Genomic DNA, 72,089 nt, shown 5'->3' on the forward strand with positions numbered 1-72,089 from the left:
CGATTGCACTCCGACGCTCAAGTTAGTGCTAGTGTTTTAGTCTGTTCTCTTAGGATATGAAAAACGTACCTTTTCATTTTAAATAGAAAATTAATAAATAGAAACGTTATGTTATCTTTGGATATACAAACAAAACTAATAACACATACTTGCTACCAACAATCATATCCATTATACCTTTGGGTGATCCACAAATACCTTATAATAATGAATTTAAATTATACCCATAAATAAATAATTTAGCATCCATTATATAGGTAATTGAAATAAAATTCATTAGTAATTTGAAATTAAATAAAACATAAAGATTTGATCACTTTGGTGATTACAAATCTATCATACAAATAATTCTAGAAATAATATCATTCATAAAAAATATATTTTTATGCCCTTGCTTTGATTTATCATAATCTTTTCAGCTTGCAATTAAAATAAAACAAGAATTCATGATTTAAGGTGAAGCGGAAGACTTGAGATTTCATTATTTCAATTTGAAATCAATTCATAATGCAACAAAAATAAAAGGATAAATTAAACCTTACAATTTATCTTTTATGATGCAGCCGAAGACTTGGGATCTCATTATTTTAATTGAAATCAATTCATAATGAAACAAAAATAAAAGGATAAATTAAACCATCAAAATTATTCTCAAATGATATTATTTTCTTTACAACATTCATAATTTTAAAAAGTAGGGTTCATAAAATTGGGAAAAACATCATTCATGGAGAATCTGATACCACATGTAAAATCAAAAGTGTACAGTAATGAACAATGATGCACATCATCATCATCATCAGGATCATACAAACTATGATTCTCACATTCCATACATCAATTATAATAGAGATAGACACTTACCTCCACAAAAGATCCTACGTGAGTCGTTCCTTTACCTCCTTTTGTCCCAATCTCTTTGGCAATTCCGTTCTTGTTCCATATGGCTAACCGTGATACCACTCTTATTTGCAGAGACAAAACCCTATTGTTATTATTTCCCAATCTCCATCAGATGTAGGTTTTTCATTAGGTATCATCATCATCATCATATATATATATATATATATATATATATATATATATATATATATATATATATATCACGTTAACCAATGGATCTTTAATTCTATTATTATTATTACGCAATTTCTTCCTGCACCCCCACATTTTTCTTCCTGCACCCCACACTCTTATGCAAAGACTAATTGCCCTTATTAGTTTTTAAAATTTCAGAAATATCCTTAACCTAAAAAATCCCTAGAGAGGCGCAGACAAGGATGCTCTCAGATTGTGCAGTCGTGTCTTTCATGTTCTACCAGCAACGACACCTCCAAATCATTCTCCTTTCAATCTCACTTTTTGTTGGTGATTTAGAGTGTTATTGACAAAGGTAAGTAAATTTCTTTGCTTTCGGATCTGCACATCCGTTTTTTATGGATTTTTGTTTCCGTAAGTGCTTTCTCACATTCCAGATTATAGAATCCAGTAGAATTTTAAATCACAAAATATGGTAAAATCCTGGATTTATGCTTCCGGTAAAATCCCATATTTATGGTTCTGAGAATATTTCAGATTTGTGGATCCGAGAAGGTTTCGGATTTGTGGATCCGTATTTGTGTTTTTATGGTCATCCTTTCTTCAACATATATAACTTCATCCTAATATTTTTTTCTATCTTCGAATGTAACTGTTATAGTGGGATATAAAACAATTTAAATATGATGGAAGTTACAATATAATATGAATGTATACAACTTGAACATCCAATCTATTCCAAAATACATTTTATTTAATTGGGTCATATCAAATGCAACGTCCCACACCATTACTATTTTTGGTTAAGCTCTTACAAGAATATTTGAATTTATGATGTGATCTTAGATACAATATTTAAATCCCTCTCACCTCACCGCTATTACTCAATTATATCCTAATTTTATTACTTCACAAATTATTATATTTAATTAAATGTTTGTTCAAAATGTTATTTTATTCTGGTTTAAATATTCTTTTATTCTTCTGGATTTTGTATATGATTTGCAATGAGCTTCTTTTTTTTCTTCTTTTAATATTTCTTTTTAGTCTATTTAGTTTATTTATATTTGTTTAGTAGAAATGATCAATGTTTTTTTTCTTTCTTTTCGTTTCAATAGAATTTTATATTTGTTGTTTCGTGTTTGTATTGGTTCAACATCTTATTCATTAGTTTGTAATTTGGTTTAACTTGTGATGAGAATCAAATAAAGGAGGCTTTTATTAATGGAGGAAGAGGACATCCACCCTCACATTTGAAGTTCTTCCTTCTAGTCTTCTCAAAATTAAAAGAAGACATAAAATAAAGATGAGGCCCAAGCCCAAAGCCCAAGCCCAAGCCCAAGAAGGCCAAAGCCCAAAGAGCCCAAGTCCATCCCATGAGGGGCAAGGCCAAGCTTTGAAATACTCTTGTATAGTTTTAGGAGGTGTGGTTATTAAATAAAGGAGTGTGAAAATGTAAAATAAAGTCACATTACCCATGTGACTTAGGAGAGTGGTGTAGGTGTAGTTTTTGGGAGGTGTCTAGGTAGAAAAAGGTCACACCTCCCATGTGACTTGTTTTTTGTGGGAATTTCAAATGAGTTTATTTGAAATTTCCCACCTATTTTTCAGCACCTTAGGCTATAAATAGAGGTGCTTCCTTTGTAAAATTCAGATTGGAATTAATCTAAGAAAACTCTACTCAAATTTTGAGTGAACTTTGGAGAGCTTTGAGCCTTCTTCTCTAGTCTTATCTTGATGGATCAATGGAGTCCTCAAGTGGCGACATCACTCTTATCTAGGAGCATTCCACACTTCTAGTGGCGAGATCATCCAACCTCCTTCCATCTTCATGAGCATTTCTTCTCTCCTTCCTTTCTCCTCTTTCATTTGTTTTTGTTAGCTTGTGTTCTTGAGTTTGTTTTGGTGTTCTTGCTGTTTTTATGAGTAATTTGGTTCGGCAGTTTTATAATTCTGTCCATTCATCTTGTTCCTTTGCTTTTCTTACTCTTTTGTTCGGTTCAATTTGACTAAAATTGGTTCATCCAAATGAGTTTGGGATTTGGTACTAGTTTTTGGTGAGTTCTTGTCTTAGAACAATGATCCAACTCTAAGAAAAGTGCCTCTATAATGTCCAACTCAAGGTGATTCCTAAGAAGGTCAAGAACCTTTCTCTATATGGCTAGTGGAATCACATCATGAATGGTGTAATTGAATAAAACTGGTGAAGATTAGGGGAGGAGGTTCTCAAGGAGTGGTAAGTAAATATGTTGTAATATGATACTTGTTCACTATCAATTTGATATGATTTTTGTTCATTAAATTGTATATTTTATATGATTTTGGTTGGTTAAATTAGGATAGAGGAGAGTTAAAATTGGTGTCTCATGGCCGAAAAATGAATAAGATGGGTGCTCCTCATCCTCAGATAGTACCTATAGTGGAGGTGTCATGTTTAGTTGGACTTGTAGGGGAAAGCTATGACACGATAGACAAAGGATTGTTGTGTGCCTTTGTAGAAAGATGGCACCCAGAGACAAATTCCTTTCATCTGCTGTAGGTGAGTTGACCATCACATTGGATGATGTGTCGAATTTGTTGCACCTCCCAATTATCGGACAATTTTACACGTACCCGAGCTTGGATGTAGCTGCGACGACTGATTTGCTACACCTAGTAGGGTTGCACCATCTTTGCATATAAGAGTGCTATGTCGGTTAGTGTATCATACTTGGGATTGTTTGTAGATTTAAGACACATCGGAGGATACTCGTGGGCAACAGCTGCTTTGACCCATATGTATGAGCAATTAGGAGATGATTCATATGCAAATACTAGACAGTTAGCTGGGTATGTCACATTATTGACATCATGGACTTTCCGAGTATTGGGCACCGACAGCTTCAGGATGACTATGTTGAGGATGAGTCGCGGTGTATGAAATATGTGGTCGGGAGTAGGTTTTCCACACTTGCATATGTTCGGATGCAATTAGATAGCCTTTGTATAGGTGTTGTTCAATGGATGCCCTACGAAGAGCATAAAGCGGTGCGTCCTTTTGAGTGGATTTCATTATTTTCAGGGTACATTCGATTGAGGGCTTGTAGGCAGATGCATTTGCCTGAACGTGTGCTCAGATAGTTTGGATATATACAGTGTATCCCTCGTCACCTAACCACCGTTCATCGTGGCGATCCCTCCACATCTGAGATTGACCATCGATGGTTAGATTTTAATGCTAACGTCGTACAGGGTGTCATATTAGCAGCTGATGTTGGAACCTGTGTTCCTGCATATTTGGAGTGGTTTCGATCTATATCACACCCATATATCATTCAGATGGCTGAGGATAATCGACCTCCGGTGATTACCCCTGATGGACGGTAAGACAGGAATGATACTATCTTTGAGCATCCCGCAGTGGAAGAACTTATTACTTGCTTATTTAAATAATACATGCTCAATTGCAATCAATGTAATTTGTTTAATTGTAGGGTCTTTGTGGAAGAATAGCATCCACCTTGCAGTTGATTATAGATGATGGTCATGTAACCGAGGATTCACCTGCATGGGAAGGGACACAGACAACCTTGATGCTAGCCCGATCAGCCACCGAGGACATGTTTGTGTATGTCTGCAGACGACGACACGGACGATGATGATGATCATTTTAGTTGTTTTATGTTTTGTAATTTCGTGAAGAAATACTTAGTTTACAATTATTTCATAATTTCATAATTTGATGAATGAACACTTTGGTTATATGAAATTAGACAATTCTTCTTCTGCATTTATAATAGTCATAATGTTAACATATTCATTTATTAATGCAATTACAACTATAAATGTCGCCTGATGGACATAATTTGTGTAAACATTTGCATCCTACTAGTATAATATGAACACCAAGTTTTGGCAATTGGATAATAATGAGTAGACCATAAAATATTTGTTAGTGGAATCGGGCAACCTTCTTGCAATTGAACCTGTTAAAAATTGTAAGCAATGTCGTTAATTATGTTTTTCTATGATTCCTAAAATTCATTAACAATGAAGTTTAACAAACCTGAAAAAAATGATTTCCATGAACATGTCCAATACAGATGATGCGGTGATGATTAAAATCTGTTGGAGGTTATGATCTTAATGGAAAAATAGTCAATGATTGTTTAAGAGATAAACACACAACAATCACATTATATCGATTCGCAATAATGTATCTCATATCCGGTATTGTCATCCACTTATTTGTACTTATCTGCAAACATAAGGAAATGCAATAAGTTAATCCAACTCATACACCATTTTACAATTAATAACATCATTCAGAATGAATAGAATTACTATGTGGTCAACTAGAAGTGAATTTTTCCTCATCTGTAGTAAACGCATTTGTACATTCATCATCATCCCAGACATCAACCCCATCATATAATTCTTGTTCAAATTCTTCACTACTGTCCATGCTTCTACAAAAAAAATGAAACTAAATCATTGCATTCCGGATCCATGAATTCATAAGTCATTCCAGATCCAACAATCCATAATTCAAAAGACCATTCCGGATTCAAGAATCCTTAACACAAAAAAACAATTTCGGATTCGCAATAATTCTATTAGGCTTTCGGATCCACCAATCCATAATACAATTTAGGCTTCTAGATTTAGAATTCGAAAAATAACAATTTATGATATTGTAACTTCCGGAACACCCCTCAGCTGGAAAACACAATTTAATTAATCACATTCATGAATCCGGAATACATTACCGGATCCCGATATCCGGTAATCCCGAAATCTCCATAATCATTATGTTCCTAAAAAAATCTTAACTCTTACCTCTACAACTCAAACAACACTTCGGCAACATTGCGTACTCCTCCACCTTGCTTCGAACAATTACAAAGACCCTCCACAGTAGTTGATATTCAATGATGAAGATGAACAACGACAATGAAAGTCTAGTACGGTGCCTCTTTTCAAATTATAGGTCAAGATTAATTTTGGAATATTTAAAATTGTGGGGATGCAGGAAGAAAAACGTGAACGTGCAGGAAGAAGAAGTTTTATTATGAAATCATATTCGGACCCAAAGTCCAAACTCTTTGTTTTGTCACGTTATTGAAATTAATTTACATAATTTTTTAAAAAAACAAAAAGAAAAGAAACAATAAAATAAAACAACAACAAACAAGAATTAAGATTTGTGTGCCGAAAATTCTTCAGAAAAATCTGAATTTTGAAAGACGAAGATGAGAAGAGTTGTTTTGAATTTTGAATGGGATGTACTGTGTTCTCTAGATGTACCTCTATGCCTTCATTTTTTTTAAAGGATATTGTATCTCTGAGACTATGCCTCCAAACTTAGTGTTTAGAAAACAAAATGTTGGAGATCCCACATCGATTAGAGATTAGAGCCTTTCATTGTATATAAGTGGGTGCAAACCTCAACCCTATGAGTCGGTTTTATGGGGTTGAGTTAGGCTTAAAGTTCACTTTGTAATATGGTATCAGAGCCATTTTGAGCCTATCCTAGCGAGTGTTTGTGTTGGGCCTATCGTGCCACCCGCTATCGGGCCGCTATCGGACCACCCAAAATATATAGTCTCACGCACGAGTTGGCAGTCTCGGCGTGAGGGGGGTGTGTTGAAGATCCTACATCGACTAGAGATTAGAGCCTTTCATTGTATATAAGTGGGTGCAAACCTCAACCCTATGAACCGGTTTTATGGGGTTGAGTTAGGCTTAAAGTCCACTTTGTAATAAAAAAAATTAGAGAAATGAAATTTGAACTTAAAATAATAATTTTACTATAAATTTCTAAATAACAGTCAATATTTACAAGGGATATAACCTCTACTAATAAATCTCTACTAAAATATTTTTTTTAGTGAGTGAGTCTTAGACAAATTTTTCTGGAATGATTTTGTTTAAGTGAATTTTCAATATTTTAACTTTTCATAAGGCTATTATAACCTCTCCGAATAAATATCTAGTAAAATTAAATTTTTTTTTTAGTGAGTGAGTCTTAGACAAATTTCTCTGGATACTATTATTCTTATAAAAGCCACATTCATATAAAAGCTATACACAAACATATCATCAAAATATACATATATCTTTTCCCTCGATTTACAAATATAAACTTTTTTACTTTTTTTTAATATAAACTTTTTTAGAACAGAAGAGTTGTTGTAAAGATAGATGTAGATGACAAGGATTGTTTGAACAAAGTAAAAAAAAAAACACGTCAACAAAAAAATCTAAAAAGAAAAGAAACAATAAAATAAAACAATAACAAACAAGAATTAAGATTTGAAAGGAAAGTAAAGAAAAATTATCCTTTCATATTATATTGGATTTTTCCATGAAACATAGAAAAGGAGAGATGAAAAACGTTTGCAGAGAAACGAAAAAGAAAGACCACGAAATCAGAGAAACTAACAATCTAATTTTTCTTTCTCATTAATCTGTATGCAAACAAGAAAACCAAAAGGATAAACCACAAAATTCAAGAATCATTCATAAGCTAAAAATATTATCAGAGAAAATTTCTATAGATCATTTTCTATTTAAAAGCATTATTGTGTGCCGCAATAGTTTTTCGATTACAAGTTTGTTTGGCGTGTTTCATGTTTATGCTTTAAGTGGTTTGAAATATCGTTTGTATCACATTGACCCTAAGTCAAACTTTGATCAATTAAGAATGAACCTGTCTTAAGATTCGATAAATATTGTGTGGAGCACAATTTGAGTTGGGGTGGTGACTGAAATATGGAATCACAGGAATTTTATCATTATATTCAAATTCATATCATGTATATTAAATATATTATAAAGCACACTTTAATTTTAAATTTTATTTTTCTTTTATAACTTAATTATATATTATTTAAATTGATATATTAAGTGAATAAAATAAATTAATTTAATATTTGCAAATATTTCGACCCAAAGACATTTGAAACCAGCATGATATAAACACCTTGAACTAACATACATGAACACAAATTAATTTGGGAAACATTGTGTTCATAAAAACATTACAAATTCTTAATAATTTGTGAAAATTTAAATAATTAAATAAATTATTAAATTAAAATTTGTGGCCAATAAATAAATCCGTTTCACTGTTTGGCGAGTACATGGGATTCAAGAAGCACGTTTAAGAAATAATGCAGCACCTTATCATGTCTCCCGCCATCACCACTTCGACACAACCGTTATTCCTCGCCGTCACTTCGGCGGCGCGTCCTCCACGGAAGACGGCGACGGTTAAGACCGTTAAAAAGCAAAGTCAAACCAGCCTCGGCTTCGGCGGCGACAAGAAGGAGACAAAGTGGCACTGCGTGGAGGGTTGTGGGGCATGCTGTAAACTCCAAAAGGGTCCTTCTTTTCCCTCTCCTGAAGAATATTTCGACGACCCTTCTGATGTTGAGGTCCTTTTTCTATTTCTACCTTTTTTGTTTTCAAACAAAAAATCAAATTAACATTTACTAGGTTAGAGTTGTATTGAATTCGGTTTCCTCAACCATGGTCTCACAACATTTGAGTCTTGTAGACGAAAAAATGTGGATGAGAGGAAAATTTTCACTAGAGTAACTAGTTAGGTTCCACAGTAGAGATTAATATTAGTCATAGTCATCGAAAAGAATTGTAGATACAATATGGTTATAAAAACTTCAAATAATTTGTTTATCCTTTTACTTTTGTCACATGTGGTATACTCTGTGAATTGAGCTATTAACATTCCATTTATTGTATCTGATGATTTATTTGTGTTACTGTGATGAGTTTCAGCTCTACAAAAGCTTGATAGGACCAGATGGATGGTGTATCCATTATGAGAAGAGTACTCGGAAATGTTCCATTTACCCTGGTTGCTCATAATGCATCTCATTGTTGTTGTTTGAATTTCAATTATTTAATTGATGATGGGAATGTTAGGTTTAGAGTTTAACTTGTCATTCCTTTGTTCTTCTTCAGATCGTCCTTATTTTTGCCGTGCGGAGCCAGAGGTGTTTAAATCTTTGTTTGGAGTTAAAGAGAAGAATTTCCACAAGGAGGCCTGCAGGTCCACCTTTCTCACTTTTTAATCATGTTTTTCATTAAGAATCAAACTATATGATTATAAGGAAATTATCTTGACCTATAATCATAATGAATGGTTAAAAGTAATGTAAGTAAAATGATCTCTGCCATTCAAAACTGAATGGTGTTTGAAGATTAACTTGCACCTGCTCCCTAGATACTTTCCCTCTATTTAGTTCAAGTTTCTGTCTACTCCCTAGTGGCTTTAAGCAGTATAATGGGGAAAGAATGTCATGAATTTTGTGAGATTGGAACAATTCTAAGGTTTTTATTTGAAGCCGTAACAAAATGTTGGTGCCTTGAGATTCTATTTTCTTTCTTAAAGCTGGAATTAAGTGCAACTTTGTGTCAAGATTTGTTAATGAAGCTTCTGGGGAGCTGGTTATATTTATGAAGAGGTTCTGCAGTATCTCTAGTTGGAATACACAGTTAAATATATATGCTAAGAAAGAAAAGTAAGTTGTCTACCTACAATGAAGTTAACATTTGTAAACCTCTGCCTTTATTTGGTTGGGGGACTACTGGTGGGTTGGAGCTTTCGAAACGATGCCAGTGGCATAGTAGATTCATTATAACATTGCAGTATGGTGCAACCGAACTTCTAATTATATTAAGAGCATCTTCCACTGTACGTGTGACTTTGCTAAATGCCTGAACCTGAGGTATAAATCAATCATCACTTCTCACAATGGAGAAGAGTTGTTCATAGTGTGTTAAGGCTAGGACGCGGACATGCTGACTTTTTAGCAATTTATTCACTGAAAATATTGTACATAAAACAGGCAAAAATTAATAAGCAGAACATTTCCTTGAAGGCTGAAGCTATTTTTTCTTGAAACAAAGGCACCCAAAGAAGTGTGTTTCTTATTCAATCTTCTTTCTTTCTTGCAGTTTCTGCAGGGATACAATTAAAGCTATTTATGGTTCTAATTCAGAGGAACTTCATAATTTCAACTGCTCAATAAGGAAATCTTCTAGTTAGAATTTATGGGCTTTGGATTCGTAATTTCTCAAGGTTCTCTCATCTTGTCTTTGCATCCATTGATTATTATGGTGGTGGGAGTTTTCTTGTTTATAACTTCTGATATATGATTTCTTGACTTGATGCATATACTATCTGAATCTATAAAGGGGAACCTAGCAACAGCGGAAAAAATAGCTATAGATAATGAACTTTTTTGGGAATTTTGATTATTGCCTTATATCTTACTTTGGGCTAACTTAAAGACCCTAATTAGTTAAACCAACTATTTAATCTCTTATTGTTTTCTCATTGCCCAACATTAAGTTCCATACAATATTGCTGATGGGTGTGTGGTAAAATTTCCCCTTAAACTTGAGTGGTAATCCTTTATTACATAAACATGTGAGACACTACTATTCCTTCTCCATGGCTGCATCTTCTTTCTGTGAAACTTACAAGCTGTTCCCTGGAATTTTTAAGATGCCAAAATTTGACTGAACTTGGATCATATACTAAATGAAATATTTGTGACAGCAGGCTTTCCCCGGTTTGCATCTTGTCTGGGATCAGACGATTTCTGCTCACAATACATACTTTTAAGCCTTTCAAGCACTGTGCCGCGAAACTCTACTCCTATTGAAGCATGGTTACTATGCTGGTGGTCATAGACTGGCAAACAAAAATTCTCATGTTCCTCTAGCACTATGTTCAACAGCAGCAACATGTTCCTCTAGCACTATGTTTAGAAATGCTTACCTTGATAATCATTCCACTTTTTTTCACTTCTCTGTTAAACAGAAGCAACAACAGCAGGTTCACAATTGAAAAATCATCTGCGGTTCTGGTTGCTAAATTCTAAGAACTTAGAATATGAGCTTAGATGGGTGGTTAGTAAATAATAGAAGTTTAGCACTTACCATGAAAGTATTGTTCAGATCCAAAAATGGAAATGCAAATGTATAAATCTTTTGAGATTGAATACACCCTTAATATGGTGATGTGTGCTATTGACTTCCTATGAGTGATAGCAAGGACTCTACATAAACTCTTTGAAATGCACAAGAATCCTAATGCGTATATAATGGTCATTCAAGACCTATTTATTTGTTTTCCTATTTTTATCCAGATCGCTGACCAAACCTAAAATATGAAGGACGACATTTATTTATTTTGCGTCGGTTACTACTTGATTGCTGAGCAAACCTAAAATATGATGTACAACACAGTCCTCTGTCATATGTACAAGTTGATACCAACATTGACACCTTTCTTTCCACCTTGATGAATATCTCCTATAGATCATGATAGTTGCCTATCAAACCAGAAGAAAATAACTTTTCGTCGTTTGGTATACTGTGCAGGACGAAGTTTGTATACTATCGTTATTTCATATTACAGTACCAAGGCCCAGCTCATCCCCAATGTCATCATCGTCTTCAAATAGCTTCAAAAGCCGAGCCTGGTCCTGTTCCCGTATCTTCTTTTCCCAAAACTTATAAGCACCCACCACTCCAAGAATCAGTATAATTGAAACCAAAGCACTCAGCAAAACCACAACAATTATATGCATTCCTTTTCCATCACCATGCTCATCAACTACAGAACATGAATACAATTAATTTTGTTAATATATAAATACACTACAGGTAAGCAAATAAATGAGTAACAATGCAAGCGTGCCAAGTAAATAAATTTTAAGTGCTATACATAAATCAAAGTTTGGGAGAGAGGGGAGGGGAGGTTGTGGATATTTCTCTCCATGATTTACAAAATAACTTATGAAAACAATCCTCAAAGATTCGTTCAGAAACGCAAGGAAGTGGAACAAACTAAATTCTGGCGTACCTAGTAACTCCACAGATTGAACCGTTAATAAAGATTCAATACCTTTATATAAATACATCATTTAGTAACTTTCTTTATTGTGATTTTTTAATTAGACAAACTTATTATTTAATAAATAAAATTTATTTATTTATTAAATAAATAATTGAATAACCTTTTTATTTTATTTTAAAATAACCAAATATTTTTTCTTTTAAAAATAACGATTATATAATTTTTTTAATATATATATTTAAAATTGTATTTTTTAAATTAATGATTCATAAAAATAATAAAATTATAAAATTTTATAAATTTTATAAATTTTAATCTAATAAAAATGTAAATATACATTAGCATCAACACGTGTTTTTGCTAGTTAAAAATAAAATAGTTATGATCAAAAAATTATTTATTTACAGTAAAAAAATGCTATCGTTAAATCTAAGGTGCTTATCCTACTAGATTTGATATCATTAGTTACTAGTTAGCTCATGAAGTTTTGTAGTCAAATGCTTTTTCAACTATTGTTTATCTAACTTTACATGTAGAAGAAAAGGGGGTCAAATGCATTTAGTGTAATTAATTCTTCAATTCAAATGGTTGGGTACCAGGATGATCCTTCAATTCATCTATACACCAGATAGATGGATATATATTTTCTATTCTTCTTTCTACATGTAATAAGAATACCAAAGACATTTAACCAAAGAAATCCATGAGCTGGTCGCTCAATTAACAAATTTGCTGACAACACTTTCTGGAATTATGCAGCTTTTCACAGTAGAGGGGCGTTTGCATAGTAAATACAGAATACAGAAGATAAACAGAACAATTTAGTTTACTAGTATTATTATTTGTTTGCTTACGATCTGAATTAAAAGGCTATTGAATTTAAGTCATCTTTAATTTTTTAATTCAAATACCCAAATAATCCATGGTGAAGAAATTCAATACAATAGCAATGGGAGTTACTTGCTCTTCGTTGACATAAATGATTCTCTGAAATGTAAGCAATAAACACTAGAACTACAGATCAAAATAATCTCTGAAATGCTTTTGAAAAATATACAACTTTTGCAGTTGCATCTCCTAGGTCAACTTTTTTTCAAATAACTAGTTGACTTATGCTGTCAAATGACATGATTGTGGTACTAAAGAATCATTAAAGAAAAAGGTTGCAAGTACTCACCTGCAGCAAGTGATAAGCACTCTGAGCATAGAAAAGTAGCCATGAACTGCTTTTCCTTGAACCGAATGTATTCACCATCAGGTGCAGTAAAGTCAGATGGACAAAACTCCCATTCCTCAAATACATCATCCAAAGTAATGCTGTCCTCCTCATAGAATCCACACCGCTTGCATTTTTTACTTGTAAAGTTGCTTAAAGGCTGAGAGTACAAAGCAAAATCCAAGCATTAGCCAAAACAGTAACACTTGCAGCTCAAATGTGAAGGTATTTGGAATTTAATGACTGAGCTTAAGGTTCCTAACCAAAGCAGTTCCTCAAAGTTAAAAAATTAATCCACGAATTGTAGTCAACATCAAAATGACATTGCATTTGCATTGCTGCATCTAAATTTTCCATTTCCAGGACTTAAGGTAAAAAACAGAGTCCCCTTGATTGAACCAGAACTATACAAACAGTATGTAATTGAACTTATTATGTGGTCTACTGTTGAAAGTTAATAATTACTTACTTGCTCAAATAAGCAAGGGGTCAAAACTTCCCTTGTGACACATATCGTCCCAATTCCATATAGGTGTGCATTTGAATTCACATTACATCATTCAAAACCATGTTAATTACCAGTTAAAGTGATTTTCAGTGAATGTTCACATGTTTCATTTCACATTAAAGAATTGATTCTAGATCCTAAACTAATTCTAAGTCGATGTAACCTTGGGTGAATTGTGTTAGATAAAAGAATGTTTTACTACTAAGTTAGCTTTGAAAACAAAAACATACAACCATCAATCACTTCATTTCAAAATTACTTTACTTCAAAATCAAATATGCAAACCCTCATCCAAATTAATATAGTCTGAGACAGCCAAATTTACGTATGCAGACATATGGCAATGGCATCACTTGATTTACTTGTAATCAATTCGTGACGGGTATAAAACATAAGTAAAAACAACAAAAAAGAGAACTGACACATAAAAGTAGTTCATTCAAATCCAAAAAGGAAAACATACTTAATAAGGTTTAACTAAGTTTTAATTACCTCGTAGATTTGGGTTTTTTTTTACTTGAGTCTCTTTTAAAATATTTTGTTCAATTAAGTAGTAATTTTTTTTTTTATTTTCATATAAATATCTTGTCTTCTTATTTTACAATGAATATGTGAATAAGATTACATGATTTTTATTTTTTCTTTTCATCTCATTCGTTGATCAATTTGGGCACTTTCTTCTCCAATTTCTCCCAACTTGTGGATTAACTTCTCTTTTCCCTTTATAAAAGTAAATTGACCAGCAAGTTGAAGTTCATTGGAGAGGAAAAAAACATATAAAAAAAAGTTAGAGACGAAAAGACAAAAAAATAATGATTAGGTATGACCACTTATATAAAAATAAAAAATATTTTAAATAATCAATATAACTAATTTTTTTAAAACTTCATTGAAAATAGTTAAATTTATGCATAGGTGAGAACTTGATTCAGACAAAATTAAGACATCAAAGGAGCTCCCTGAAATCCAAAAAGGAGAGCAAAAACTGTAAAAATAACCTGCCAAGATTCTTCACCGTTGAAAGCATACAAGGCATGTGATCTCTTGACATCTAGTAGCACGGTCTTGGTTTCCCCTTTGCACTGGAAATACACAGTTGTAGTGGCTTTCAGCCACTCGTGCGTTTTAAAAACCTCAATTGATCTCAGCGACACAACTGCACATAACGTCGACCCTGCGCAACCATTCAAACACATACACAATTTACTCAATTTCTCGTTGTATTTAAAAATTTCCACACATATCAATCCGGAAAAACACTACAGTTGTCGAAATTTCCCTAACCGAATAATCACACGCTTCATGAACGAAAGTGTTTGTTCAATGAACTCACTCTCTGTGCAGTTGACAGATTATGAATCAATGAGGAAAAAGAGAAACCGTTGATTCGGGAGAGAAATTTTACCTGGAAAACAAGCGAAGAATATGAAAGAGATGAAAAGAAGCAGAGGAACCCTAGAATTGGGATTCAACATGGCGAGAAGTAGAATGCAAGAAAATGGTTATTCTTGGTTGTTTTGTTTGGAATGCGAAAGACTGACCAGGTCCGTCTGCTCTACGCAACGTGCGCAATACGCACCAGTCAACGCAACAGGAAGAAAACCGGGAAGCTGCCACGTCACTGCCGGCGAGCCCTGCCGTTGACTTGGACCTTGTAGTCATTCTGCGACCAGTGGAGGCTAGTTCGGCACCTGAACATGTGAAGCAGCTTCCGTTTTTTTTTTCCTTAGCCAAAACATTATTTGTATTATGTTATTTTATTTTCATGAGTTAAAATTTAATTATAATAATAATAATATTTATTATTTTACATGTTAATATATATATTAATTTTAAATCTAATATACTTTTTAATATATTTTTATATAATTTATTTGTTCTTATGCTATTTTTTTGAGTTTAATATTAAAGGAATTTGAAGTCTTCCATCAAAGAAAACGAATGAAGTGTAAAAGAGTAGAAAAATTGATAACTATAAATGGAATTTGAGAGTGAGTGAATCAGTTTTTTTTTTTTACAATTATTTAGAAAGGGATAAGATAGAGAAACGTTTTTTTACAAATTAAAAAGTATATTGGAAAGTAAAATGTAAAAAGAAATAAAAGTTATTTCAAAATATAGTTATAGATTAAGTAAAATTAATTTGGAATTTTAATATAAAGTTTATTAAAATAAAAAGATTAACTAATTTTAAGTAAAGAGTTAAAATGCTAAAAACTGTAAAAATAAAAGAGGTCTGATTTAGATTAATTCGTGTTTTTAAATTTGAAGCAGCGCTTCAACACTTGTTAATAAAAAATCTTGAACGACTTAAGTTCTACTCGAAGAGAAACTTTTCCATTAATATTTTTACAAAAACAATAAAAATATAAAACAAATTTCTTTATAAGTTAACAATTTGATTTTGTTAGTTGTCATAGTTGTTTTAAAAATTAAATCATGCATGTATCAATATGAATTCATTTAAATTGTAAAAAAATGCGAATGAGTTCTTAATATCAATTGATTATATAATTAATATTGACTTTCAAAATATTGACTTATGTCACAGTCTAGTTTTTTTTTTCAATATTTCTTATTTTACTTTTGAAACACCATATGTTTGTGGACTCGTGGATGCTCTTATTATTTTTCTTCTACATGTTATTTAATATTCTCTTGTCCATTAACTTTATTAAATCATAGCTTTTGTTTTTGTAATTTTATATTAAAATTGATTCTAGATTAAAATAGGTTCTGAATTGAGTAGGAAGTCATTAGCGAAATAAAATATTTATTTCAAAGATGAAGTCATTTAGTTCTTCATAATTTATTTATTTTTGTAATTCAGTAAATTATTCAATTGAAATTAATTTTTCTTATGTTTTGCATAGTGTGAATATATTTTTATATTTTATAGATCAACTACAAGCGCTTAATTTTGATTGAACGAATTGATCTTAATATCAATTGAAAAATAAATGTTAAATAAAATCAATTAAAATAATTTATTACAAGATTTTCATTCTTAAAACTCCAAAAGAATATTTTAATAAAAATAATTTTAAAAAATTATTATTAAATTTGTGTGTTTATCATTTACTAAAGAGAATTTTTGAAGTAATTTGATTCACTCTTTGTTTTACATTAATATGATCATTTTTTTATAAAATTAATTAAAAATGTGTAATAAAACACAAAAATATTGTTATTCGTAGCATGAAAGAAAATATGAGAATTTTTAAATTAACTTTTTTATAACCTTTTTATCCTTATTATCGTTTACAAATATGTTTATCAATTTGTAAATATTTATGCTTAAACTTTACGTTTTCCACAAACTTATTCTTTAAAAATATAAAATTATTGGTTGTTCCTATTATCATTTCACAAGTTTAATGAAAGTTCAAATATTTATAAAAAGTGACACCCAGAGCATGCAAACGTTATTATTTTATTTTAAAATTAATATTAAAAATTAAATAGGATAAATGAATTAATCTCTGAATGTTCTTATTTTAGTCCTTCTAATAAGCTGGATAATTATCAAAAAGTTCATAAAAATGTTACTAAATTTTATCTACCTAATAGTTGAAGTTGTATACATGAATAACATCTGGCAATCTAAAATTTATTATCTTTCGTTTTTTAAGAATTATGATGCAATAAAATGTCATTTTTATTTTTAAAAGTAATCTATAAATTTAGTGGTTTATAGATATTATAATATATATTGTTTTTATCGGAGATGAAGTCAGAAAGTACCTCGACAAGGACCGAGTATTTATCAGAAAACGAGTTTTCAATTTATGTCCAACAAGAGGAGGATGTCGACCTGAAAAAGACTCTCTTGTGTTTAAGTTAGTATGAGCACAAAGATGACGAAAAGTGTTTAACAATACGAGAGTTAAAAATACAAGATAAGATAGATTGTATTTCTTGAATACTAGTATTTGTAGATTTCTTAGGTGTCGGTCTTTGATTTGACTATATGATTGTCATTCATCACTCCATAGATAGTCGCTCATCAATCAAGACTCATTGAGTATGTTGTTTTATTCATAATTGTCATTGATGTCAATAAAGACTCGGTTAGGGGATATACACTGTCACCCACCTTTTTTGACAATCTCGACCTTATGACAGATAGGTATATATATTATCATTTTCACTTGTTTATACTTTTACTTTATAATATCTATTTTTGTACTTGTTGGTTGACTTCCTCATCGGTTGACCTTGGCGACAAGCTCTAGCCCTGATCTGCCTCTTTTGGAATCTGTTCTATGTCTTGTTGCACCGGAACGCGACTCCGTTGAAACAAAGGGGGCCCTACCTGTTGATTACACTCCGACGATCAAGTCATTAAAGGCTTACTAAAATTTAAGAAGTATTCGGTTTCTAGCTCAGAAACAACGTACCTTTACCTGGGGTTACAAGCCCCTTTTATAGCTTATCTTTTGTAAGAGCTTTCTCTCATGAGAATATAATCTCAACTGAAAGTTAACAGGAAAACATTTTGTTTGTGGACGCTTTCTCTCAAGGTGCTACAACAGAAAGGAATCAAAATCTTATCTCTAAGGAGAACATAAAATAATAACAGAACAACCACCTGCCAGCAGGGCACCATCTTAGGCACCAACAACAGGGAGATATTCTGCTTACATGAACCCTTCTCACGGTGCAACGTTATCTTTTACCATGCATGCAACTTAACCACTATGTGCCCTATAACACACATACTTAGGTTAAAAGAAACACTTATTTGCCCAAGGCACCACATGTACTATACATACCCCTAGGTTCGAAAATACCCTTTACTAGTAGCCTTATACCAACGTATAAAAAGTTTATTTTAACTACGCCTTAAAGGGCTTACCGACCAAACTGGACCCACTTTACTAGCCCAACAGTCGAGCTTACCTGTCTCTACTATGCACCGAGCCCCGACCACTTAGCACTAAGCCGTGGGCGCTCTGTCTAGTACAATTTCTATACCAAATTCATAATTTAAAATTTAAATGTTAATAATGTAGTATATAAGCTTTGAAACATGCTTTTAGATATCACAAAAACTTAAAAATAGATTCTAAAAAACTATTCACATTAGTTAGTAAATAGATTTGTATAAAAAAATTGGTTATAGAATTTTACTAATGATGTCTTGGACTTAATTAATGTAATCATTTTTCTTAGTGAAAAGTCTAATGAAAATTCTCTTTCCACACCAATGAGAAAAATATAAAGTTTCTCGTTAAAAAATATTTGTCCCTATTTTCTTATAATGATATTACTTTTATAGACGACTCACGCTTTGCAAAGTTTGAAATCGAATAATCCACGCAATGAATGTGTATGTTGTAGGATTTAGTTGAGAGTGTTTGCGAGAATCTTGGTAATAAAATGTTATACCATGAATATAGTTAAAATTGAGGGGTGGTCGTCCTTTTTAATCGATAATGCGATCAACGTCATGATAATTTAGCCTTCCAAAACTGGATCATTGAACTAATTTAGGATTTGATCACGTTGTTAGAATGTGTGGCCAAAACAAGAGGGGGTGAATTGTTTTCAAAAGATTTTCGTAAAGTTTGGAAGTAAGTAGAGTGAAAAGTTCTGTAAAAATCAATCAATTGCTTTATTGAAACAACTTATTGTTTATACCAGAAAACAAAGAACAAATTACAAAGCAGTGTACAAGGGTAGGGAAGGAGAGATTCACACAGAGAGATTTATATTGGTTCACTCTTAACCAAGAGTTACATCAAGTCCTCAACTAACCACTGAGAATTCACTATGCAATCAACACTAGATTACAAAACACACACCAAGAATGTTGATCTTGAACCCCTCAAGAACACACAACACTCCTAGGCAACACCACAATTTTCCAGAAACCTGAAACTAACTTACACACAATTACAGTATTCAAATAAGAAAATAGAATACACCTAGGCTTTACGAAGCAGTAGTACAAATGAATAGAAAACTCAATTCCTATTTCGCACACAAGCAATGATCAAAAAGCTATTGATCTTCTCTTCAAAACGTTTTTAATAAACTCTTTTTCTTATTCTTTTCAAATGATCACAATTGAGTCTTTGTATAAATTTAAAGAAGTGGTTAAAATTGTTAGATCATTAATAAAAAATAGTTAGAAACATTTAAAAACAGTTTGCAATTCATAACATAATTCAGTTAAAGAAACAACTAATTGATTTGAAAAACAACTGATTATTTATTTTTCTGTTAAGGATTTCACATAAAACAGACAACCAGTTGTTTTATCGAAATAATCGATTTTTTTGCCTTACAAAAAAAACAAAAGAAAACAAAGCTTTTTTAAAACTTTTAAAAAACACTAAGTGTCAATCAACCAGTTGTTACGACAAATCAATTGGGAAAAAAACTTGGTGTAGTCACAAGACCTTGAACAATAGCTTTTCTCAACTGATTGAAAGCTCAAAGCAATTGACTAAAATTCACACAACTTGTTAAAAAAACACTTCTTTCAAAAGAGATAAAGAATCAAGTGAGCTTGAATCAATAATATATGTGAATTGACAAGTCAAAATCTACTGAACAAACACATAGTAAATTTTGAGTTCAGACTCAACACATTAACGTTAATGGTGAAGTTGATATAAAGATGAATGAGATAAAAGTTAAAATGAATCATAAATTTGTAGGTACAAAATATAAGAAATGAAAATGAAGAAAGATGATGGTGTCTTTGCTATAGTAATTATTTATGTATATGGAAAATGATATATGGTGAAGTCATAATTTTCGAAAAAGGAAGAAAAAAAACTTTAACTTTAGATTCACATCATACAATTTCAAGTATGTATGGCATAAGAAATCCCTTGTAACGATGAGATTGAACTTTCTATTTTTACATTAGAGACTTTTGTTATAATTATAACACCACATGATTTTGGAGGAATTCAAGAAAACATTTTATAATATTTGGAACTAAATTTCTTCATTTTATATAAACTAAAATTAATACTTGAAATTTTAGAGCATGGAAAGTAAAACTATCTGACTAAAAATATATTTAATTTTTATTTTACATTGTACGGAAAGGGGAAGAATTAAATTCAATGTGAAGTGATTTAGCTTAGAATCATAATTTTTTTGAACTAAGTAACTATAAAAAAGGAAATTGGCGAAGCCACAAACAGCAAAGCAAAAGAACAAAGGATGAAACAAAATAAGATAATTTAGGAAGGAGAGGGTTTCTCCTTAACAATTTTAATTATTTCAATAACAGCACGTATACATCGCATTATTATCTATAAGAAATTTTAGAAGAAGAAAAAGTAAAATATTTTTTATATAACATACATAATTAATTATAAGATATGAAGAGGGTTTTTTTTTGTTGTAATATATTTTGATTGAAAAATGAATTATTGTATAGCAAAGAATTAGCAGTGAAGAGAAATGTGTGTGTTCCATTCCATAGAGTAACCTAGAAAAAGAAAAACTCTGTAAATAGAGGAATTAATGGTGTGCGAACGCCCAGAAAGCACGTGAATCTGAAAATTGTAAATTAGTTTGTAAAGTAAATGAAGACACACGTATAAAAGGCTCCATCCCAATTTCGTCTCGCAAGCAACTCTGGAGGGGCTATTCCGCAATGCCTTCTTTCCCATTCATCTGCTCCCTCCTCCTCCTCCTCCTCGCCGGGGCCGTCTCAGCCCATACGCCGATCAACGCTAGAAAGTACTTCGGCTACGTTCCCGCCGTTGACGACGTGAAATTCACCAACAAAACGTTGCTGGCGGAGGAGTTCCTGCACGCGCACAACTGGATAAGGAAACAGTACCACCTTCCGGCGTACGCCTGGGACGAGAATCTGGCCTCCTACGCACGTGGGTACCTCATGCAACGCTACGAGGATTGCAGGCTCATCCACTCCAACTCCAAATACGGCGAGAACATCTTCTGGGGGAAGAAGCGCACCTGGAACCCCTCCGACGCCACCTACTACTGGTACCAGGAGAACCAGTGGTACGATTTCAAAACTCTCACCTGCGCCCCGCCGCCAAAATCCTGCGGCCACTTCACCCAGGTTGTGTGGCGTGACTCCAACCGCGTCGGCTGCGCTCTTCAGAATTGCCACAAATCTGATATGGGCATGCTGATGGCGTGCGAATACGACCCCCCTGGTAACTACGACAACGAGAACCCCTTGCAAGAACATATATGACCAATATCACATCCTACTAACCCTAATCACGTAGTTCTGTTAGTTTCTTTTGAAATTAATTGAGAGACGGTGCCATCCCCCTTCGTGATCGATTCCCATGTATATGATCGACCAAATGGCTGATTCAAATGTGGTGATGTAGGTTTCTTTGTGAGGGATCAAGATAACCTCTTAATTCTCCTCTGGTACTGTATATACTAATTACTGTATAGTTATGTAATCTATTTGAGTTTTTGTACCACTTGTTCTGCTTCTTGGGTTCTAATCAGAATGTTAGATATTCCTCGTGTTTAGATTCTGTGTTTTTTTACGTTTTTTTCTATGCATTAGATTATATCCAAACTCAAACCACATACAAATTTCAATAATAAGATCTAAAAATAATTCAACAATTGCCACCTAGTTGATGCGGCTACTGGCAAAAACTGTTGAGTAACCGAAAATGGCTGTTTCTTCCGCTGCATTCCGCAAAAACATGAAATGACGAAAATGATCCTGCATCACTGTCTCCCTCCTGCGTTTTTTACATGACATTGTTCTCGTGAGTATTTCGTGCAATTTTGGTACGTAGTTTGTTGTACACGGTAATGTGTAAGAGTGGATTCCGGTGATAAGTGGTAGGGTTTGAAGCTCCTCTTCATCCAAGAAGAAAGGTAAGTTTTGCAGAAATCTCTAATCTGGAATTTTTGGGTAATCTTAAATCCACAGGGGCTTGGGGAGTTGGAGGAAAAATTGAATTCCAAAATTAAAATAGACTTCCCACGCCTGAATCACCACGATTTTGGAATTCATTTTATCCATTCCAGATACCAGATACCAATTACAGAACTCTTTCTCATAACTCTATTTTCAAAAGGATAGTAATTATAGATGACAATCACAATTTTTTTATACAATTTACTCTTATTACTATTATTTTAATATTTTTTTACACTATTTAATTATAAATTTATTTTTTTATTGTATATATTTATTTTTAAACTCAACAATTCAGAACATTACACAATTCCAAAAGTTATCAAACTATCGCTAATTTTTTCCCTCAAACCACCATCGAACCCTTCTCAATACACTAATACCTCCGCCTAATTCAACCTTTACTACAGCAACTTTCAGGATCTCACCTGCAACCCAAACACTGCAAAAGCTACATTTTCAAATAAAATGAGTTGGGCAATTTTGGGATTTTGAAAAAAATGGATTGCAGAAAGAAACACCTCCAAAGACTTGGATTTTTTTTCATCCCTACATTTTTATACACACTTAAAAATATCCAAATTACCCTTAAAAGTTTTAGAAATTATCGAATAATAGGTGTTCACAATAGGTGTTTCTAAGAAATCCGAAGATAAAAAGTCAATTCCATAATATCTTTTACATAACACATTTATTTTTTATACTAAATCCAGAATTCATAAAATATATTCTAAAAATGTGTTATGAAAACATTATGGAAAAAATAATCTAAAACTCATTTTTAAAAAGGTAAAACAATTTTTTTTAAAATAATGAAATACAGAAAGAATTTTATTGGGGTTCTGGAAGAAACACCTAAATGATTTAGGTAGCTTCTTCCTGCACTCCCATAATTTTGGAAATTTAAAAAATGACCTTCATCTCTTTTTTTAAAAGGGCACACTGGTGGAGTTGGTTTGACACCGTTCATCTGAAGTGTTGGTGGTGGGTAATTTTAGTTACGCAAAGTAAAGTGAAGGAGTGGATTGGGTTGTCGAAGTGTTGTTTGGATTCTATAGGTAAAAATTAAGTTTTTTTTTAAAAGCATGGGTGGTTATGGAGTAATTGTGGTTACCGAAAATCGAGATCCGAGAGTGTGCTATGGATTGATGGAAGTAAATCATTTTGTTTTTTGGATGAGGAGATGTTTCTGAGCAATTTTTTAAGAAATTGTTGATTTCTGGATTGTTGAATCCGAAAGCCTAATTTTGTTACGAATTGATGGATCCAGAAATATTACAAATTGATGGATCTGGAAATATTATGGATTCAGAAATCCGAAAATACATTACAGATTCATAAATCCGAAAGACAACTATGGATCCTCCAATCCAAAAGATTTGTGGAATGTTAAAAACAAAGTTCGGATTTCCTGTTCCATAAACTTAGCGGACTGCATTGTCTGGAATTATAACATATGAACTTCGGAAACGAAAGTCGACCAAAAAAATGGAACTACAAATCTAAAAGCGAAAAAAAAATTACTTACCTTATTTTTTGAACAGAGAAGCACCAAGTTGTGCTTACCACCAAACCACTACCAAGTTGTCGTAACATCGACCACTACCAAGAGAAACACATTCCTATACCAAGAGATGACGCCGTTTGGAGACAATTGACTCTTTTTGTGTGCAAAGAAGAAAAAAAAGTATAATATGAGTGTTATGTGCATTTTGGGATTTTTAGAAAATATTAAGGATAAATTTGTCTTTCCATAACATTATGGGGGTGGAAGATGTATGGGTGCAGGAAGAAAACTGCCAATGATTTATGAAAATAGAAAGCCAATAAAAATAAACTAGGCCTGAGACCCAGCCCAAATTATCCTTTATTGTTGATGAATACGGAGCAACGTTAAAGAATTTGAATTTGAAAGTTCCTCACCAAATAAATGAATGAGGATCCGTAGCCTGCTGGCTCCCACCCTTCAATATCAAACACAGTCCACCGGCAACCTCCGACAACGGCTCTCCCGCCCCGGCGTCGACTTCTCCGCCTATGGCTCCGCCATTCAGTACTGCTCTGACCACCGCCTCCTCCGCCAGGGTAAGCAGCTTCACGCTCGCCTCTTCCTTCTCTCCGTCACACCCGATAACTTCCTCGCCTCGAAACTCATCCTCTTCTACTCCAAATCCGACCACGCGCGCGAAGCGCGCAAGGTGTTCGACGCGACTCCCCGCAGAAACACCTTCACATGGAACGCCATGCTCCTTGGCTACTCCTTCAACGCAATGTTCCGCGACGCGCTCAATCTATTCGTGTCGTTCACCTCCTCGACAAACGCCAACGCCTCCCCCGATAACTTCACCATATCCTGCATTTTGAAGACGCTTGCGTCGTCGTTCTGTAGCCCCGAATTGGCGAAAGAGGTTCACTGTTTTGTTCTTCGTCGCTGGTTGGACTCTGATATTTTTGTTCTCAACGCGTTGATAACGTGTTACTGCAGGTGCGATGAGGTTTGGCTTGCACGGAAAGTGTTCGACGGAATGTCCGAGAGAGACACCGTGACGTGGAACGCGATGATTGGTGGGTATTCTCAGCGGAGGTTCTACGATGAGTGTAAGAGGTTGTACCTGGAAATGTTGAATGTTTCCGGGGTTGCACCCAATGCGGTTACGGTGGTGAGCGTGATGCAGGCATGTGGACAGTCCATGGACCTTGCGTTTGGAATTGAGGTCCACCGTTTCGTGGAAGAGAGTGGCATTGAGATGGATGTTTCGCTTTCCAATGCTGTGGTTGCTATGTATGCGAAGTGTGGTAATTTGAATTATGCGCGGGAGTTGTTTGAAGAAATGCGCGAGAAGGATGAGGTTACTTATGGAGCAATTATTTCGGGGTACATGGATTACGGGTTTGTGGATGAAGCCTTGAGTATTTTTCGAGGGGTGAAGAACCCTGGATTGAATATGTCGAATGCTGTGATTTCTGGTATGGTTCAGAATGAAGAGTTTGAAGGGTTATTTCATTTGGTACGGGAATTGCAGGGTTCTGGTTTCTGTCCCAATGCTGTCACACTTGCTAGTGTTCTTCCTTCTTTTTCGTATTTCTCAAACCTGCGAGGAGGGAAAGAAGTGCATGGGTATGCTATAAGGAGAGGTTATGAGCAAAATGTGTATGTGGCAACCTCCATTATAGATGCTTATGCGAAGCTGGGGTATATTCACGGGGCACAAAGGGTTTTTGATCTTTCACGGAGTAGGAGCTTGGTTTTTTGGACAGCGATTATATCTGCTTACGCTGCTCATGGTGATGCTGGTTTGGCACTTAGTCTGTATACTCAGATGCTAGATAAAGGAATTCAACCTGACCCGGTGACATTAACTTCTGTATTGACAGCTTGTGCTCATTCCGGATTGGTCGTTGAAGCTTGGGATATCTTTAATTCGATGCGTTCACAATGTGGTTTTCAACCCTTGGTAGAGCACTATGCTTGCATGGTGGGTGTTCTTAGTCGAGCTGGAAAACTCTCAGAAGCAACACAATTCATTTCTGAAATGCCAATTAAACCAAGTGCTAAAGTTTGGGGTGCTCTGCTGCATGGGGCTTCTGTTTATGGTGATGTTGAAATGGGAAAGTTTGCTTGTGATCATTTGTTTGAGATCGAGCCTGAAAATACTGGGAATTACATGATTATGGCCAATTTATTCTCAAATGCTGGGAAATGGGAACAAGCTGGGGAGGTTAGGGAAAGAATGAAAGAAACTGGGTTGCAGAAGGTCCGTGGAAGTAGCTGGATTGAAACGAGTGGAGGGTTACTGAGTTTCATTGCCAAGGATGTGTCCAATGGAAGATCTGATGAAATTTATGCATTGCTGGAAGGGTTGCTTGGTTTGTTGAGGGAAGAAGGATATGTTTTACAGGAGGAGTTAGACTACGAGAATGTTTAGTTAATAACTGCATGTGATAACTTGTGCTGAAATATGATCATTCACCTCTTGTATAGCCGGAGAAAAAGAGATCACTCAACTTCTGAGATGCTGAAACTAGATAACACCTTCATCAAAATACTCAGCAAAAATGTCAAGCTCTACTGGGTGCACTAGGTTAGGAATCGATCCTTTTTTTATCAAGATTTACTGTGTATACTAAATTTATGCTTGCTGATTACTAATTTTTCACCCAAGATAGGCCTAGAACTGCATGACTCCAAGGAGTATATTGATAATTTTTCTTTTAGGTGATGAAGGACTGAGATTTTACCCTTGCTTACTTTGTGGGTTCTGTTAAGATTGCTTTGTTTGATATACAGCTACTCTGATTTGCATCCAGGTAGGTTGTGACTTGTGACACAGTTCTGCAAATAAACGAAAAAGATTTATTCGGGCTGGCGGTAATAACTTTTGTCCTAGTTCCAGAGATTATGTTGTATGGCAAAGGAGCTTCCTTGTGGTTAAATACTTTGTTTAGGCTAAAGGAAACACATTACTGAAATGGGTCTTGGGGAAAACTCACAGCTGGCCCCAAGGTGAAGGTGAAGGTGAGAGAACCAAAAGGGAAGGTAAAAAGTAGAGTGTGTGGTGATATATATGTGAGGTTAACTTACCAGTTTCCATTGTATCAGTAGTTGGATTTATCGTAAAAGAAACCTACATTGTGGTCATGTTATGCGACTTAGGATCCAAAATTTCAGGACGTATACTTTTTTTTTTCTCTTTAAATTTATGGTATTTAAGTAGATACGGCGTGGATCTGAGATGAGAACCTAATATTTTGTGAAAAGCTACAACAAAGGGACACTTTCTGTTGAAAATGGCCAGAATGATTTTGGGATCGCCAAATTGGTGAGATGAGACTTAGGAATGCATTGAACATTGATTTTGACGCTGCCAGTTGGAATTTAACACAGGAAGCATAATTGTTTCATTTGTATAGTCTTATTTTGTGTGGCTTGTCTTGGATCCACCTTTTCCTTTTCGCATCTTTACCCCATTCATGTCTCGGAAATAGTTTTCTTGCAAATAAAGCGTCAAAATGTGTTAAATATCCTTTCCTTTAATCATAACCTGGGGTGCCAACATTATGCTCTCTTTCTCAATAATAGGCAATGGGCCACTGGCTACGAGGCTTTATATTTTAGTATTTTGTCCAGAATGCTCACGATCCTAGTAATACTTTATCAATTTCACATTGGCGCCACGGAAGCAATTTGCAAGGTTTCCACGATGGTAGGTAGACACTGGAGCTTTGAGAAATTAGAATGCGTGCATGTAAACGAAGGATGAGATAATGAAGATGCCCAATATTTCTACAGTGGAAATGCATTATTGTATTCTTTTGTAAATTTGGTTTAGTGACAAGAGGAACGAGCCATGGGCATGGGCCATGAAGGAACTTCCTCTTCTGCTTGTTTTGTTGACCCTAGCAAAATCGGTCGGGAGAAAACATCTGAATGAGATAATGAAAAGCACTAGAGTAAGAAACGTGCTTGCTCTGGACATTCAACGTGTGGGACAAACGTTGCCACATTAGGTCACCATGTCCACAGGGGTCACACCGTTGTTATTCATTCCACGTTCAACATAACCGTTCCAGATTTTCTACTGCCTTCAGTAACTAAATAAGGTAATCCACAACCTGTTACTACCTACATTCAAGACTGCTTGATTTTAAGTTTAGAAAAAAAAAATTGAACTATTGAACAAATTTTAATTCTTTAAATTGTTTTTAACTGCAAATTTTACATTAATCTAGAATTTAGAAATCAAGATTGTTAATGTTTATCTGTCCATTCACTACATATTTGAATATGATTGCAATAGGCAACATAATATTGTTGTCGAGAAGCATTAATGACTAACTTAAAGAGTGTGAGATGGTATATATTATTACTAACTAATGAAAGTCATAGAATTAAGCTATTTAGAATTAGAATCATTACCTCCTAGAAAGTTAGAGAAATCATTGTGAGACTTATACATAGAGAAGATGAAGTAAAAGTGAAGCAGGGACGTATCCAATCATATCTTTCTAAGAATATAACGGACAACCGACTAAGAAGAAAGTAGTCCTATGACGGTAGAAGTTAGAAAAAGGAAGCAGAAACAAAGGACACATTGGTCAATACAATCAAGAGTATGACTTAGTTGTGTATTTTATTATAGTAATAATCGGTAACACAGCAACACACACACACTCTCCCCCAAGTACATAAAAAGCCACATTCTTCTTCCTCCTCCATATTCCATAGTCTGAAAAGCAAAAGTCCAAAGGCAAGTGATCCCAATGGAAGAAACATCAACATCTACAATCATGGCTGCACTCTCCACCCTCACCCCTTCCCAATTCTCAGATCTCACCCACTCCATTCTCTCCGCAACCCTCTACCACCATCGCCGCCTCGCCTCCCTCCTTTCTTCTCCAACGCTCTTCTCTCTAACCCTCCACCACCTCCACTCCCTCTCCCTCCCCCAGAAGACCCTCCTCATCGCCCGTCACCTCCTCTCCTCCCTCCACCTCCTCACTGCCACCTCCCCGCCGCCTTCCACAGCCACGAGGCAGCGCGACCTCGACGCTGCGCTCCTCCTCCTCTTCCTCTGCGAAACGCACAACCACAACCCACATGCCCTCGAGGCACCCTTTTCCCAATGGAGGATCAACCTCAGAACCATCTTCTCCGATTCATTGTTGACTCTTTCCTCTGCACCCTTTGGGGCATGCACGGGCTCCACGGTGCTAATTCCCTTTGTTGAGACCGTGGCGCGGTGCTGGAGACTCGTCGGCGCACTTGACTGCGGCGGAGGAAAGGAATCGGGGGAGGTGGCGGCGTCAGCTACGGCGGTGGTGGCGCTGCCATCGGTGGAGGTGAGGGCCGGTGGGACAGAGTGTGTGATATGCAGAGAGGAGATGGGAATAGGGAGAGACGTATGCGAGTTGCCATGTCAGCACTTGTTTCACTGGATGTGTATCTTACCGTGGCTGGGGAAGAGGAACACGTGCCCTTTCTGCAGGTTTCGGTTACCGTCCGATGATGTCTTCGGAGAGATCCAACGGCTGTGGGAAGTGTTAGTTAAAACCGGTGCCAAAGATTCGTAGCTACGCTAATTCCTTAACCGTCATTGCAACAAGAAAACATGAAATGGCTTCCTTAACGCTGGTTAATGTTGTACTGTTATTTTTTTAGTTTCTTACTTAAGGTTTTGTAATTTGGTGATTTTTTTGTGAGGACCGGTTGGGTTTGTGTTTGATTTGATGTTTTTGAGTCGAGAGAAGGACTCCTGTGGTAGAGGGCAAAGGGTGTGATTGTATGGCCAAATGAATAGATGCATAGATAGATAAAACGTACAAGTGTGAGGTTCTGAATGTATAGACAGTGTAAGACTCAGATACATATATCTCCATAGAATTAATAATAGTATTGCAATACCTTTCACTTTCACAATGTCTTCCTCATTTCCCACTTTATTTGCATTAATTGCTAATTTGCTACAAGCTTCATAATTCTTTCAATTATTTTGTTGTGTGGCAAACATTCTATCTATTACTACACTATACTTGTAGAATCATTCATTTTTTTTTTTATTTCTAATAAAGTGGCAAGCCAAGTAAGAAAGCCCACCTTTCAATATGGCTGCTAAATTCTTTATTACTATGTTAAATTTAGAACCGTCATATTAAATTTATGTTCCCCATTTCTCTTGGATGAGAAGATGATAAGTGATATATTTAAAAGTTATACCAGTTCACAATCCTATTTTTTCTGTCTAAAATTTGCACCAGCTCATAAAATAATAAAATAAATATTTTTTCATTTCATGTGGTTGTATATTGGGAATAGGTTGGCAAATATCATTACACTTTCCCTTATTTTGTTTAAGGCAAATTCTCACTACTCCCTCAGCCTCCATACCTTGTCCTGCAACGTTATATTTTTTTTAAAATTTTAATAATATTTTTCATTTTTCAATTAAAACACAAATTAAAATTAATAAAATATTTAATTTATACTAACTTCCTTTTAATAAAAATGTATATAAATAAAAAGAGTTAAAAACTCAATATGTCTTAAATAAAATTTTATAAAAAAATTAGTTAACAAAATATTATATTTAAATTAATTTTTTGATTTAAAAAAATCTATTTGATTGTTTATTTTTAAATGTTAAAAAATTTAAATAAAAATATTATATTATTTTAATTAAATTGTATTGTAAAAATATAAGTTAATAATAACTAAATTATTTATTAAATAATGAAAAAACTTTATCAAATAAAAAAGATATTTAAAATAAATATTTATTTTTATTATTAGTTTGAGTGCAAAATAGAGTACCAAACTAAAACAAATATAACTTTGTAAGTTGAATACAATGAATCTTCTCATTAATTCCTTCACACGCTCAAAAAATTAGACTGATCTTTTTAAGTTTAAGTTATTGGGCCTATATCCTTCTTACGGGCTCTGTTCCTAAGCCCAAAGTCTTTTCTTTTCTCTTTTGTATGTATAAAGCCTTATCAGTGTAATGGTTACTGGATTAAAAAAAAAAGAAATGAAAATACAATTTCAGTTCTTTCGAGAAACCGCTTTCTTCTTCACCCACACTGTTCTGTTCATTTCTTGCTTCTTGTAAACATGAAATTCAAGATGGTATCAGAGCGAGTTTGACCCACTATGACTTGCGCTCACTTTGATACTCCGTTTCTCCCTCTTTTCTTCCCATCCTTGTATCCTCTCATCTTGTTCCTTCCATGGCTTCCGAGGACTCTTCACAAGACCCAGCGAGTCCCCTACTATCTTCATCCCAGAGAGAATCCAGGAGCGGTCTTAGTTTCACCTCCCCTTGACAGCAGTAACCATCATTCATGGAGTCGCGCGATGAAAAGGGCTTTGCTCTCGAAGAAAAAATTTAAATTTGTCAGTGGAGAAATTCCAAAACCGACACGCAAGAGCAAGCAATACGAAGCATGGGAACGCTACAATGTCATTGTGATTTTGTGGATTAATCGAAGCCTGGTCACACAAATTGCTCAAAGCGCCATTTACATTGACAACGCAAGGGATTTATGGGAAGATCTAAAGGAGAGATTTTCCAAAAGCAACCATTTCCGCACTTCTGATCTCCTTCAAGAAATAAATTCGATCAGGCAGGGAGAGAGAAGCATTTCTAAGTATTACAAAGATTCCAAAATATTGTGGGAAGAACTGGATTCATTGCAACTCATTCCTACATGCATCTGTAGTTCCAAATGCACCTGTAGATTGTCCAAGATCATCCTCGAATACAGAGAATCAGAAATAGTTATGTCTTTCTGAAATGCCTCGGAGAAATTTATAACAGCATAAAGACCCAGATTCTTCTCATGGAACCATTACCAGGTATAAACAAAAATTTTTCTCTTGCCCTGCAACAAGAGAGACAAGAAAGAACTTTCAGTGATGCCGCTGTCATAGAGTCAAAAATTCTGACTAACAACGCAATCCAATCTAGTAAAAAACGAAACATCAATGGATGGAAAGGAAATGGCAGAGTCAGAGGAAAGAATTTTGGAAAGTAGTGCTCCTTCTGCAACAAGATGAACCATACTGCGGATGAATGCTACTCAAAACACGGTTATCCACCATGGATCAAACAGAGAATCGCACACGCTGCTACGAATGCGGAAGAAAATCTTGAAGAGCAGATGGTTGAAAAAAATTCTCCATAAGATAAGTTTCTAAATCATCAAATTCTGAATACTTTATCAACTGAACAGATGCAAAGAATTGTTGATATTATTCAAATGAATAATGACAAAGGAAAAATTAGTAATCTTGCCACTGATCAACCACTTGAGAAAGGTAAAACTCATCCAAAATCCTGGATTCTTGATACCGGAGCTACTGATCATGTAACCTGTTATATGTCTTTGTTTTGGACTTATTATGAAATTGAGCCTGTGAAAGTTAGACTTCCTAACAATACCCAAGTTATTGCAAAATGTGTTGGGACTATAGTCTCATCTGAAGATTTCATAATATACAATGTTTTATTTATTCCTGAATTTACCCTGAATATACTATCTGTTCAGAAACTCAGCACTTCACTTAACTATAAATTTGTTTTCTTTCGTGATGAATGTCAAATTCAGGACACAGCTACAACCAAGATGATTGGACGAGCTAGGCTTGGTGCAGGACTTTATAATCTTGATTTTCATCCGAGAAGAACATTGCTCTCTTCACTCAAATTGATGAGCCTGTTCAGCATGTCAAAAATCTTGATACATGGCATTGTAGATTGGGACATCCCTCGAGTAAGGTGTTAGAATGCATGAGTAAGACCTATCCAGACATATACCTTGATAAGAACAATATGTGTACTCCTTGCCATCTTGCTAAACAACATAAATTACCTTTTCCTTAAAGCAAAAGTACATGTGATAATTCTTTTGATCTTGTTCATATTGATATTTGGGGTCCCTTTAGTATTCCTTCTATTCATGGTCACAAATATTTTCTCACTGTCGTGGATGATTACACTAGATTTACTTGGGTATATCTGATGAAAAATAAAAATGAAACACATAGTTTTTTAAGCAACTTTGTTATCATGGTTAAAAATCAATTTGATAAAGGAATTAAAATTATCAAAACTGACAATGGCCAAGAATTTTGCTGGAAGGATTTTTATGATAAGTACGGTATCATTCACCAAACCACTTGTGTTGAGACACCATAACAAAATTCTGTGGTAGAACGTAAGCATCAACACATCTTAAATGTGACCCGGTGTGTCATGTTTCAATCTAATCTTCCTAAAATTTTTTGGTCTTACGCCATAATGCATGTTGTTCATCTCATAAATAGAGTGTCTTCTCCTGTTATTTCAAATAAATGTCCATATGAAAAATTGTACACCATTGTCCCTGATATAAGTAATCTTCATATCTTTGGATGTTTGTGTTTTGCCTCTACTCTTGAAAACAACAGGAATAAACTTGATCATAAAGCCAAAAGATGTATTTTTTTGGGATTTAAAGCAGGAACAAAAGGTTATATAGTCATTGATGTACAAACCAGAGAAATATTTGTCTCCGTAAATGTTCTCTTCTATGAGAAAAGTTTTTGTCAAGTCACTGATAAAAGTGAACAAAACGAGCTAAACTATGATCAGAATTTTATGGAATACATGTATGAAAGTCCACATGACAGTTATCATAGAGGCAACATGAATGAAGTTGCAAACACTGAGAACAGAGATGTTGGAGATCTTAGAAGATCAAAAAGAAGTCGAAGATGCCCTGCATACCTTGAGGATTATCATCATCAATTGCTAACCTCTTCAGAGAAGGTAATAAACTCTGGCACAACAAGGTATGCACTCAATTCGGTCTTTTCATATAAAAATTTATCTGATGAACATTTTAACTACTTTGTTTCCCTTTTTTTGCAAACTGAACCACATACCTATGAGGAAGCTGTTAAATCTGATAAATGGAAGGCAGCCATGAGCGACGAGATTAGAGCTCTTGAGATCAACAACACTTGGAAGTTAGTGGACCTTCAAGAGGGTAAGACTCCCATATGATGTAAGTGGGTCTACAAAATTAAAAGAAGAGCTGATGGAAATATTGAGAGGTACAAAGCTCGATTAGTAGCAAAAGGCTACACCAGCGAGAAGGGTTGACTTCATCGAAACATATTCCCCAGCAGCAAAATTGACAACAATTTGCATGATTCTTGCTATTGCGACTGTCAAAGATTGGCACTTTGAACAACTAGATGTGGATAACGCATTCCTACATGGTGATCTCACTGAAGAAGTATATATGGAAGTTCCTCCTGGAATTATCAATGCAAAACCAAATCAAGTTTGTCATCTGACCAAATCTTTATATGGCTTGAAAGAAGCCAGTAGACAGTGGTATGAAAAGCTTGCCTCATATCTTTTAACCATAGGTTTCATCCAATCTCAAGCTAATAATTCTCTCTTTATCAAAAAATTAGAAAAATCTTTTATTGCTTTATTAGTCTATGTAGATGAGATTATTCTAACTGGTGATGATATGCATGAGATAAATACTGTGAAGAACTTGTTGAATGCTACTTTTAAAATCAAAGATCTAGGTAAATTGAAATATTTTCTTGGCTTAGAGATAGCGCGAACACATGAAGGTATTCATCTTTGTCAAAAAAAATATGCTCTTGAGATCCTTGATGATGTAGGGATGCTAGGTGCCAAACCAGCAACCACACCCTTGCAGAAAAAGGCAGATAATATGTTTGAAGAAGTTGACATTCATAAACCTTCAAGTTATAGAAGACTCAATGGACGTCTTTTGTATCTTGTAAACACTAGACCAGATATATGTTTTATCAAGTTTAGAAGGAATAATATTTTCTTCTATTAAATTATGAGGTCATTAGACCTATATATACATGAGCCTGCTAGTTATTTTAGGAAATATGGACAACTAATTCTAGAGAAACAAATCCCTATGATTGTGGGATTGTTTCTAAATACATAATCCTAATATTAATAGTAAGATACAGCTGTGATACAAAATAAAAATATAATAAGGATAAAATATAAAACTTCCTAAAAAATACAACACAGTTTTGACACTCCCCTCAAGTTGGTGGATAGATGTTCTCCATTCCCAGCTTGGATATAATTCTTTCAAAGTTACTGCAGTTCAGCCCTTTGGTGAGTATGTCTGCAAGTTGACTTTGAGTGGACAGATATGGGGTGCAGATCAAGCCACTGTCTAACTTTTCCTTAATAAAATGTCTGTCCACCTCGATATGTTTAGTTCTATCATGCTGTACTGGGTTGTGGGCTATGTAATTGCATATTTATTGTCACAATATAACCTCATAGGTTCATCCCACCTTATCTTCAAGTCTTCCAATATAATCTTCAGCCATAGAAGTTCACATATTCCTTGGGCCATTGCTCGAAATTCTGCTTCAGCACTTGATCTAGCTACTACACTTTGTTTTTTACTCTTCCAAGTCACTAGATGTCCACCAAGGAATGTGCAGTATCCAGTAGTTGATCTCCTATCCACAACTGACTCTGCATAATCTGCATCCGTGTATGCTTCAAGACGAACACTTTTGTTTCGTTTGAACAAAATCCCTCTTCCTAGAGTCCCTTTTAAATACTGCACAATTCTAAGGGCAGCTTGCAAATGTGCCTCCTTTGGTTGGTGCATAAATTGGCTGACTAGACTCACAACAAAAGCAATGTCTGGTGTAGTGTGAGATAAGTAAATAAGCCTGCCCACGAGTCTTTGGTACATTTCCTTGTCCACGGCATTATCCTCCTTCGTACTTCCCAACTTTATATTTGGATCAATTGGAGTACTTGCTGGTTTGCAGGCTGTCTTTCCTGTTTCTTTAAGCAAGTCAGTAATATATTTTTGTTGAGATATGAAGATTCCTTTCTTGGAATGGGCCACTTCAATTCCCAAAAAATATTTAAGTCTCCCTAATTTCTTAATCTCAAATTCCGTGGAAGACGTTGACTTAACGTTTGTTGCTCCTCTTTGTCATCTCCAGTTATTATAATATCATCTACATACACCAATAATATTGTTACTCCTCCTGAAACTGAATGTTTGATAAATAAAGTGTGATCTCCTTGGCTCTGTTTGTAGCCCAAACTTGTCAAAATTTTGGTGAATCTTCCAAACCATGCTCTTGGGGATTGTTTCAGCCCATATAGAGCCTTTTTTTAGCTTACAAACGGTTCCAGCAGCAACCTGTCCATCATAGCCAGGGGCAACTCCATGTATATTTCTTCTTCAAGGTCTCCATGTAGGACTGCATTCTTCACATCGAACTGCTGCATATCCCAATCATGATTTGCTGTTAATGACAATATTACTCTGACCGTGTTCATCTTAGCAACCGGGGTAAATGTCTCCAAGTAATCCACTCCATAGGTTTGAGTGAATCCTTTGGCTACTAACCTTGCCTTGTAACGCTCAATAGTCCCATCAGCCCGATACTTTACAGCATATACCCACTTACACCCTACTGGTTTTTTTCCAGTTGGTAAGGTGACAAGCTCCCAGGTCATGTTCTTGTTTAGTGCCTCCATTTCCACATCCATGGCTTATTTCCATTTCCTGTCAGATAATGCTTCAGATACAGAGGAAGGTGTGGGTGTAGAGTTTAAGTTTGTGAAAAAGGTTTTATGGGTAGGAGAGAATTTTTCAAAGGATAGGAAATTTGATAGAGGGTAAAGTGGTTGTTGGGTGCAGGTTCTGGTTCCTTTTCTAAGGGCAATAGGAAGATCCAGGTTTTGATCCACCTGTGCTTCTGAATTTTCCAAAATAAACTCATTAGAGTTATTGGAATTTCTAGGATTAGAAACTGTTACTTGATGTAAAGATGGTAGGTTGGATTCTTGGACATGGATAGATTCTGGAATGACCTTTGCTCTTCTTGAATATACCAGATTTTTTCCAAATTTCCCACCACCATTAGGTGCAGATTCAACTGCTGATTCAGGTGCTTGTTCAGGAGCTGATTCAGGTCTTGCTGCTGGTTCAGGTGCTTGTTTTGTTCTTGTCTCAGTTTCAGGGACAGTAATGCTATTTGTCCCAATTTCAGGTCCAAATGCCATATTTGGAAGCATGAGAGGCTCATCTTCCTCTCTTACATTCTCCCCCTGAAGATGAGGCTGGAAGTAGCTCTCTTGTTCGTTGAATGTGACATCCCTTGACACAAAGAATCTCTTTGACGGGGGGTGAAAACACTTGTATCCCTTTTGTGTGGTTGAGTACCCTAAGAATACACATTTGACAGCCCTAGGATCCAATTTTCCCCTTTCATTACTATGAACATGCACAAAGGATACACACCCAAATATTCTAGGTTGGAGTTTATTTGTAGGGTTTAGGTGTGGGTAGAAGAAGGATAGGACTTCCATGGGGCTTTTTGATGCTAAGATTTTAGAGGGTAACCTATTGATTAGGTAGGTGGCAGTAAAAAGGGCTTCCCCCCAAAATTTCTTAGGGACATGATTTTGAAAAAGTAGAGCTCTAGTTTGGTCTAATAAGTGCCCATTTTTTCTTTCTGCAATCTCATTCTGTTGGGGTGTGTTAACACATGAAGACTCATGAATTATCCCTTCCTTTTGGCAAAAAGAGTTTAGCACCAGGTTAGTAGCACCAGAATCTAGTATCCAGAAATGGGTAAAGGGTGTATCTGAAGCAGTAAGTCCAAAAGAAAATGGAAACTTACCAGAATATGTTAAGGAGCACAAACCTGAGGGCTTCTCCAATTTACTAAGGAAGGACCTTACCTTTTCTATCTCTTCATGATTCAGCTGGACAGATTCTTCTCCTTGTCCATTAACAATGTGTGCTTGTCTTTGTCCATCCCTTTTTGGATGGCCTCCTTTCTGGCCCCATTCTCTTCTTGGGGGTTTTCCATGTAATTTCCAGCACTTTTCCCTTGTGTGGCGCGGCTTGTTGCAGTAGGTACACCAGACTTCCTCCTGTTTTTTCTCTATATTGGAAAACCCGCTTTTCTTCTGGTTAGTTATCATGGTTGTTCCTCCTTTAGCTTTCATTGCTGAGCTTTCAGTAGTTGGGGTCTCCAACATTAGTCCTCTCATGCTTTCTTCACTCCGAATAATGGCTACCACTTCATTAAGCCCTGGGACTTTCTCTTTTCCCAAGATTTGGATTCGAACCTGATCATATTCAGGATTCAGGCCAACCAAGAAATCATAGACTCTATCTTGTTCAATATACTCCTTAAGGATTGCTGAGTCTTCTGAACATTTTGCTTTTATAACTCGGTAGTGATCCAATTCCATCCATAGGGACTTGAGTTGATTGGCATATTCTGTAACAGATTTGTTTCCCTGCTTGGCAGCCACGGTTTTCACTTTTACATCATATATTTGAGCAGCATCCTTGGCCTTATAATAGGTTTGTTCTACTGCCTCCCAAATTTTCTTTGCTGATTTAAGGAACATGCAGGTATCACTTATTTCTGGGACCATTGAATTCCACAGCCATGCCATGATCATGGAGTCTTCTTCATCCCATGATTTGAACTTGGCATCCTGTTCATCAGGGACAATATCAGTCAGGTGACTGACCTTTCCTTTTCCTTTCAAGATGGTTCTAATGAGTTGAGACCATTTGAGATAATTTTTTCCATTTAATCTATAAGCAGAATGAACATTCTGCAATTCTCCAGCAATTTGGGATCTGTCCCCAATAGGATTCACGATCTCAGTGATCTCAGCCATCACAGTGATGAACAGTAGCGGTGGTGAACAGTAACCGTGACGAACAGTGGCGTGGTGAACAGTAACTGCGGTGAAGGCTACACAGCGATGAAGGCTGCAGCAAGGCTCAATGTTGTGCAGCAATGACGGCTGCAACTTAGGGTTTTCAGGCACGGTCAGAGACTCCTAAAGATCAGGAGCTCTGATACCATATTACGAAGTGGACTTTAAGTCTAACTCAACCCCATAAAACTGGCTCAATGGGATTTTGTTGTTCAACATCTGAGTCAATTTGTTCAAAAGCCTACAATCAATCATCATTGTGCTGTAAAACATGTGCTGCGATACATAAAAGCTGCACCTGCACAAGGTTTGTTCTATTCAAAGAATTCTGTTTTGCATTTAAAAGCTTTTAATAACTCTGACTAGGCGTCATGTTCCATGACTCGACGCTCAACTATTGGTTTCTGCATTTTTCTAGGAGAATCATTGATTTCATGGAAAACCAAGAAGCAAAGCATGGTTTCTAGATCATCCTCAGAGGCAGAATACCGCGTCTTGGCTTCAACTTCATGTGAGCTGCAATGGTTTCTTCTAAGAGATATCCATGTCTCCACCTCCAACACCGCATGTCTTTACTGCGATTCACAAGCAGCCAAACATATTGCTCTTAACAGTAGCTTTCATGAGCGTACGAAACATATTGACATTGACTGTCATGTTGTTCGTGAAAGGCTACAACAGAATTTGTTCCACCTCCTGCCCATTCGATCTGCAGAGCAACCTGCAGATGTTTTAACAAAAGCTCTCGAGCGAAGCATTTTTCAGAAACTTATTAACAAGCTTGGAGTTCTTTGCCTACATGCTCCAGCTTGAGGGAGGGTTTTAAGTTTAAGTTATTGGGCCTATATCCTTCTTACGGGCTCTGTTCCTAAGCTCAGAGTGTTTTTTTTTCTCTTTTGTATGTATAAAGCCTTATCAGTGTAATGGTTACTGGATTGAAAAAAATGAAATGAAAATACAGTTTCAGTTCTTTCCAAAAACCGCTTTCTTCTTCACCCACATTGTTTTGTTCATTTCTTGCTTCTTGTAAACATGAAATTCAAGAGATTTCTCAAACATTGATGTGGCTAGAAGGGAAGAATGTGAATGAAAGGGGAGTATGGGAATGTGGGGGTGCATATGAGATTATGCTTCCTTTAGTATTATTTAAAAATTTTAAAAATTTTAAAATTGATTTTTCATAATTAATATGGAAGTGAAGGAGGAAGGTATGGAGTGGAGGAAGAATTTGCCTTTGTCGAATGTAACTTTTCCAGCCTTTGCGGAAAAAGTGGGAGACCTTTGCTTATTGCACCCAAATTTTCTACTTCCCCACCATAAATTCGAAATACCCGTTTTGTGTATTGGAGTTTTATTTTAAGCAGCCTTCTCCTTAGAAGAGGTTGTGTTCTGTTGCTTCAAGCTTGGAAAAGAAGAATTCCAGCCACAGTGGTAGTGCTTGTGGTTGTGTTTGGAAGTCACTTAAGCTAAGGTAGGTGCAAAAGGTACGGAAAGGTGTTTTTGTTTCATTTTCTTGGTTCTAATGGTGAAGATTTGTGTATCTGAAAATAAACTTCTGAAATGTGTTTTAATAATAATTAAATATTTTATTAATTATCTTATATTGTCTCATAACATCTAGCATTTTAATGTTACCATCAATGTTTCAAATCAAGACTGGTATATTTAAATTTCTCTTTTAGGCAATTTAAAATTCATAAAATAAAAAATTATAACTTTTTATTTATTGTTAATATTGATTTAATAAATTAGTTACTATAAGGATATACTTTGTTTACTATTTTTTAAATATTTGGCATACAAATTTGAAATGGTCACTTTAATTTTTAGTAATGTTTATTTATTTAGTTTTAAATACAACTTCATCATATATTTTAAATTTGGTTTTTATATGTCTGTATGTACATTGTTAATTATTAGCATCATAAATTTTCAAAATTTAATATTATTTTTATTTCTCTAGTTGTGCATTTTTTAATACAAAATTGTCATATAACTAATACATTATATATTTTATTAGCTTAAACTCATAATCATAAATAGAGCTGTAAAGTAGACTTGGTATATAAGTTGAATTGGCGTTTTGAATATCTCACGGCCAAATTAGTAAGTCAAGAGTGAGTTAACCGATAATTCACTTTTTTTAAATTAAAATCTAAAATAAAAAGTAGTTTAAAAAATTAAGTTTTTATATTAAATCATTTTAAAGACACAAATATATAATAATATTGTAACATAAATCATCAATATTTATAAATTATTTTTTAATTATTAATTACAACGAAGTAATTTAATATAAAAGTATAATAATTATTTCATTAAAATATCAATTAGTCAATAAAAACTTAAAAATATTTATATAATTAAATGTGTTTTGAATATATAATAATAATAATATTTTTTCAACTCATTTTATCATAGCAAATCAATGATGGACTGAACCAAAACGTGCTGACGTAGTTTACATCTTTAATCATAAATGTAGAAAAAGGAAAATTAATATTTATAATATCTGATTGAATTTTAAAAAAAAACTTAAATTGCTATGTCTATTTAATTAAAACAATGACAGTATATTAAATCCACCATCCTTTTAAGAAAATATATATACTTATAGATAAAAACGTTGATCTTAACAGTAGTCAAAAATTCTAATTCCACAAAACATAACTAAATCAATTTACCCTACTCATGTCTACTCAAAATTTTAAATTGCACCAAACCAATTTCACACACAATAAAAAACATGTTTCTCTTGGATATTTTCATTATGATTCCTTCTATATTTTTATATTCTGTATAAATATATAAAAAACAACTTATCAAATTATTTTTAAAATAATACCAAATTTAGAAAATAAAATTTTCTCAACAAGTTCGTCATACAAACAACAAAATTTAAGAGAAATTAGATTTCATTATGTATGATCCCGTATATCCAATGAGGGGTACCAATAGCAAAGCCCCAACAGGCATGAAGAAGGTTCTGTAGCAGCCCATCCAAGCCCATTGACCCCCAAACTCCAATAGTTTTAGACAATTACTTCCTGCACCCAATTTCAGTGTGAAAAGACGAAAATACCCTTAAACAAAATGTTTTTTTTTCAGAATATGTTTCTGAATTATTTTTTTAGGAATGAATTTTTTGTATTGCAGATTTTTTTTTATAAAAATATTTTGACTTTTGAATTCTATTCTAAATTTTTATTTCCAGAACACAAAATCTGGATCTACTCTTCCAAAATATATCAAACCGAATTATATGTAATTTGTATATTTAGTTGAATGTGTTTTTAACTAAAACTAAACCAAATCACACCACAAACCCTGATAATTGATAGGTAAGTTTTTATAAGAGTACTAATCAATCTGTAGGAGACACTTGTTAAAGGAAGAATGTTAATATTTTAATATTATGTAATTTCTTGTTATACATTTTATTTGTATAATTATTTACTCGTTTATTTTTACAATACAGTACTCTTACTAAAAAATTCCTTAATACATGGCGAAATGATTAAGACACTCTTAGAAGCATATTTAATTCATCATCGGTTTTATAATTTATAATTAATCTAAAACAATTTTTCTTTTAAATGTTACTAAAAAATATTGGAGGAAGTATTATTTCCAGAATACATTGAAAATATGTCCTGAAAAATCTGTATGTTTTTACTTTCAACATTTTGGTTTATACATTTTTGAATATATATTAATTTTTTACCGATAAAAAAGAAAACCCTAATGAAAAGAGAAAAAGACTATTAACATTCTTTTATTTCTCAATTTTCTCTTTTAAATAAATATCTCAAATATAATGAAAGGGTGTAATGTGTTAACTACTTCTTATAGTAATAAGAGTTGGTATCATTATATTGTTAGTGAGAGTGCCATTACACTCAACCCTTTGAAATAAAATTTTGAATTTAAATTATATAAATGAGAAATATATATAATGGGAGGAAGTTTATTTATTAAGAATGGTAAGTTAAATTCTTTAATAAAAAGAATCTTTTAAAATTTTTGTTACTGAAATTAGTTGATGAGTTGGAATTGAATTATGGTGTTGAGCAAAATATGATAAAGATGTAGCAGTAAGCATAAGACAAGTGGCAAAATATGTATGGATTAGTTAATGTTAATGAATAATTGGTTATGAATTAATGATGTTTGATCAACAACCACGTGTTCCGCCAAGTTTCATCACTACATGCTCACGCCCAAGCCACTATAGCCACAATTTCATTTCAAAAAATGCCTAATAATTACTATTTAGGTTCCATTTCATTTTTTTTTATTTCTCTAGGTTAAGAGTTTCTCATGCTAAAATTTAGTTTTCTAACAGAAAAAATAAATATTACAACAAATATATATATATATATATATATATATATATATATATATATATATATATAATCTATTAGTTTGTTCTGCTTCTATTTCGTGCACCATCTAATCATTAAAATAGAATCATGATAGAATTATAAATATTATCTGTTACGAAATAAAAGTTAATATCTCAAATGAACATATAATATGAATAATTTTAAATATATATCAAATATCATTTTAAATATTTATTTTGCAAGTATAACAAGTAATTATTTAAAAAAATAATATTAAATCCAGCCTTAAAAACTAACACTTATCTAAACACTCACCATAACATTGTCTAAAAATCCAAACATTGACCTAGAATCAATTATATATTTTAAAGTAATTTCAAACGTTGAATAGAAATGAATTTTACATCCACAAATTACTAATTCATACAAAATGTGTTCCTCCAACATACCAACAAGCTAAGCTAACAATTTATTATATATATATATATATAATCATTTTACTTAACAAAAATTATAATTTTAGGTTAGAACTAATTGTTGGAGATCCCACATCGACTAGAGATTAGAGCCTTTCATTGTATATAAATGGGTGCAAACCTCAACCCTATGAGCTGGTTTTATGGGATTGAATTACACTTAAAGTCCACTTCGTAATATGGTATCAGAGTCATTTCGAGTCTATCCTAGCGAGTGTTTGTGTTGGGCCTATCGTGCCACCCGCTATCGGGCCGCTATCGGACCACCCAAAATATATAGTCCCACGCACGAGTTGGTAGTCTCGGCGTGAGGGGGGGTGTTGGAGATCCCACATCGACTAGAGATTATATTTATGGGGTTGAGTTAGGCTTAAAGTCCACTTCATAATACTAATTATATCTAAATCATTCAATTCCCTTTAGTTGAAAATAACTTATTATTCAAGTTAAAGAGATGTCTTAGGATAGTAAAGGATATGCTTAAGAACATCACCATCTACAAAACATCAAAACTAAAAGTTGATCTTAATGAAATACCACATTCTTAACTCATAAACCTATAAAAATCCAAAATATTCTCAAAACTAAATGGTTTTTCTCGAAACTTGAGTTTTTTGAAAATATTAGTCAAGAAGGATTTCTCTCAACTAAAGCATTTAGTTTAGCTAGAAAAAGTGGTTCTCAACCAATTTGTTCTATTCTTCTTGATCGGTTTCCCCTCCCTTTTATACTGAATCCTCATTTCCTTCTTGTATCTAGTATTTTTTTTATGGCTTTGTTCCATCACAACTCTATATCCCGCATATCCAACTAATTACCGTAGTTAATGCTCTTATTTCCTCTGAAAACAAATGATATCTTCTTAACTAATTCCCCAGATCGACATTGAGACCATTCTACCATATTAACAGGATCGACCCATGACCTCACAGCCCCCAAAACCTTAAGCATAAGCAATGAGGTTGATAACCTTCAAAAATCACCCTTTCACCATAATAACGGAATCGGCCATAACCTCACAATTAGTAACTAGAACATTGAATCCTAAACTTTATCCTTTAATAAATGAATTTTAAGGTATTGTTAATTTTACATCAATCTTCACAAAATAAAACAATATGGATAAATCATGAACAACCATATAGAGAAAATTACCAAGAATGTCCGATGTTAATCGATATATTCCATAAGATGTGTGTACATATGTGTTGCTTGACTCAAGTTTTGTTTCAATTTCCTATTTGATAAAGGGTACGCTAATCACTTGCCAAACATGGTCAAGGAATCAACAAGTACAAAATTTTGAAGTAGAGGTTGCATTAAAAAATGCACTAGAATATATATATATATATATATATATATATAAGCATTATAATTTATTATTCTCTTAAAAGGTCATGGTCTTTTCAGAATGAAAAGTCATTAAATTTCATATATAGTTATTAAAATTGATTGAAATAATTTGTTTTTATATATTTGAAGGCTGGTTGAAAATATATTAGTTTTTTTTACAAAATATTATTTTATGTAATTATTTTATCGTTTTTGAAAGATATAGTTCTTTTGACATAAGTATTATAGGTCACTTTTCATATTTAAATCAACTAATTAATGGATACTTAATCATTTCTAATGTTAAATTGTCTTAATCTATAATTTTATATTATATAGCAAAATTGTAAAACATATTTTTAAAAATTATGAAATTAGAAATATCATATTATAGTAATAATAATAATTTTTCTTACAAGGTCAGACTCCTTCTAGAGTGGCTCCTTCTGTCTTCGTCTTCCGGTCTTCACGGCCTCCAGACACAATGCGTAAGGATTTAAAAATTAATCTTAGAGTAGAAGTGATATATTTTAAATAACACTTGAATATTTTATTATTAAAATGAAAAGAACATATAAATAGAAAATTCAGTTATTCAGGTTTTATTTTCAAAGAACCACTATCTCTCTAGAAGTTTTCTTTTCCTTTCCTCTTTCTTCTCTCTAAGATTTTAACCTTCTCGCGCTCATCAGTTTGACAATCGGAGTCTGTCATTAGACTCCTGACAGCAAAGACTACAAGGTTGCCCGATCAGAATCTCTTATAGAGTAAATTCAATTATACTCTTCTCTTTAAGTTAAATTTTGAACTTGTAGGTTTGTCTCGATCTATGTTTACACATGTGACTCTCTTAGCTTTAGGATTAGTCTTTGTTAGCTCAAAGTTCTAGTGATATAGTCAGATTTTTTTATCAGGACGCTGTGGTGCAGGTTAAACTACTTTTCAATAGAATCCTAGGCTATAAGATTTGGATATGGGGGTGACGTGGTCACCAGTTCCAAATTTTTGTTTGCAGGATTTCTTGTTTTGAGTAGATCGGAAATTGAAATGTTAAATTGTAGATATAGTAGATGTCTTAGAATGTATGAGTTTATAATTCAATGAGTCAATGAATGTATTTGAATAGTTTGTTGAATCAAGTTAAATAAAATGTTTGATGAGAATTGGTTGTTTGATTTTATATGATTTTGATTTAGAAATCATATATATGTATAGATTGACATAATAGCTCAATGACTCAATGATAATGTTTGTATAATTCTAAGTATGAACTGTCAATGTAATATGTAGATTTATAAATTTATGAATTTAATGAAATGTTGGTTTAAAATCTAAAAGGTTTATGCAGAATTTTTCTGCATATCTTGCTCAGACAAGATAATTCTTGCTCAAGCGAGAATAAAATGAAAAAGGAGGTGCTCTCAGGTCCGTTGCTCAAGCGAGAAGAAATTTCGCTCAAGCGAGGCCTGGGATGAAATTCTAGGTGCTCTCGGGTTGATTCTTTCTCAAGTGAGAGAATTTTCGCTTGAGCGAGACCCATTCTCGCTTAAGCTAGACTCTCTATAAAAAAATTACTGATTTTTTTCTTATATTTTCTTTTAAAAGGTTGGTTTATTTCTTTCCGTATAGTTTCTACTTATAAATTACGTAGACTTTTATTTTATTTATATTTAATTGAAAAATCCTTTAATTAGATATTTATGTGATTACTAGATGAAATTTTGAATGATTTGAAATTCCACGCTTTGGTATGATGTAATTGTGTGATTTTGGATATTGTAAGATTTAGAATATGAATTTAATTAAGACATAGTATTTTCAGAAAAGAAAATACCGTGTTAAGATGATTTAGGGTGTGCATTGACAAGGGATTTGTCTAGAAGGAGATATCTTGACTCTCTTGAGATAATGGAATCATATAGATGAAGTTATTTAGGTGGTGAGAGTCGAATGAGGTTCATATGAATGGGTAAGTTGTTTGGAAGATAACTAACTTGACTTGTTATATGAATTAACCCTATCATACTACGAGAGATGATATTAAGATTATTTATGTGCATAGCCGTATAGATTTCACAGTGAGATAGTATGACATGTGCAAATCTCTAAGTCTAAGTCAACGCACGAGTCTTTCAGAAGTAGAGTCAAGTGTCTATCTGTTGTGAGTCAGTAGAAGTCTGACATATGAAAGATGAATTATGATTTTTTTTTATAGACACTTGATGGTTTGATCTTTTTTTTATGCCCCTCAGGCCCTAGTAGAGGAACTCTATGTAGGGTCTTATATGGTCGATAGACCGGGTGGCCGCTACTTTGTGTGAATGACATCTCCACATGTACATTATGTTGTGTGATTGCGCATATGCACCGGAAGCCGAGTTGAGGAAGCTTATTGAAGTGTTCGAGGCATGTGGATGTGATGTGCTTCCAGGAAGCGCAGAGTCACGTGATTTGAATTGTTGATGTCGAGTTAATCCAATGGTGGAGATCAAGTGTCACGGTTCGTAGTCGCCCTTTCCTCAACCTATAAATAGGACTGGTGGTGGGTTCCATTTTTCACGCGTTAACTGTGAATTTGCTTCGAGAATCCGAGAGCCGAGCGAGTTTTCCTTATAATCTATGTGTATCGGTTGAACAGTCTTCAAAGGTAACCATGTCTTCCCTTTCCGTCACCATTTTATTTTCATCTAGGTCAGAGGGTCCGATTAGGGGAAGGCCTATGGTCGTAGATGTTAGTTCTAGTGATACCGAGAGCATTAAGAAGTCCTCTCGGGCTATCGGTCTTGTAAGTAGAAATGACTTAGAGCCTGCAATGTCGTCTTCTTCTTCCCTAAGTGCATATGAGGGGGAGGAAACCCGAGAGGCCGATTATGTATGGGTAGATAATAAGGTTTGAGAGGTTTTTTCCAAGTATCGAGAAGCATCCATGCTCCAATCTTTTGCCGAGAGTGTAAATATCGTTTTAGAGGGTTTGCTGGATGGTGCATTAGCATTATGTAGGTGTAGGGAGTATGAAACCATTTGTCTGGGTAAGGGGAGAGAACCCAAAGATTTTTTTTTTTCAATTTTTTTTTTATCTCGGACATTCATGTTCGCTTTCCTTTTGATGAGTTCACCATGGAGGTGATGTGCATCTTAGACATGGCTCCTACTCAGTTGCATCCGAATAGCTGGATTGCGCTCTAGGCTTTTCGGTTGCTTTGTGAGGTGCTAAGTCTTAAGCTCACCCCTAGATATTTTTTGCATTTTTTCAGTACGAGGCCGAGAGACCAGATAAGTTGGGTATCTTTAGTCGGCCAATCGAAAAATAGCCTCTTTGCTCATTTTACCACATCTTATAAGAACTTCAAGGGGAGTTTCTTCAAGGTCGTTATTGAGGAGGAAGTTCGATATTTCTTTTACGATGACGAGACTTCCAGGTTCCCCTTCTTTTGGACAAAGGATCTAACATATTTCCATATGTGGTCGAGGTTCCTGATGACCGAGGACGACCTGGAAGTACTGTTAGTCTTGGACGGGCTTCCCCGCAAGATCCCAATCGGCCTCTCGTCCATGCCTACTTGTCCCCTCAAAAAATCGTTGATTTTGACGGTATGTCATTCTACTTGTCTCGGCGTATTTCTATCCTGATGTTCACTTAATCCTCTTGTCGTGTGCAGGGATAATGGTAGGCATGGCACTGACAGGTGGCAACAAGGACTACTTCCAAGAGCTTCACCTGAAGAGGCAAGCACAAAGGGTCGGGAGATAGTTGTTGGATCCTCCACACCTGTCGTAGAAGTTGTCGTTCCCATAACCGTGGTGTCAGCATTGAAGATCGTCCTACCGTCAATCCAAAGAAAAGAGCGAAAGGAGACCATGGGAATAATCGTGGTCATTCTTCTTTTTGAGCAAGTCTCCAAGAAAGGGTCGTGTGACTGGGGGTTTGAGTTCAACTGGCCCTGATTTCTTGGTTCACGATCTATAAATGGCTGAGGGGATGACCATTACACTGAACCCCTATGAGCAAGATGCCTACCTGTCGGCTCGGCCTTCTCAAGTCCATGATGTGTTCATGGAGTTATGCTCGCGCATACTCATTATCGGCAAGCGCGTGACTTCTAATATGATGAAGCGAGACAAAAACCCGACCAAGTTGGATAGCTTGTGCTCTCAGCTGGAGGAGTCGGCATCCAACCTCCAGTCAGCCTTAAGTGAGAACAATAATCTTTTGGCTAGGAATCAAAACTTAGAAGCCAAGATTAATCACTGGAAAAATTTATGCACCGAGGCCGAGAGGGTGAGTAAATAGCTCTCTATGAAGGCGGATGAGGAGATCTGATGGCTTAAGGAGAGCCTTTCAGATATAACCCTCTCGAACTACCGGTCTTAGGAGAAGGTGGAGAAGTTGATGAAGGACCTGGAGGTCATTCAGGATAACATTTTGGATCAACATGAACTCGGCTTCCGGGAGGCTCTTCAACAAGCAACCTTCATCTACAACATTTCCTTGGACGAGGGAAAGTTTGATGTCGACAAGGTCTTCTATCAGGATCAACTTGTGCCCATTGAAGAAACTCCTAACGGCCGAGAATTCGTGTCGGCTCCGCTAGGGACTCTGTTTGTATAAGTGCAATGCATGAAGCGTAAGTAAGAGAGAGAAAGAAAGAGAAAGTATTCTATATTGTTACGTAAACGTATGTTACAGAGGGTATATAAGGATATATATTTAAGAGCTATAACTGCAACAGTTATACAGTTACAATATGGTTAACAGCCCCCCGTAAACTTAGGGTTGGATTATCCAAAACCATAAGTTTATCTCTAAAGGTAGTGAAACTTGCACCCGAAATGGGTTTTGTGAGAATATCAGCAACTTGGAATCTAGCTGGAATATGGGTGAGGCATGCACGTTGGTGTTGAATGTGATCACGAACAAAATGGAGATCTAACTCAAAATGTTTTGTTTTTTAGTGTAGAATGGGATTTGCTGAGAGTAGGACAGCTCCAAGATTATCAGAGTAAATGTTGGGAACAGAGGTGAAGATGCGAAGCTCAGAGAGTAGGGATTGAAGCCAAATGATATTAGTAAGGACCGCTGCTATCCCACGATATTCAGCCTCTGTACTGCTTCGAGAAACAACCTTTTGTTTGTGAGATGACCATGAGACAATATTGGAACCAAAATAGACACAGTAACCAGTGGTGGATTTTCGATCATCAATATCATTTCCCCAGTCTGAATCACAAAACCCCATGAGATCAGTGTTGGTGCTACATTTGATGAGGAGACCATGATGCAGCGTGCCTTTGAGATATCGGAGAATCCGTTTGACAGCTTTCCAATGATGTTCCTGAGGGCTATGCATGAACTGCGAAACTTTGTTGACTGAATAAGTGAGTTCAGGCCGAGTGAAGATAGCATATTGAAGCGCACCAACAACAGAGCGGAACATGCTGGGATCAGGAACAGCGGCAGTGGCGTCCTTGGGAAGCTTTAAGGATGATATCATAGGTGTTGGTTGGGGGTTAGAGTCCAACATATTTGTGCGGTGGAGTAAGTTTTGTATGTAGCGTCGTTGAGACAGATGTAAGTGACCAGAGGGAAGAGTAGAAACTTCTATACCCAGGAAATGATGGAGGGGACCAAGGTCTTTGAGAGCAAAGTGAGAACTGAGAGTGGTGATGAGGGACGTGATGGCAGTTGAGGAGGATCCAGTGATAATTATGTCATCGACATATATCAAAACAAGCAATGTAGAAGAGTTAGTGAAGCGAACGAATAAGGAAGGGTCACTGATTGTTGAACGAAAACCAATATTGTTGAGAGTGTGACTTAGCTTCTGAAACCAAGCACGAGGTGCTTGTTTTAGCCCATATATTGCCTTGTGAAGCTTGCATACAAGCTTTGGATTTGTAGCGAGAAAACCTGGAGGTTGCTGCATGTACACATGTTCATGTAGGTCACCATTGAGAAAAGCATTGTTAATGTCGATTTGATGAATGGGCCAGTGAGACGAAACAGCATGAGCAAGCACAACCCGTATGGTAGTAGGTTTAACTACTGGGCTGAAGGTTGCAGAGTAATCTAGACCCTCAGATTGGCTGTACCCCTTCGCCACCAACCGGGCTTTGTGTCTCTGAAAGGAACCATCAGCATTGAACTTGTGTTTAAAAATCTATTTGCAGCCAACAAGGTTTGCACCCGGAGGTAGTGAAGTCAGAGTCCATGTGCCATTTGTGATAAGAGCACGATATTCATCATTCATTGCCTGAGTCCACTGGGGGATGAGAAGGCTGCAACTACAGTAGTAGGTTCAGGAGAACCAGAGTCTATGTGAGCAGAAAAAATTTTGGGTTTAACAATACCTGCTTTTGCTCTGGTTTTCATTGGGTGAATATTGTGAGTGGGTGAGCTATTACGTGTGATGGGAGTAGTGGAACAAGAAGAAGATTGTTGAAGATGCAGGGAGGAGGTCGGCAGAGATGCAGAAGTAGCGATGGTGGAGTGAGTGGGTGAAGATAAAACTGTTAGAGTAGGATGTATAGGAGGAGAAATAGAAGAAGTTGACAGAGCAGGTAAAAAACCATATTGAGGGTTAGAATATGGAAAAACATCTTCATTAAAAACCACATGCCTGGAAATAAAAGTTTTGCCAGAGGAAGACAGACAGATGTAACCTTTGTTGTGTAAGCTATAGCCAAGAAATAAACAACATGCAGAGCGAAAATCCAGTTTATGTTTGTTGTAGGGACGCATAAGAGGGTAGCAAGCACATCCAAAAGATCTAAATTTGGTATAGTCAGGTTTAGTGTTAAGCAAAAGTTCATACGGAGTTTGACCCTTTAAAACAATGGAAGGGAGAACATTGATTATATGGGTGGCAGTAATAAAAGCTTCAGCCCAAAATTTCACAGGGAGAGAAGCAGCAACAAGCATAGATAACCCCATGTCAGTAATATGCCTATGTTTTCTTTCTATAGCACCGTTTTGTTCATGAGTGTGAGGGCATATGAAACGATGTTGTATACCATGTTTGAGTAAAAAGGTGTTAAAAACAACAAATTCTTTTGCATTATCTGTTTGGATGGTTTTTATTTTAAAACCAGTTTGATTTTCAGAGAAGAGTTTGAAGCGTTCAAAAGCAGCAAGAGCTTGAGATTTAGTATGCAAGAGATAAATCCATGTGTATTTTGAGTATGCATCGAGAAACGAAATGTAGTATGAGGCACCATTGTTAGCACAAACAGCAGAAGGTCCCCAAATATCAATATAGATCAATTCTAAAGGATGATGATACACAGTTGTAGATAAAGAGAAAGGCAATTGATGGGCTTTGCCCTTAACACAAGCATCACAAAAAATCGGTTTTGCATTACACGAAATGTCACAATGTTTGAGAATAGTTTTGATCACAGAAAAACTACAATGCCCAAGCCGATTATGCCAAAGATGAAGAGGAGGCTTTGCAGATTTGAAAGAAGTGTAGTTAGCAGAAAAAACAGTGGAGCGTAGGTCAGGGAAGATATAGAGATCATCTTTAAGAGTGCCTTGTAGAAGAATCTGCTTGGTTACCTGGTGTTTAACATAGCAAGAATGAGGATGAAATTCAAAAAATGCATTGTTATCCCGAGCAAACTTGGAAACACTGAGCAAATTTTTAGTAATCTTAGGAACATGTAGGAGATCATGTAAAGAGAAAGAAGTACATGAGGTAGATGATATACATGAAGCAGAACCTATATGAGCAATTTTCATACCTGCACCATTACCTAGTTTGACGTTTGCATGGCCTTGATAGGGTTGTTGATTAGTGAACAGAGTATGATCGTTTGTGATATGGTGAGAAGCACCGCTATCTGGATACCATAACGGATCATCCAAAGAGGATGGTGAACCAAGAAGAGAGGAAGAGGGTTCATCATGTTGAGGTGTAGAGAAAGAAGAGGTGTTTGCGGAGAAGGATGGTGGTGTTGAACGATCAGACCAGTGCCAACAATTAATTGCAGTATGACCAAGTTTGGAGCATATTTGACAGCGCACAGGGTTGCGTTTCCATGACGAGGGATTGGAGTTCCAAGAAGTGTATTGTGAAGGCCGAGGTTTTCCACGATGAAAACGATTGGAGTTGTATGTAGAAGGTGGGCCACGACCACCACCGAAAGAGTTGGGAAACGTGGGGCGAAACTTGGAATGATTTGGAGAAACAACAGAGGCAGTGTTAGCTTGAAGAAAAGACGAGTGAGAAGTTTTATACCGGGTAAAACGATCTTCTTGAGCAAACAACAGGGCTTCAATCTCAGTGATAGTGTAGGGGTCAGTGCGAGAGGTGACGGCAGTGATAAAAGCATTGTATTCTTCAGGCAAGCCTTCAAGAATGATGTCGATGTGATCTGCAATGGAAACAGGGGCACCAATCGCGGCAAGCATGTTGACAGCGTTCTTGATATCATGAAGATATGAGGAAATAGATCTGTCATTCTTGGGAGTCTTTAACTGAAGCTTGAGTTTCTGAACTTTGGCCCGAGTATGAGAGGAAAATTGAGTTTCAAGGCAGCGCCAAATATTTGTAGTTGTATCAAGACCCACTACGTTGGTAAGAATGGGTGTAGACATTGATGCAAGAAGCCAAGCGATGATAAGCTGGTCTTGTTGTTGATAGCGTAAAGAGTCATCAGAAGGGGAAGAACTGTCTGCAGCGGAAGAAGCAGTTGTGGACGGGACATTGGTACCGTCAAGAAAATGACTCAGTTTGAGTCCTCGAATGGAAGTAAGAACCTGGTGTTTCCAAAGAAGGTAGTTATCTTCATCTAGTTTAAGCGTGATCGGTGTTGTAAACTGATGAATGGAGGTCATGGCCAGAGGAAGAGAGCGATGAGAAGACGTAGAAGATGACTCAGGAGTGGACGGTGAAGTAGCCATGACGGGAAAAAAAAACTTAAGATTTGCTCATGATACCACGTTTGTATAAGTGCAATGCATGAAGCGTAAGTAAGAGAGAGAAAGTATTCTATATTGTTACGTAAACGTATGTTACAGAGGGTATATAAGGATATATATTTAAGAGCTATAACTGCAACAGTTATACAGTTACAATATGGTTAACAGACTCCAAGCGCCAGGGACTCACAATGGAGTCTACCGCCTGCAGCAACTGAATGGCTGAGAGGTTCCAAGGACCTGGAATGCAAGCCACTTAAAAATCATTAGGTTATATGTATAGCAAACGTATTCTTTCGTACTATCAGTCTTTTCCTCTAAAAAGGGTTTTGGTTGAAGTAGGTTTTAATGAGGATTCATAGAGAGCTCCTAACAGAATCAACCCATAACTTCCCAATTCGAACTGAACTTACCCTCTACTGAAGTCTTGTGAGCCTCGCATGTCTTGCTAGTTGTGAATCTGTCTTGCATTCGACCTTTCAGCCTCACATGTCTTTAACCAGTAACAGCCCGGCTATGAGGGCTTCGTACAACTTGGTTGTTTGACGCTTTGAAACCAAAGCATAAAGACTGTTTTATCCAGAGACTTCCCGACCCTTTGAGAACAACTCTTGCTCCTCCTTCACCTTTGTTGGAAGACCCATCAACATAAAAAATCCATGGTGCTTCCGACTCCAGGTTGTCTTGCATCCCCGAGGTAAAATCGGCCAAACACTACGACTTGATAGGCCTCTCGGCTTATACTTAATGCCATCGACAACTCTACCGACCAGCCGATCATTCTTCCTGCCAGCTCGGGATTTTGCAACACCTTACTAATGGGGCAGTCGGTTTGCACGATAATTTCGTAACTTTGAAAATATGGTTGAAGCCTCCTGGACGCGTGGACGAGGGCCAAAGATACCTTCTCAATCATCTGGTATTTGGTCTCGACATCTTTTAATACTCGGCTTACAAAATAAATCGGTTTCTGGTCAGTTGTGCCTTGAACAATTGCAACACTCACGACTTCCAGCGATGTGGCAAGGTACACCAACAAGGGAAGTCCTGGGATAGGCTTGCTTAACACGAGAGGACGAGATAATGCTTGCTTGACAATTTTAAATGCTTCTTCACATGTTTCATTCCATGAAAACCTTTCAGCTTTCTTCATAAGCTTTAGAATTGGCTTTATCTTATTCGTTAGCCTTAGCATAAACCTGGATAACGATGTCAACCTTCCTACTAGCCATTGGACCTCCTTCAGGTTACTCAGACTCCTCATGGTTTCTAAGGCTTGACATTTATCTGGGTTTGCTTCAATTCCTCGACTAGTCAGCATAAATCCCAGAAATTTGCCACCTTCTACACTGAATACGCATTTCTCTATATTAAGTTGCATGTCATACCGCCTAAGCTGGCCAAAGATCTCAGCCAGGTCGGCTGTGTTGTTCGGCGCTGTCGGATTTTATGATCATGTCATCAAAATATACATCCACTTTCTTCCTAATCTATTCCCAAAACATCTGGTCCATCAACCTTTGGTAGGTTGCTCCTACATTTTTCAATCCGAAAGGCATAACTTCATAACAAAAGTTAGCCCTTTCGGTTAGGAAAGTTGTCTTCTCCCGGTCTTTCGGATTCATAGGTATTTGATTATACCCAGAATACGCATCAAGAAAGCTTAAGACATTGTGATTGGCAGCTCTGTCCACTAGTCGGTCAATGCTAGGCAGCAGGTACGCATCCTTAGTGATGTGAGTTGATTTTAGATTGGCACATTTTAGAGGTTCATCTTTTGTTTTTTATTTTTGAGATTAAAAATTTAAGGTGATAACCTAAAGAAGATCCCCACTAGACATGAACTTAACCAAGTGGTTAAGTGTGAAGGTTCACTTCTAAAGGGCAAAGAGAAAAACACAATATGGTGATTATGATGATGAAATTAAATTATGGAATGGAAGGAACATAATATGAAGAAACACAAGTGATAACCAAAATTAAAAGACAAGCATGATATCATAAAATGGAATGGATGACACAAAAAGAAAGATAAAAAGAGAAAGAGATGAAGAAAGCTTATGGAAGAAGAAGGGTTGTCACGCCGGAGAAAGAAGGCACTCCAAGATGAATGGTGAAAGAGCTGTCACTTGAAATGCTTACACACTCAAGATAAGACCCACTATGAAAACTCTCAAGTCTCACAAAAACACTCTTGCAGAGTTTCTTTACTATCCAAATTCAATGTGTGAAATACATGAGGCAAGACACTCTATTTATAGGAGAGAGTGTCTAGGAGAACAAGATAGAGAGTATGGGTGTCATTTATGAGGAGCCTTCTAGAAGGTAGGTCAAAGAAACCCTAAACCTAGAAGCCCTTGTCATGAAAGGTGGGCATGGCACAAGCCCAAATTACTAAGCACACCCTACTTAAATTACTAAGCACACCTACTTTAGTTTATTTTTCTATTTGGACCCCCAAAGTGAGCCCAATTTATTTACAAACATTTTTGTCTTGTAAGAAGACCAAAAGGAAGAACATTTGATGCTCTGGTCTACCAATTCTTCTTCTGCTGAGGTCCTTCCGATATTTGGTGAGGCCTTATCTTGAATGTTGAGATGATTGATCACAATGTGAATTGTCTCCAGTGTCCTTGGTCATCTGCTTGGTTAAATGGGTTGTATCACTTAGGTCAAGCCTTATTAAGATCAGTGTAGTTGGTACACATCTGCCACTTCCCATTGTTCTTCTGAACTAACACTATATTCCCCAACCAAGTAGTGTACTATATTTCCCGGATAAACCCGACATCCAGGAGCTTGTGTACATCTTGTTTGGAGATCAACCTCTTCTCTACTCCCATTCTTCTATTCTTTTGGGCTATTGGCTTGCCTCCTTGCAGATTGAGAGCTTGTGGGAGATAATTCTAGGATCTATGCCCAACATGTCAATTATCGTCCAAGCAAATAAATAAGAGTTTTTAGCTAATATGGCAATGATCATATCCTTCTCCTCTTCCTTCAAGGTTGAACCAAGACGAGTATCTTGCCCCGGTTGACCCATCCATCACGAGACAGTCTCTTCCCTCGGCTCTACGCGAGGCTCATCATTCAGTTTGGGGTCTAGATCATTCACGACGGTAACTTGATGAACTTCCGACCTTCGGTTTGGTGTCAGTGGGGGGATTCTCAGACTTGCGGCATAGCATTTTCTCACGATCTTTTGATCCAAATGAAGGGTCACAGACTCCTTGCCTCGGCTTCTACTATTGGAGGGGAATTTCATGGCAAGGTGAGGAGTTGAGACTATGACTCCTAACTTATTAAGGGATGGCCTTCCCATAAGGATGTTGTAGGATGTTTCCGCATCCAACAAAAGGTATCTAATCTTGGTTGTTTTACAATATTCATTACCTTCGCCAAACTCAATATCAAGGTCATTGTACCCTTGATGTCTACTCTTTCACTCGTGAATCCAACTATTTTCTCATTAAACGGCTCCACGACATCTTGGGATAAACCCATTTTCTTGAATGTTTTCCAGTAAAGAATGTTGACAAAGCTTCCTTGATCTATCGGCGTTTTTATGACCACAAAATTTGCCACTTCGATGGTCACCACCATCGGATCATTGTGCTTCAAATCTATAGTTTTGAAATCGGCATCAGTGAAGAAGATAGGCAACATACTTCTTCTTCCCCTTTTATGAATGGAGTATACCGAGTTGATAGCTCGAAGATGTCTCTTCCAAGATGAGGAACTCGTCTCTTCTCCGGCAAAGCCACCTGCGATGGTGTTTATCATGCCACACACAGGTGCGACATCTCGACGATTTCGTCCCGCTCTTCTCTTCCGACAATCCCTTCTGCCCCTCTCATCACGGCGGTCTCATGCTCTCCCTTCGTCGGTTCTCGGCCTCCTATTCTCTTGACTGCTTTGAACAAAACGACAAATGTGGCCAGCTTGCACCAACTCCTCGATTTTATCCTTTAAGGCCCAACAGTCCTTCGTCGCATGGCCAAAAATTACGGTGATAGCGACAGTGCTTTGTCTGATCCGCATTTGGCATAGTAGTCGTTCTCTTTGGTTTCGTCATGAGGTCGGTGTTAAGGGTTTCCTCCAGGATTCTCGACCTGTCGGCAGTCAAAGGAGTGTAGCGAGTGAAATGTGGTGACTTCGGGAAGTCTCTTGGCCTTCTGGATAACATAGGTCTGCTCTTGTCAACTTTCTTCCCAGCCTCTTCCGGTGCCCAAGCTTTGGCACATAACTCTTTCCACTCTTTCAGCTGCATGAACTTGGCAGCTCTTTGCCTAAACTCATCTAGGTTTAATGTGGCTTCTTGCATAGGTTGTCCAAGAAAGGACCGGCTTGACTGCAATTACCATGAGATGCATGGGTACCTCAAGACTTAGGTTGCGTATATTCAGCTCAACCTTGCCAAACCTTTCCATGAAAACTCGTAAGGATTCCGTCTTCTCCTGCCGAATGTTCACCAAAGCGATGGATGTGAGGTGGCATGGACCACTTGTAGTGAACTGAGCTCCAAATTTTGTCACCAAAGTATCAAAACAATGTGTCGGTAGGCAAGTAAACCAACTTAAACTTGCTCTTTTAAGAGAGGTAGAAAATACTCGGCATAACATCGCATTTTCCACAATGTACAAACTTATTTGTGTTAGATATGTGTCCACATGTTCATCCGGGTTAATAGTTCCACCATACTTGTCAAGTGTGGGATTTTTCCAGGTACTCTGCAAGGGAACCTCCATGAAAGCTTTCACAAAAGGACTTTGTCGAGGTGTCGTACCCAGGGTGCTTGTTGATACAATAGAGTATTCTCTTGATAGGAACTCCTGACCTCTTTAGTTCTTAGATGGATGTTTTTGGTTTGGCGACGCCCCCCTTCTATAGTCTTTTGGATTGTTGGATCTCCATTAAGTTTTCTGCTTTATTCGAGCATTTTCCCTCTTCCAGGCCGCTATTTCTTCTTAATTCGTCTTCTTCATCCCTTGGATCTCTTCCTCGTTCTTCTTCTTCAACATCTCCATCTCCTCCTCATTTGCAAAATCAGCGTCATTGGGTCAGGTTGGCTAGTCTCAACACCTCCTTGTGTATTCTTGTCGTTGACCGTCACGTTTCTTATTGTTACCATGTGAACACTCTGAAAGGTTTCTTCCCAGCTCCACGGTGGACGCCAAAATGTTCTTACAAGGTCGGGTTCCTCCTAGCGTGACTCCTTATGTCTTTATCTTCTGGTTTTCACGACCTCCAGGCGCGGTGGTCTCCGGTTGGTTCTTCCTTTCACCGAGATGAGTGGGGGGGAACCTGCAAAGGCACTCCAACGATCAAGTTAGTCTGAGTACAAGGTGCAGGTGAGTCGAGAGTGAAAAATTACCTTTAGTGTTGGGTCTCCTGTGATATTCATATCTTTTGGATGGACCTCAATTGTCGTGGGTCTGTTCGTGGATCTAAAAGAGGGTCCAATCATGTCTTAATTATGATTTACCACTAACCTAATTTAATTACAGTTAATTATTAATTTATAAACTGTGTCTAAATTTAAGAGAGTTATTCATTCATCCTCCTCCATCTTCGACTATTCGACCATCTGTAGTACAATAATAATATTTAAACCTTTTTCATATTGATGTTGGTTTTTAATTAATAAAATTACAATGTTTTAAAACGACATTAATTAGACCGTTGTCACTTCATTTTATGGACAAGACATATGACAATATACAATGAATCTGCACACATCTGTATATTGACAATAATAAATCACAATATAAAGACTTGTGTTTTTTTTTCTGTTTTTTTATGAAAGAATCAAAACTAAAAAATGTTTATTAAGTATCCACGTTTGATTCTAATTCAAATTCCGCATAAGTTAAATAAAATTTTAATCAAATACATCAAGACAAATAGAGTTTTTATTTCCCAAGAACTATTCTTTTGATAATTGACAGCTGAATTTAGGAATTTACTCTTATTTTAATTCTCAATCTCTGTGTAGTCATATATATTTTATAGAAGATAATATGGTATTGATAAGTAGCAGTTATATGCATTATTTATATTTTTCTTCAAATATTGAAAAGGGTTGAGCATCAAGCTAGCTATGACTCATGCATGGAAGTAGCTTTTAATGAATTGTACTTGAAAACCTCTATTACAAGTTAAATTTTAAATTTGGATTGATATTCATTTTAATAAAAGAATTAAAAGTTGGTTCCACCTACTCCTTTTATGTGATTATATTTTTAAATGATATGGTATATATTAATAAAAACAAGTCAAATTTGTATAAATAAGTGAGATTTAAACTCAAATCTTAAGATAATGTTGAGGTTTATTTTTATTGTTCATTAATAAATTTGCACTGTTTTATGATGTGTTATATTTTTAATTAAAAAAAATATTTTCTTATTAAAATTAAGATTAAATATTTTTTTTACTATATAATATAAAATGATTGATTTTTTGTTTTTTTCCAAATTTTAAACCATTCATATTCATATGTTCGTAATATAAGAATGATTAAAATAATATAGATAAAATAATCTTATTTGAGATTCCAATCAATCTATTCAAAATAGTTAAAGTAGACATCAATCTCTAATTAAAATCAACGAATCTTAAAAAAAATAACATTTATTTAAAAAAAATAAATTTTCATGTTATAATTTAAGGAAAAAATATATTTAATTTTTAAAACTAAATGTTTGATTTAATAATTCGTATCAGCATCATAATCACAAATTTGATAAGTAATTGTTAAGAAAGATTATTAGAAATGCTAACAATTGCGATATAACTAAAGTATTAGATGAAATCAGAAGTGACAAAGTATGAAATGAGAAATAAAATAACAATTTGAATTATAAAAGTATATGATAAAAATGGTTATAGGAGAAGGCATGAATATGCAAGGGGTGGCACCTTAGTTTGCGAGCTATTAAAAAGGATGCAGCCCTTAAATAAGGGTGCAGTGGTCCTACAGTGAAATAAAGGTGAAAGCTTAAAAGTTGTGTGCATTTATGGTTTGGAATGGATAACTATAATGCAGTTTGGTGGAAGCATTTTATCTCCATTCCAAAATCAAGTAAAGTAAGTAATGCAACAGCTTTGTACATTTCTTTGAGTGCAGAACAAGCCAAATCATAATACTCATTATGCTTCTGTTAACATTAACATGGACACATCAAATTCAACTATTATGTAACCATTTTCACGGCTACATATACATACACAACTTCATTTCATAATTACTATTGCGCCTCTTTACTTCATTGCTTTATGCCCATTCTTTTAATCATTTTGTTAATCTCTAATATCTCTTAATTCATTTTACCAATCATTAATCTTAACAATCAAATGTTGTTAACTATTTTTTTACTAAGTTTTGTTCTTTTAATAATTTTCTCTGAATAATACTCAAACTTAAAATCTTCCTACTAACATTACATCAAGTAATAATACTCATTCTAATTTTTTACTATAAATATATATGAAAGAACAATATTATATGAACTTTCTTTTCTATGACTCTTACCACGTGATATTTTTTATCTATATGATTCTAAGATATTAATAGAGTCATGATCGTCTCTTTCACAAAGCACTTACAAATCAATATATTCTCATAACAATTTCAACACGATATTTTCTTTCTTTAAAATACTATATGTCTTAATTTCACTTTCACGTAATTTCATACTTTGTATTACACATAATATACCATTCAATCATACCAAAGTTTAGATTTTTAAAACAATCCAAAAAATATCACAAAATTCACATAAACACATAACTAATTACTTTTAACCACGTTTTTAAATGAGAAAAAAAATTAACATAAAACAATAAATAATAATAAACCTGACTCTCATACGCAAAAATAACAATTTTAAGCTTTTTTAACTTGAGCAAAAATCTGGTTGCTTGAGCGAAAATGAACTTGAGAGTACCCAAGAGCGAAAATAGACATGAAACTTACCGTCTTGATCTAGCTTGAGCGAAAATCCCTCACTTGAGCAAGATATGTAAACTAAAAAAATTCATAAAAATTGATTTTCTTTAAGATTTTCACCAAATATCTTCATTCCAAACCTGTATTTTGTAACACCTATCATATCAAAATAATATCACTTTACTGAGATTTATAGAGGTACTCTCATTGAACTTGTATATTAACCTATATACTTAATTATTCATAATTTCTAATCAATATTCATTCAAACCTAAACAACCAAATTCAAACAATAATTATTGATGATGCTTTAAGTTTCAAAAGATTCATAATATCACTCAATCACATTCAAAAATCTTATTCATATCAAAACTAACATATACTATACTAAATTAACAAAAATCAACCATTTTATATTTAATTTCAACCAATACATTATTTTAGTAATAAAACAAACAATCTGACAAGAAAATTTGAAACTGGTGACCATGTCACCCCCACATCTAGATCTTCTAATCTAGGATTATATTGTAAATTTAAAACTAGCTTCCCTTATCCGACTTTAGTAGGTGTGCTCATAAAGAGCTCAAATCTTACAAAACTCAATGATATCTTAATCTACATCACAAAGTCCTAGTCAATGATCCAACTATATTAGTATGATTGTGAACTAATATTGACTAATCCTGAAACTAAGAACACCACATGGAAAACATCTACCAAAAACAAACCTAAAAACTTCAAAATTAACTCAAAGCAAAAAGAAGCAAAATAAACTTACTCTAATTAAGATTTTGATCGGATAGTCTTGTAGTATTGGTTGTAGGGAGTCAAATGATAAACTTTGATAGTAGATGACAAATGAGTTCGAAAAGTTAGATAAAAGACACATGAAGAAGAAAGAAAAGAATTTCTTAGAAAAATGGTACGAAAAATAAATTATAAATAATTAATTTTTCTATTTATATATTATTTTCATTTTAATAATAAAATATTCAAATATCATTTTAAATATATTATTCTATTCTAAAATATATTTTTTTATGTGATTAACGTACATATTAAAATGAATGCAATGTTTACATATTAAAATGAATGCAATTTGGAGACACATTGAAGGAATACTGAAACTATTTATTATTTAACTCCCACTTAGATTATAGACTCAGAGTAACTAGAATAGAAGCATGATCTAATTAATTTTGTAGTATTTAAATAATAGGAATAAAATCCTTGGAGACAGGTTAAATAAGTACTTAATTATCACATTTTTTTATAAATAAATTTTGAATAATGATGATAGGATACTTTGCAAACACTCTTGGTCTCCCCTAGCAATTTTTGTACAGCAACTGATATTATAAACATTAATACTACTTGCATTTTTATATAATTAAGTATATAATAGAATACCAAAAAAAAAAAACTCCTCTGTGCAAGCATCTCTCAAGATCTTTCTTCTTGCAGAAGTATATCTGTTTTGAAATTGTAGCTTTGTGCAAAATGGTGCAAGAGCACCGTCAATTCAACATATAAAATCCAAATAAATAATTTTTTTTCCATATATATATATATGAGTAGCCATATATCTACCATCCACATTATTTTTTTTTAATAATGGATGTATAAGAAATGCATTGTTTCAAAATTTTACCAAAACCTATTTTTTCCCACCTACCTTGTAAACTTTATTTCTATATGCACACTTCATTTATTATATTACACTAGTTATCCTAATTTGATAATTTTACATTAATTATAGGAAAAAATATTATTCTTTAGATTGAGGATGGTTGAGAAGAAAAAGATATTTAAATAAGATCACGTGATATGATAGTAGTAGAATAGCAGGTAGGGAAGAAAAGTTTGAAAAAACTCAAAGTGACCCATTTCATGCGAAATTCGAAATTTGAATTTAACAAGGATGTTTCAGATAAAACCAATAAATGCTGCAGAATTATATGTGTCAGTATCACACAAAACACTCTCCTTGTGTGTGCCTGCAACTGCAGCAACCATATTTTAATAGCCCTTTTTTTCTATTTTCCTTTCAGTAAATTACTCTCAACAACCTGTCAATAAGTTTAAAAGACAGCACCAGATTCAAACATTTTAATTATTAATCAATAAAAATACAGTTAATCCATCACGTTCTTAATATTTAATATTTTATGACTTCAACATAGCCTTTGGGCAATTGCAACATGTATTAAAACATTAATTAATACGTTGATTTCTTCACGCAAGTCTCTGATTTAGGCGTAGTTTATTTTTGATCGGTGGATAGTCCCAATCAAAGTAAAAGAAAAAAAGATACATTTTTTTTTAGATTTTGAAAAAATAATATTAAAAGGATGTTTAGTTGAAAATTATAAAAGTCTACTTCACATGCACATTATTTTAACTGTTGAATTATACAAATTTTTAACTGTTAAAAAAGCATAAGGAACAATATTTGTTTTTAATTCCAAAATAAAATACAGAATGTCTTTTTAACTGTTACCGTCCATGAGTGGCACAACACAGAAGTGTACTTGTAGGTGGGTATTTAATTATTCATTTATTTATAACTCTTTGATAGTGACTTTAAAATCAAAATCACCTTGTGTGAGTTGTTGTGTTGTGAGCAAGATCCTATTCCCCTATAGTTTTTTTTTTGAAATGCCAAAGTACATTTGTTTTTGAACCTGCACACTGCACAACAAGGATTCATCTTCCAAAGAACCATCACACACACTCCCCTTTTCCCTGTTCATAAAACCGCTCAATACATATGGGGTCTTGCTGTGGTGAAAGTGCAGGTCACAAGCAAATGGTAGGTGCTGATAAGGACCACATGTGGAGGTGTGTTTCTGTTCTCTCTCACTCTCTATCTATCTCACTTACATCGCATTGTGAAATGGGGCAATTCAACAAAAGGGGAATGACATTGTTCAATGTGTCAATTCAGCAGCAAGAAAGTGGAAGAGGAGGGTCTGAATCTGAACACTGTGGAGTGCCTGAGGGGGAGATTACTGGCAGAAAGACAGGCATCAAGGGTGGCCAAGATGGAAGCAGAATCAATGGGGAACAAGGTAACATAACACAACACAACACAACAAAACAATAACATCTTTGTTCTAACAACAACATCTATCTTGAATAATCGTTACATTCACTTTTATGTTGCACTGTTTGGATCACCGCTGGAAAGGAAAGAAAAGGACATTGCTGTTCAGCTTGTGTGTAGATGTTTCTCTGACAAACTTTTTCCTTTGTTTCCATTTTTCTCTCCTGAAAATTAATGAAAAATTCTTCTGGGTACAGCTAGTTGAGCTGGAAAAATTGCTGAGAGAAGAAACCAAATTAAGAGATAAAGCAGAAAGAAGGCTCAAATTTTTAAAAAACAAGGTTGGATCTTTCAGCATACCCTCCAAGTCAGGGCAATTGGAGCATTCTGATTCGTCGGAAAAAAGTGAAAATTCTTGTGGATCATCTCGGATTAGTTCACTTTCCAAACATTCAAAAGAAAAAGAAAAAAAGCATGATGCAAAAATTCCAGCTTTGCCAGAAAATATAGATCACAGTGACAATGTTTCCGAAGCCTCTACTGTTATTCAGACCCACAATGGTCCATCCAGTACAAGAGATTGTGATTCTCAGAATAATGATAATTTCAGTAGTAATTCAGACCCGGTTGATTCTTCCCTGCAAATCCTGAACGAGAATCCGAATCTGGTCTCTGGGAATTTGAAAAATGATGAAAGCAGGTACAAATTTCAACATTTTTATGGGATTTTACTCTGCTTTCAACGAGGGAATGCACTTTACAAAAAAAAGAAAATACATTTATAATTGTTTATCAATGCATATAACAAAATCTATATTAATTAGAATCTCTGCAGTTGATATTCTAATTAGTTGTTACCATTGGGTTTTATCCTCTGCTGTATTTTTTTTCAGTGAAATTATTCTGTACTTACGAGTTAACTCTCAGGTTAATGTAAATATTTTAAAAATCATTACAATTATTACTTGCCTAAGGATTAAATTCGGTTTAGTTGTTGACTGTTATAATCTATGAGTGTGTGTATTGTTTGTTTGAGTTAAAAGCAAAATGGTATTTGAGGAATAGTTTGAAATAGAATTTGTTTGATAAAGGCAGCAATCTGAAATTTGTGTGGTGTATTTCAGGTTTTCCAGCTTAAGCTCAAGATCATCATCAGTGAGTGAGAATGAGAGCAATCATAGCGATGTGTGTGATAATTCTCTGGCATTAGTTCCCGTGAGTGTGACACCTACATCACAAGGCACCAGTAATCCCAAACCAATTAATGTTAGTGTTGTTGAAGCTCTAGATGCATTGAGGCATGCCAGAGAAAGGCTCCAAAGTTCAATGAGAACAAGACAAATGATTCATGTTGGCCCAATTTAAGCTCCAACACAACACTGGCATAGTAATAATGCTAAATTATTGCAACATTTATGTATTATAGGTAGTGAGATTATGATTTAGCATGAAAATAGGCGAGAATATCACAAAGCTAATAAGATTGGTAGCAGAGAGGTAAAGTTCTTGTGAATTGTGGTTTCACTCACCACAGAAAGCATGTGACGTGGGGATGTGCTGTCATCTCCTTTGGGGTCCAACTCTTCTGTCCATATTCTTTTCTTGTGCTTTTTCTTCATATACTTTTCCTTACTTTTAATGTGGTCACACCTTGATTCCTGTGACTTGCATCAACATTATTATACTTGCCCTTCTGCTTCATCACAACAAGGACAAGGCTTATCCTCAACCAAGCCAATTTTCTCATCTCTTACCCCCTAATTTCACATATCAACCAACCAAAATTACAATATGATTAAGGAATAAACTCATTTGTAACTAGTTAATCTGTAATTTGTATCAGATTTTGATGTTAAAGGGATTTAGAAAGCATAGAAAATCCCTTTGGTCCCGTGTGTTTCCCTCTTGGATTTCAGTAAATGGCGTTGTCATTGTCAAATGTATAAGTAACACTGATTATGTGTTGACGTTGTTACTCTTTGGATGTTGTTTGCTTCTAGCAATCTCAAAAAGATATAAACCAATGAGAAATAGTAGTGGTGGAAAGTGCATGTGGGGCATGTAACATTGAAGTTGCGTAAATATTAGGACACCAAAATTTATGTAACTATTATCATGAACTACATCAAGAAAATGAAAGAAACATGATAACTTTACAGTCATATAGGGAATGACCTGTGAGTTAGGGACGTGTGTTCTAATTATCATTAGGGTCGGTGTCTCTTATATTGTGACTTGTGAGGCCAAGTTGGCCTACCAAATTTTCTTTTCATCATCCACTTAATTCTTTAAACATCTCTTCATTTTCTCAATATATTTACAAATCAATTTCAAATTAGTCTATTATTTTTTACATTAATTTTATATATAAATTTATTTCTCTATGTACTAATGTGTTATTTACACGTTTCATCTATTATATACGGATTTCCAGTGTAGATAATAACAATTTTTTTTAATGATTTGTTTATCATAAATTATAATTTTTTGTTAATTTTAAATTCTTTGACATTGTAGGAAGGTGGTTGTGTTGTTGTATATTGGAATCGTGTTTTAACAAGATTGTTATAGCACCCATACATATAAGTTACTCCACATATCATACCATGATACTTTAAAAGAAAAGGGGCGAGTGTAAAGGTTTTATAGTCATCTTATGTTATTATATCATTTTTTAAAATTATTCATGTTTTTAGTTTTTTTTCTCTATAACTAACTATTCATGTTTTGTAAATTTCATATTTGATTAGCTAATAAGATAAAAAAAAAAACACTTTAATAAACAATAATTTAGACTAAATACATTAATGTTGTGCATTTATTTAATGTTATTTAATTTATATGTACTGATTTTAAACATCAATGATTTTGAAATAGAGTTACTGTTATATAAGTTTTATGATTTTGAGTATTTTCCTTAAAACATACTATGATTCCTCAGGTCAATATGTTAATAATTCTAAGAGTAGTTTTTTTAACTATGGATAATTCTGCAAGATTTGTTACTAAAATTTAGCATATTCTTTCTTGTATAATGATTGTTTATCTTTTACTTATTTAGTAGTGCATATCTTTGTTGGTGTTCCAAGATGTCATTTTCTTCAATCTTTGGCTGATAAAGTCAAATTGGAACTTGCTTCTTGGAAATGTAAATCTCTTAGCATGATGGGTCGGGTTCAGTTGATCAATACAGTGATTACGGGTCTTCTAGCTTATAGTTTTAATTTGTATAAATAGTTTGTTTCTTTAGTCTCTTCCTTTCTTTTGTCTTTTCAAATTTCAAATTTCAAATTTCAATATATACTTTTTATTAGAATCAGATTAGTCTACACTAACTAAAATATTTAAAATATTAAATATAATTTTTAGTAATTAGAGTCGATGAATTCAAGACTACTCTAAATTAACTCTAGTTTTAGTAAGTGTGAAACATTAATAATTTTTCTGAATTTCATTTTCTTTTAAACTTTTTTTAAAATATTATCTTGTTAATACTTAATCCTTAGCTCTTCTACAAACTCTTTTCATCCCTTTTTTTCTTTTTTCTTTCCATTTTAATTTTCTTCTTTCTTCTTTATATAATTTTGTTCACATTTTGTTATGTTAATTTTCTAGGTGGACGAGGATTTATGGAATAGAGAAGAAGTTGGAGATTTATGGAACCAACATTTTGCTAACAAGTTACTCCAAGCCAGAACAAAGTTAAGAACCTTAATAAAAAGATAATCAAATTCTTATAAACTCATCTATCTATTTATGAAATAAGATTACATGTTAAAGTAAGAAACTTTGTAAGGAAGTTGAGAGAAATATAGAGGAGATGAACTCATAATGGTTGAGAATGACTCATGCATGCATAAAAGGAAAGTTGTAACTCCCTTCACTAACTCATAAATGAGATTGCTAAGTTTACAAACTAGCTTAATTAATACCAAGTAGTTGAGCTAGTTTATATATTCTAGAATACATTGGATGCTTCTAAATTTTTTTATAAATTATATTTTTTAAGAAAATTTTAGTGAAAATATTCTTAGAATATTTTAAGAATCTTATGAAATATTCTTCTTATATTTTTAAAATATTCAAGAATAATTCTTTTAAAGAAAAATTATAATTTTTTTATATGTTTAAAACACATAATTTACATAAAAAGATTTTGATTTCTATTTTATGGCTTTCCAAACTCCTTAAGTTTTGCTTTTATCACTGATCTTCTTCCATAAACTCTTTTTTTTATATCTCTCTCCATGGTCATGTTCTTTATAAGGTCTCTTTGAGATTCTTTTATCATATTCATGTCACCATCATAGGATGACTTATGGTGATTAAGAACCTAGATTGAAAGGAACAAACAAGAGTTTAATGTGAGAATTTATCGTCACGATATCAATAGATTTTTTTAATTATTTTAATTAGTATTAGTTTAAAAATCAAGATCAATACTCTTATTAGGATCAAAGCGTTCATCTAATTAAAAGTCAAAATGTTATTCTTTAATTAGCAGTAACCCAAGAGTCAATTTGATTTACTCTAATGATTATAAATTTAGGAGTTATTTTGACTTATTAATAAGTAAAATTTATTTAAAATTAATGCAAATCCATTGATCAATCAACGTCTATAGTTTTAAAGTTGAAGTTGTTTTCTTCCTCTCTCTTATTCAACATAAAATAATTTTACTCTCGAATTTTAAATTTTAATAAACTTATATAGATTATTGGATCATTCTAAAAAAAATCTTGTAGTATTCTATTTTAAATAAAATAGAAACTAGTAAATTGAAAGATCAATTGTAAAACTTAAAAAAATGTTAATCACCCATTTTAATCATTTTACTTTTGGACTGAATTTTTATATAAGTGTTTAAATTTTACGATAATAGAAATTTATTAAATTAAGATAAACAATTATCAATTAATAATGCGTTACATATATTCTAAACCTAATGTGTTTGAAGTATGTTTTCCCCATGCATGTCACTGAATGTAATTATTTTTGCAGATAGAGAGTAATTATATATATATATATATATATATATATTATTAAAAAATTTAATAAATAAAAATTAATTTTATAAACTAAAATAATTAATTATTATTTTACTAAATTAGAGATTACATTATAAATTAAAAAATTATTAATATTTAAAATAATTTTTATTATTAATAAAAATTTATAAAATAATTTATAAATGGATATCTAACCCTTAATTATTAAAATTTTAATTATTTATTACTTTATATTATAAATTAATCTCTAATAGTTTTTAAAGACTAAATTATAAATAAAAATATTAGTTAAATTTTAATAACTAATTTATATATTAATCTAAAAATTATTTTATAAATTTTTATTAATAATAAAAACTATTTAAATACAAATGGTTTTATAATATTTTGAAATAATATTAATTTAATCGATTAATTATTTTTAATTTTAAATTAAATTTATATTTAATAATTTATTTATAATGAATATACATACCTAAGTGAAATAACATGTGTATGAATTGTTTTGGTATTTTATTGGAGTTAAACAAATAGGACGAATCAAATTATAAGTGCAAATTATTAAATATTATATTTTTAAATATTTTGATTGAATAAATTTTTAAATATTTATTCGCTAGAGTAAAAAAATTCCAGTTGATTTATATATACATACAAAATTTATATTACTTTGGCATTATTTAATATTTCATTTTTGTAGATTAAAATTCACATAATATATTTTTATGTTAAAATAGGAATCATATAACTTTTTTGTTATGGTTATTTAGTTGTAGTAAAAATTAATTTGGTATGAATAATAAAGATGATATAAAATTATATTTTAACATTTAGATAGGTGAAATTACTGTTTGTATAAATTATTGGCATCATACCATATCATTTAATGATTTTTAATTTTTTATAAATTAAAATATTTAAAAGAAATTTAAAAATGTTGTAGAATCACAACATTAATAATTCAACACAATCAGTAGCCATTTAGTCACAATCAAATAAATGGGTCAGAAGAAGCCCCATTTTATGATTCAATCATTTCAATGCCTGATTTAGTTTTTAATGCAATAATTCATCATTATTTAAGCTCATATGAATCTAATTGAATAAATAATAAAGCACGATAAACTAGACGTATAATCCATCAATCTATTAAATCATGAAAATTTTACTTTAAATAAAATGCATGTATTTAATAAAAACACTGATATACTAGCACAACTTGCATATACTAAAAAGGAACCATTGAAATATGAATATTTTTACATATTTAAATAAAATATGCATGCAGTAATAGAAACAGTGAATAAAATGTTATAGAATGCATGGATTTTTGAGCGTGCGTGTAACATAGATTTTTGTGTGTGAAAAGATTGAAAGGATGGAAGGCACCTCGTGATCTTTTCCTGTCACACTTTTTCCAAACTTTATTTTATTCTTTACTCTGCACTTATCTATTTTTTCCTTCTATTTCATATATATATATATTGACAAGTAATACATTTGAAAAATAAAAATAAAATAAAATAATTAACTAAGAAAAAAGAAAAAAAAAATCAACACTAATTTCAAGAATTTGAGTCACATAAATTAGATAGGAGGATAAAAAGTTCTTTATTTCTCCAATATATTGAAAAGAATACAATAATTTTTTTTGACAAAAATAACTGATAAACTAACTTGTAATTTATAAATTTTTAATTTATACATTTTAAGATAGAAAAATTAATTTATTAAAATTAAAAATATTGACTAAACTAGTTGATGAATATAAAATGAAAAATATAGATATAATTAAAGAAGTTTTATTATATAAATAAAATTTGTGTTTTCAAATAAAATATACTATTATATAATTTTATATTTTATATTTTAAGTTATTTTTAAATTAAAATTTTATATTATAATATGGTTCTATCAGTAAGTTTTATTACATAATAATTTTTATTATTTTTTAAAAATATAATTTTTTATTTTTAATTTAAATTATTGTTACATAAATTTTTGTATAGTTTTATTGCATGTAATTTCCACATAACATAATGATTAATTGAACTAAAAGATTAAAAATAAATAATAATAGGTAAAATAAAATTAAAAATAATAAAAACATATATTACTCATCTAGTGGAAAATTCGTCTAAAGCTTCAATTAAAAATGATATGTTGGATTTCAACGTAATCAAGTTTTTTGGTATTAATACTAG

General features: G+C 34.0%; 6 protein-coding genes across 11 annotated transcripts; 5 read left to right on the forward strand and 1 right to left on the reverse strand.

Annotated features, from left to right (window-relative positions):
• The first annotated feature begins 8,141 nt into the window (after positions 1 to 8,141).
• Positions 8,142 to 11,088, forward strand: LOC137829552 (zinc/iron-chelating domain protein). 2 transcript variants are annotated; one of them, XM_068636374.2, is made up of 5 exons: positions 8,142 to 8,456; positions 8,818 to 8,896; positions 9,004 to 9,091; positions 10,000 to 10,123; positions 10,607 to 11,088. In XM_068636374.2, the coding sequence occupies exons 1-4, from the start codon at positions 8,193 to 8,195 to the stop codon at positions 10,088 to 10,090; spliced, it is 522 nt and encodes a 173-aa protein (XP_068492475.1). In that variant the 5' UTR covers positions 8,142 to 8,192; the 3' UTR covers positions 10,091 to 10,123; positions 10,607 to 11,088. The 2 variants fall into 2 exon arrangements, with proteins under 2 accessions (XP_068492475.1, XP_068492474.1); XM_068636373.2 differs by having other exon boundaries at positions 8,153 to 8,456; positions 10,610 to 11,088.
• LOC137829551 (uncharacterized) lies at positions 11,000 to 15,439 on the reverse strand. Its single transcript, XM_068636372.2, has 4 exons — positions 15,041 to 15,439; positions 14,634 to 14,809; positions 13,089 to 13,287; positions 11,000 to 11,668 (listed from the first exon to the last, which is right to left on the reverse strand). The coding sequence occupies exons 1-4, from the start codon at positions 15,108 to 15,110 to the stop codon at positions 11,460 to 11,462; spliced, it is 654 nt and encodes a 217-aa protein (XP_068492473.1). The 5' UTR covers positions 15,111 to 15,439; the 3' UTR covers positions 11,000 to 11,459.
• Positions 15,440 to 21,182: 5,743 nt separating this feature from the next.
• LOC137829342 (pathogenesis-related protein 1A) lies at positions 21,183 to 22,075 on the forward strand. Its single transcript, XM_068636150.2, has one exon. The coding sequence runs from the start codon at positions 21,260 to 21,262 to the stop codon at positions 21,830 to 21,832; it is 573 nt and encodes a 190-aa protein (XP_068492251.1). The 5' UTR covers positions 21,183 to 21,259; the 3' UTR covers positions 21,833 to 22,075.
• Positions 22,076 to 24,423: 2,348 nt separating this feature from the next.
• Positions 24,424 to 29,945, forward strand: LOC137829553 (Pentatricopeptide repeat (PPR) superfamily protein). 4 transcript variants are annotated; one of them, XM_090304627.1, is made up of 3 exons: positions 24,425 to 24,936; positions 25,014 to 26,610; positions 26,837 to 29,945. In XM_090304627.1, exon 2 carries the CDS (start codon positions 25,054 to 25,056, stop codon positions 26,452 to 26,454), a length of 1,401 nt encoding a protein of 466 aa, XP_090160753.1. In that variant the 5' UTR covers positions 24,425 to 24,936; positions 25,014 to 25,053; the 3' UTR covers positions 26,455 to 26,610; positions 26,837 to 29,945. The 4 variants fall into 4 exon arrangements, with proteins under 4 accessions (XP_068492476.1, XP_090160754.1, XP_090160753.1 ...); XM_068636375.2 differs by having other exon boundaries at positions 24,424 to 26,610; XM_090304628.1 differs by lacking the exon at positions 26,837 to 29,945 and having other exon boundaries at positions 24,424 to 24,936; positions 25,014 to 26,777.
• SGR9 (RING/U-box superfamily protein) lies at positions 28,790 to 29,945 on the forward strand. The gene has a single exon (XM_068636379.2). It carries the CDS (start codon positions 28,790 to 28,792, stop codon positions 29,597 to 29,599), a length of 810 nt encoding a protein of 269 aa, XP_068492480.2. The 3' UTR covers positions 29,600 to 29,945.
• A 34,458-nt stretch (positions 29,946 to 64,403) lies between these two features.
• LOC137829560 (uncharacterized) lies at positions 64,404 to 66,540 on the forward strand. Of its 2 annotated transcripts, none has more exons than XM_068636386.2 (4): positions 64,404 to 64,671; positions 64,778 to 64,901; positions 65,134 to 65,576; positions 66,001 to 66,540. In XM_068636386.2, the coding sequence occupies exons 1-4, from the start codon at positions 64,601 to 64,603 to the stop codon at positions 66,239 to 66,241; spliced, it is 879 nt and encodes a 292-aa protein (XP_068492487.1). In that variant the 5' UTR covers positions 64,404 to 64,600; the 3' UTR covers positions 66,242 to 66,540. The 2 variants fall into 2 exon arrangements, with proteins under 2 accessions (XP_068492487.1, XP_068492488.1); XM_068636387.2 differs by having other exon boundaries at positions 64,407 to 64,671; positions 64,781 to 64,901.
• The last annotated feature ends 5,549 nt before the right edge of the window (positions 66,541 to 72,089 follow it).

Source organism: Phaseolus vulgaris, chromosome 7, assembly GCF_051622355.1.
Source record: "Phaseolus vulgaris cultivar YP4 chromosome 7, ASM5162235v1, whole genome shotgun sequence".
Taxonomy (NCBI): Eukaryota; Viridiplantae; Streptophyta; class Magnoliopsida; order Fabales; family Fabaceae; genus Phaseolus; species Phaseolus vulgaris.

Coding starts and splice junctions, on each gene's coding strand:
- LOC137829342 (XM_068636150.2), top strand. CDS start 21,260: ATGCCTTCTTTCCCATTCATCTGCTCCCTCCTCCTCCTCCTCCTCGCC.
- SGR9 (XM_068636379.2), top strand. CDS start 28,790: ATGGAAGAAACATCAACATCTACAATCATGGCTGCACTCTCCACCCTC.
- LOC137829551 (XM_068636372.2), bottom strand. CDS start 15,110: ATGTTGAATCCCAATTCTAGGGTTCCTCTGCTTCTTTTCATCTCTTTC. Junction 14,810..15,040: donor ATTCTTCGCTTGTTTTCCAG/GTAAAATTTCTC, acceptor ATGGTTGCGCAG/GGTCGACGTTATGTGCAGTT. Junction 13,288..14,633: donor ACGGTGAAGAATCTTGGCAG/GTTATTTTTACA, acceptor TTGTACTCTCAG/CCTTTAAGCAACTTTACAAG.
- LOC137829553 (XM_068636375.2), top strand. CDS start 24,463: ATGAGGATCCGTAGCCTGCTGGCTCCCACCCTTCAATATCAAACACAG.
- LOC137829552 (XM_068636374.2), top strand. CDS start 8,193: ATGCAGCACCTTATCATGTCTCCCGCCATCACCACTTCGACACAACCG. Junction 8,457..8,817: donor ACGACCCTTCTGATGTTGAG/GTCCTTTTTCTA, acceptor GATGAGTTTCAG/CTCTACAAAAGCTTGATAGG. Junction 8,897..9,003: donor GAAATGTTCCATTTACCCTG/GTTGCTCATAAT, acceptor GTTCTTCTTCAG/ATCGTCCTTATTTTTGCCGT.
- LOC137829560 (XM_068636386.2), top strand. CDS start 64,601: ATGGGGTCTTGCTGTGGTGAAAGTGCAGGTCACAAGCAAATGGTAGGT. Junction 64,902..65,133: donor CAGAATCAATGGGGAACAAG/GTAACATAACAC, acceptor TTCTGGGTACAG/CTAGTTGAGCTGGAAAAATT. Junction 65,577..66,000: donor TTGAAAAATGATGAAAGCAG/GTACAAATTTCA, acceptor GGTGTATTTCAG/GTTTTCCAGCTTAAGCTCAA.